The sequence below is a fragment of the Rhyacophila brunnea genome, unplaced genomic scaffold, assembly GCF_057557595.1.
Source record: "Rhyacophila brunnea isolate RB1 unplaced genomic scaffold, BYU_Rbru_1.0 scaffold_18, whole genome shotgun sequence".
Lineage (NCBI taxonomy): Eukaryota > Metazoa > Arthropoda > Insecta > Trichoptera > Rhyacophilidae > Rhyacophila > Rhyacophila brunnea.
In genome coordinates this window covers 8,491,633-8,547,354 of record NW_028232837.1, presented here as the reverse complement: position 1 = coordinate 8,547,354, position 55,722 = coordinate 8,491,633, and the positions used below count along the sequence as shown (strand labels likewise).

The window sequence follows — 55,722 nt, the reverse complement described above, 5'->3', positions numbered from 1 at the left end:
ACATATTTGTTACTTTCTCGCAAAAAGAACACTATTATCTTTTTTGGTAGATGAAAACCCAAGTTGAACTTATTGTCTATTAAATACGTTTCTGAAAACATTCCGAATCACGACATTAATGGATTTATTCAAAGAATCCAAATTTTCAGTATTAATTTTATATACATTTTTAACATTTCAAAAATCTACAGGAAGATACTATTCTTCGTAGATTATTCCGACAATAGTGAGATGGAATGGCGGGTAATTATTGTTTAATAAACTCTATTACCAGGCTTATTTTATCTCAGCCAGTTTTACTGGACGGCGCGAGCTTTGCTTCCAAATCGGTTTTCGCACAACTCACTACCAGACGGACCACCGAATAAACCGTACCGTAGCTAACGCTATCAAATAACGTCGGTTACGTTATTTTGCTCTACTTTATAATGCGATACAAGTTAAAACGCTAAAAGACACAGACCCTAAAAAAATTACACGCGATTGAGATCGGGCTCTAATGTTTTTGTCACTTACGCGCTAGGTGATATTGAACAGTTCTCCATTTAAAACGCAATTTACCAAAAAGTGTCGCTTACGTTGTTCTGCCGATTAAGGGTCGATATTTTTCAACATGGGTAAATAATGAGAAATGGGAACAGTCTCAGGAAATTAAAACAAAGGATTGAGATAGCAGAGGCAGTGACGTCCCTAGACAAAATGCCGCCCCTAGGCAGTGCCAAAATGCCATAACATCTTTTTATACAGTACTTTTTATCATCCTTTCGTGACTCCAATATCTAAGAAATATGTTGTATTATGTGTCTTGTTGGTAACGTATCTAACAAAATATATACCACTAAATCTAATTTAAATGCCATCTCTGCTCCAATCAATGACATTATTAATGGACAACGCACTCAATACAGTAGCTAGCAAGTAAATTCGGCCATAGCGACATTTGCACATGTATAGGTAGACGTCACGCAATTTCCATTATGCGATATCACGCATCGGGAATTCATAGCAATATCACCTTTATTGTAATGGCGTTAGAACAGTAAGTGCCCACCTTTAAGTGCTCATTCCGTCCCGAGACGGAGCCGCACGGGACTGATGCTGCAACCATGCACCGTAGTGCTTAAAGAAGAAAGTTAAGAAAGAAAATGTTTGTTTTTGGACTGGCTCTGCTGTCCGCTGACGTTAAGCGCTTTGTGTACCCGCATACTGAGTGTCACGAATTGAAATGGATGAGTCTACAGAAGAGTCGGGACTATCTCGCTCCCCATACGACGCTGCAAATTTCTCAAATGCCGCAAAGTTGGCCTCGGTTGCTACCAGATCTCCATGACCAATTGGGCCCGTGTGAGGACGGACCCTGGCAAACAGCTCCGCTCGTTCGAATTCCATAAGCGGACAATCCCAGAGGATATGTTCAACATCTTGGTGGTCATGCCCGCAGGTACAACCCGGCCCATCTACTATCAAGCCAAACTCGTGGAGTCTGGCGGCGAAGTTGCCATGGCCGGTGAGGAACTGGCTAATGCAGTGCGAAGGTTGGAGTCTTCTAGTTTGGTGCCTGCAGAATACGTCTGGAAAAAAACGGTAAGTGTGCCGCCCCTTGGGGGAGGCGGTCCACCTCGCCTGCCATGCCGCAAATGCGGTCTTGTACACAATGTCACTTACAGTTTTCCTGTAAGGAACGTCCTCGGATCTCTGCGGTGGTGTCAGATGTGTTTCTAGTTTCAATGTTCATTTGAGCGAACCCGTCCAAACCGAACCATTCGGCACTGACAAAAAGCATCGGGAGTTTATAGCAATATCACCTTTATTGTAATGGCGTTAAAACAGATTATGCCATTCGGCAGACCCGACAAAAAAGTGAGTGTCATTTTTTTCCCACTTGATTCGTCCATATTAATGTCATTGGCTCCAATAGACAATATTGCGAGTCTACGGTTTCAGATAGGTATCTACATTTAAAAATACACTTGACAACTTCAAAAACTCGCGAGTGACTGGCAAACATATTTGAATAAATTTTAAATTAGGTGTGCACGTGTCATTGCTGTTCACCAAGAACGTGACATCTAAGGACAACGGAAGTAAACTAGACATCGCGAAACCGACAAAAAATCCTGTTAAAACTTTTATAGTAGGTAGGTACCTAATTAATACATTTTGCTTCCAATCAGTGAGCTGATTTTTGTAATAGAAAGATATTTCCTATTTCTATACTTATATACCTAGTGATTCTCCTCGATTTGCCGCCCTTTGGGTAACTACCGCCTCCAAGCTACGCTCAATCTGTCTACCCCCACGGGACCTCACTGAGCAGGGGTGCCTTTTCCCAAAATGAGACGCTTCCTTAGCAATCGAAACCTTAACCTAGATTTGAGACTGCGTATGGTTTGTTGTTATCTTCTTTCAATCCTTTTTTATGGTATGGTATAGATTACTCCGCAGATTGGTCGAATGCGACTTTTTAATTTGAAAAAACATCTATTGTTGTAATCGACAAGTTGAATGCTTCTTGGGCTCCGAGTCGAAGACGTCAGGACGTATACAAACACCTACGAATTGGTTATTACTGTACCGGCTCGCCGATCACCGCATCCAAATATATATGTTTCGAAGGTTACGTGCGACTGTCGCTAGGTAGATCTACGCGGTCTTCATATGCAACACCGGATCGCCGTTCTTGGAAGGTTTGATTTATGGCTGTGCGGCAGACGAGGCGAGTTTATATGTGACGGCTAAAGTTAGCCACTCGGACACGGAGACACATTTTGTCATTAGTCGTCGGTCCCTATTAAAAAAGTCGGATCCGAAATTTTGTCATTTTCGGATTATTACGTAAAAGTTATTTAAACACTTTAAACATTTATACCACAATCACAGTTTTTTTTGTTTGTTTGAAAAATTTAGAGATATCCAAGTTAAAAATGACGGATCTACCGAGAGTGTCCGAATGACAATGTCGGTTCTTACCAATCGACATTGTTGGCTGGGCGTGGGTGAGCAAGATGCGTCGGATCTGACAGTTGCTGCTATGTTCACCGGACAGACGGATGTTTTTATAAACGTTTAGAAAAGTTTCTATAACCTATATTTTTATTCATTATTGCAAGCAATAGGTCACAAAGGATATTTGATGAAACATCTTTGATTGCTCGTACTGAAAAATAGCATTTTGCAGATCCGACTTTTTTAATAGGGACCGACGAGATGACATTACTTGTACAAAAGCAGCAGTGTCGTCATCGCTATGGAAAAGTACCTACGTTCTTATGGTAATAATTATTATGGTTGTTGTATGTCACGTTTGTACGTACCCGGAAATCTAGGCTATCTTTATATTGGAACATTTTTTATTACTTAGAATACGAGTGTGGGAAGTATTATAATCAATAATAAGAAAAGGGAAATAGGTACTTGAGATAAATACAACCATGAACTATATGCATTAAATTCCTCATCAAGCTCATCGGAATACCGGTATTTGAGATCGCATGTTATAGTAAACTCAGTGTTCTGTGGTAGGTTATTTTAATCAATTCGAGTGTTCTAACAATTCTATAAAGTAAAGACAGTGCCGTCAATTAATTATTCAACATACAATATACTTATAAGAACTTCATCTTAGGACTGTATTGTTCATCATTATTCATTAGGATTACCAACTAGCGCATCTATTCTATAAATCAGGGTTTCCCAAAGTATGTTCCGCCGAACCTGAATAGGTGTTCCGCGACCATTTGGAAAGGTTTTATACACTGCAACACATTTAAAGATCTTCTACTAAGTAGAAGTAAAATAAGTAAAACTAAAATAATTAAAGAATCTACTTCATATTGAAAGGCGAGTGATGATCAATCTCCACTGATGTTTATGACGTCAATTATCTAGGTATGTGGCTCCCACAAGGGGGGGGGGGGGGGGTGACAGGCCTCTACCCTGGGGGTCTGGGCTTACGGGAGGCCCGGTGTGAGAAATCGACCAGCCAAGTGAGATAAACACACATCACAAACATGCACTAATAGTTTCACTTCAAACATACTAGCATTTAATAATGTGTTTTGCCATACTTACAATTTTTGATTTTTGTCGATATTTGACATGTCCATAATAATTGTGCATATCAACATAAAAGTAGGTGTATTAAAAATATAAAAAATCGCTAAAAATACCCTTAATTTTACCTCGAACACTATTTGGAATATGCAACTGTAGATCGTCACATTGCCTTTAACCTTAGCGATAAGTAGGGGTCCCGCCAAAGATATTAGCCTGGGGGCCCGCTTCGGGTTGTAGGGGCCATGATCTAAGCACAGACGGAGGACCATCTTTTCTCACACCGTGTGCATGAAAAAGATGGGGTATATTGTTTTTAACTGACCGGCTGACAAGTCTTGACAGTTTAACGACAAGTTCTGCCAAAATTGGCAGAATGGTTAGCTACGCTAATAAATAACCTACAAAATAAACTAAGTGTTCCGTTAAAATTTCCGGGTTCGCGAAGTGTTCCATTGCAGAAAAAGTTTGGGAAACCCTGCTATAAATGATGAATCTGTGGGGTTCGATTTGGGTTACCACTGTGGGAGTCATCGAGGTGTCGTGGGTCATGGTGTTGAGGATGATGATGAAGAAGGCGAGTTTTATTTGTGGCGTAACGGTCGGTGCAATAGTATGTTACAGTATGTAAAATAGATATTTAATTTGTAATTCTATATCTTTACAAATCTAAGGAGGGATCGGAATTATTCCGTCCTCCATATGACGCAGTAAATTTTTCAAATGCTGAATGAATGAATTTGATTGGATTTTAAAAACCAACAAACACTATCTACACATTGTAGGCTGGTAGGGGATGAAAGTGGGGGATCCAAATATTCTTAAGATTACCCTTAAAGAAAGTTAGAAAGTAACAATAGATCCCTGTCAGTGGGTCAACCTATATATTGTGCATGCAGTCAATGAAAGAATTACGTTTGTACCAACATTTATATTAAATACCCGATTTACAATTGCCAATTAAAAGAATCAAATAAAGTATTTTAATAAGATAAACTCTTTAATTACTAATTTTAGATAATTATAGCAGCCTGGTCAAACCGTGTTATAAGTTATAACACTAGTTTCTGTGTAAAAATCCTGAAACTTCGATAGTAAACAAGGTGAAACTATAAGGGGTGTAGTTGTTATTTGTTTGTCAACTACCCCCGTTATTATTTTGTATTCAGACGGTTGCTTGTGTATGTGACATACCTATTGTGATATTGTATGGGCAGTGTTGAAGGAAAACACGAGTTGGTATTTTGTAACATTTATAATATAGTGGTCATACAGGCAGAAGTCACTAACTCCAAATACACAGTTCTGAGATAATTAATGTTTTGTGTTTTTGGTGTTCTTAAAATGGTTGTAAAATTAATGAATAACTTTTATTTTTTACATGTTAATAATCTTAAAACGTGTCTTCTGCCAATCAATCAGCATTACTTTTTCTATATAATGACATTAAAATCTCAATTTCGTCAAAAATGGAGTTAGTGACTTTTGCCTGTACGCCCACGGTATGGTACTAAACACTTTAGTGGTTTTTATACGGACCTTGAAGGCAAGGGAGCGGAAGGCAATTGATGCATTTGAGATGTGGTGTTAGCGCCGAATGCTTCGTATTTCTTGGACGGAACACAGTATGAACCAGTCAATCATCCAGAGACTGCAGATAAAGGAACGGCTCTCGACAATATGTCTGAGACGAATTCTGCAGTTTTTTTGGACATATTTCAGCCTACGCCGGACAACCTGGAGAGACTGGTGGTTTTGGGTGGCCTCCAGGGAAGGCGAAGCAGAGGAAGAGCGTCTACGCGCTAGAGCGACCGAGTGAAAGAGCTGACTGGGGGCACCATTCATTCTGACCTGAGAGAAGCGGAAGATCGAGAAGGATGGAAAATCTTGGCCGCTCAAAGGATGGAAAAATTAAAAAGTAGTCACGATCCTCAGCCATGAGTGTACGACCAAGAAGAAGAGACTTCAGTGGTTATTACACGGCAGATAGCATGAAGTTATATTACTATGTTTTTAGTGTAAGGGTTTAACATTAATCTTTTAACTTGATAATTTGGAAAAGGGTTGAGGGCCCTTGCAACCTCTACATAGATTCAAGGTGTCTAGACAAGTGTCATTTCCGACTCGCCATTGTCTATGTTCTACACATGAGCATTGACTATAATAACGTGTCAGTTGTATCGTTGGGTAAAACCTCTACAAATCAATCCATAAAGGCATCTAGAAATAAACAGTAAGCATGATTATTATAAGAATAAAAAATGTGCTCTCCGAGAAATTTGGAAATTGATTTTTAATAAGTAAGACTGACGTACCTATACTTTTCACGTGAATTCTCATAGTTATTCACTAATTGGCTGAATCACAATGATCATTGTTTACTTGCTATCTTATCAGTTAGATCCCAGGTACTTGAATTAATGTTAATTTATTTAATTACAATATTACACTCAGAAAATTTAATCCTCTTTATTCATTGGCTCGCTGTTTAGGATCTTTTGTGATACTGATTATTTATCTAACTATTTACTAACATAACTGTATGACTAATAGTTATAAGTGTTGTCAATTCATTATTACGTGTTTTTATCATAATTAGACTGTCAAAAGGAAAAAGGACGTAATCCACACAAATCAAATTTTACAGGAGGTAGAACAGCGTTTTTGTTATGGTTTTCGGTCAAAGTTTAAGTATAGACATAAGCCTCAATAGCGCCTGTACACATGCATGGATTTACTGGCAGCAATAGTGTGTATTTTAAACTATCGTGACAATAACTGTAGTACTGACTGTCTCTCCAATCTCATTCTTCAAGAGTAAGCAGATTCGCGTTGTTGTTATTTTATGGTACAATTTGACAGGTCGCAGAAATCGGTTAACCTCAAAATGAGTCTCTGGGATGTAGTTAGTTTTTTTCCGGCAGGTTTGCCACTATCATTCTACTGCGCAGGCGCAAATCAAAAACATCCCATCTGTCGCATGACAATTCAGAAGCTTCCGAACTTTTTTATTCATGCATGCAATCTTGCAACTGCAGGATAGTACATGTTTACACGTACATTTTCATGTTATGGCCGCGATAAACGTGTCGATACGTGTCAGCAGTAAATCCATGCACGTGTAAACGAAAAAATAGAAGAAAAAGAAAAATAAACATGAAATAAAAACAATCTTTACACTTATGAAAACTAAGAAATTGGAAAGTTAAATGTGTTTTACCCAAGATGTATGTTGTACATTGAATCGATAGGCACGATTACTATCTCATAACGAGTTAAATCAAGATTAGGGTACAAATTTAAATATAAAACAATGGAATTCTTGATGTATCTAGGCCAGGGTTGGCGAACCTTTTTACGTACGCGTGCCAAAATTTCTCAAATATATTTTTTTGACCGTCTGACACGCCGAGCAGTTTTTAATGGAGAAAAAATGATTTTTAATAATTCTATTAAAAATATGATATTCTAGATATTACTAATATTATTACAACGTTTTTATTAGCTCGTATTATCATTTTTTCGGTGGTTGTTTGTCCGGTACAAATCTTGCAATCAATTTTTAACTAACTTCCCGACTAGCCAGACATTTGAAACTTTTAGAATATATTAGAACACGACGACAATGCATTCTTTTAATACTTTTAGCCATCTTTAAGTAGAATTGAATTCATTTTCAGTTAATTCTGTTTTGTATGAAAAGTTATTTCGGAAGAAATCCGTAATCCAATCCACTATTATTGGTTGCTAGTGACCTGGGGGTCGTAGCAACTAAATTATTAATACATATATACGTGCGTTTTGATATGTCAAAATGACATTTCAGTATTATTTCTATCAAGTACAAAGTTTTTTGATCGTTTAAGCTAGCAAGTCAAGTTTATATGATTCAACAGAAAATTTAAAAACGTTGTATGTAAAAAGCTCTTTTTATCTTGTAATTATTCTTATTATATGTCTTCAAAATAAAACATTCGCGTGCCATGCAAAATCATCTCGAGGTTCGCCACCACTGACCTAGGCGTTGTGTGATAATTACGTAAGTTTCAAATACATTGAATAATAATTATTATGAAATAATGTTCTGAAATTGTATAAATCTTGCATATAAATGACGTAATTGTTTTATATTTAAATGTGTCCTAATCTTGATTCAATCGAGATCATAATCGTATCTTAGGACATGTCTTAGATTAGGAACTTTTAACTACGTACATATTATCTGATTTCTTGAATCTCTATGACAGACGTGGGTAAAAAATGCGGTTCTCCGTTGGGTTAAGTACGGTTTCCAAATTCTCTTGATAGAAATACCTATAGGTCCTTTTATATTGTTAACTGTCAATTCATGGCGGAACTGCATTGTATTATTTGTAATTAAATGAAACACAATTTCATAATACTTATTCCACTTTTTAATTAAATTCTGTACCTGTTTCGTCCTCTTCAAGGGGACATTATCAACTCGATGTCAAATCGAATTTACGTAGTGATTGACAGGCGAATTCTGGCAACTCGGAGAGTTAAATATTAAACATGTTTGAAATCCAACGAACCTGGTCTGCGGACTTAAATTCCGAAGACTGAAAATCGTCAGACACGCGTGTCCAGTGACGTCCCGTGGGGGTAGGCAGATTGAGCGTCGCTTGGGGGCGGCAGTTGCTCGAAGGGCGGCAAATCGAGGAGAATCATTAGGTATATATAGAAATAGGTACCTAAACTTAGTAATAACGGGAATATCTTTTCATTAAAAAATTGAGCTCACTGGTTGGAAACAAAATGTATTAATTAACATGAAAGGTTCAACAGGAATGTAATTTTTTACAAAGTCTTTTCAAAGTTTTTGTCAAGTTTGCGATGTCTAGTTTACTTCCGTTGTTCTTGGAAGTCATGTCCTTGATGACCTGCAATGACACGTGCAGATTTGCGAATTATATTTTAATTATATGAAGGTACATAATAACCTAATAAATTTATCCAAATATTTTTGCCAGTCACTCGCGAGTTTTGAAAGTTATCAGATGTATTTTTAAATGTATCTGAAACCGTGGACCCGCAATATTATCTACTGAAGTAGAGATGGCATTTAAATTAAATTTAGCGGTATATATTTTGTTACTAATGTATCCAGACAACACATTTCTTAGATATTGGAGTCATGAAAGGATGGTAAAAAAATACTGTATAAAAATGGGGTGGCACATTGGCGCTGCTTAGGGGCGGTATTTTGTCTAGGAACGTCACTGCGCTTGTCAATGGAGCACGGGCTTATTCCAAGTCTGCGTAAGGGCGACACTTGTTGACACTCTAGCACACGGGTTCCCAACGTATGGGTCACGACCCCAAGCGAAGGTTTTGAAACAAATCGCACCCCTATTATGGACAAGGGCACAACCAAAAAAATTAGCATTTGTGTTAGTAACGGGAAAGTATTTCTCTTATCCATAATTACGACATATATTATTTTCTGGATTATCTGTTGATGCTTGACGATGATAATAATTTTACATGGTTCAAACTGCATCGGTTTATTTTATAAGTTGGTGATACAAATCCAATGCACACATGTTACAACGTAAATTAACACTATCACAGAACATTGTTTTAGTTTAACTAATATTTTTAGCGAATTTTGAAGGTGGTTAATTAGTTACAATTTCAACCATCGCATTAAATATGTCTAAGGTAAGTTTAAATTTAATTGTATGGAAAAATCTCTTTTATTTATCCTATTGAAATGGTTTTGGTTCTTGTCGGTTTAAGCATTTAAGGGAAGCCAGCGGCAAAAAAATTTTGAAAATAGCCGACATACTGGATTATTTGTTAGGTTAGGTTAAGTGAGGTTAGGTTAAGTTTGATGAGGTTAGGTTAGGTTTACATTCTTGAATTCATGAAGTTTGCCAAAATCGACTTTGAAAATTAGCTCGGTTCCCGCCTGGCTTCTCGTAATCCAACTTGTACCAAGGTTTTTTTTACAATTTATCAGGGTCGCAGGTCACTTTGCTAGTATAAAATGGGGTCACTACTCGAAAAGGGTTGGGAATGTGTGCTCTAGCAGCAGTAATTTGCTACCTACTTTCCATGCAGTCGGGAGGAGAGATAATATGCCACGATTTCTCTAAAATGGATTGCAAAAACGTACTGGAAAATCATCCATTATAAAATAGTTGTAGCTGCAGAATAATAAGCGATCGAATATCTATTGTTTATAAAAATATCAAATTACTTTGCAGTAATATATTCCCAGCGAATCCATTTCCAGTAAACAATTCAGCTAGACCAGCAAGTCGATTGGCGAAATTAGAGACGGTGTATTATTACATCATATCACAGCACATTATACCATTACGGTGTATTAGCTGAATAATCATTTTTCATAGTATTTTCTTACAACTGTAATAACAAATAATATTGCATTTCGCCACTCAATTTAAAACGCTGACTCTGTATTTAGTTTAATATGATTATGTAACAGAATTTAATGTTAATGTACTACCTTTTATTGTATAAATAACGAAGAACAATTTACCTCAATGTCACTTGAATCAGAGTACTTAGCTAGTAGCTATCATGTATAATATACTATTGTACCGATACGCTGATAATAAATCTCACCCTGCTACATCGTAGACTTCGTCATTATCATCATCCTCTACCTACACATCGAACACCACACTAGTGACCCAACATAGTGATCACGTGTTTTTTTTCTGTCAAAGCATTAATCATACAATTACGGTATCTGAAACAATGTACAATACAGTAAAGTTGTATACTTACTAGTATTACTGCATATAGATAACATAAATATTGTATCAATATTCTTGACTCCATTATCAATTATTAGTCGTAGTTATCATTGAAATCACAAAGAAATTGCAGTGATCAATTTACAAATGTATTCATATAATATACGAGTCCAAGAATTAAAGACCTTTATTATTTTAAAAATCAGGAAAATTTTATTTTTACAAAAAAAATCATACGAAATTTTTGGTACATATCCCAATATTTTTTGACGTAGTCCCCGTTACGATCGATGCACTTGGTGAGTCGTAGGACTAGGTTCTCGATTCCCTAGTACAGTGGTCGGCAAACCGAGTGCGGCCCCCTTGAGTGCGGCTCTGCCACAAATGCCCTCTGGCTTATTTGAAATGGCTACAAAGAAGAAGCAAAGAAAAACGCAAGACGAAAACCGTGAATTTAAAGTTGAATGGACCGAGACTTTCGCATTTATATAAATCTTAAATGGCCTGCCTACTGACCTGTTTTATTTGTCGGGAAAAATTGGCGCATAACAAGAAGTGAAATTTGGAGAGATACTTTACAACTAAACACGCACTGTCTCATCATTTAGCACTAAATATCCTGTCGGTGATGCAAGGAAGAAAGCAGTTGAGGAACTTTAGACGAGTCAAGAAAAATCAAGTTCTTTATTTAACTACTGAATACAATCTTCCAACAATGTTAATAGTATTGAAAGTTTTGTGGTTAGTAAAGATATTTCTAAGAGAGGAAATCAAGAGTAAATTGAGAAGTCGTCTTTTTGATGCGAACCTGGAATCGTGCTTAAAATTAAAAACAATAACATGCAAACATGTCTTCCCAAGCTTTCCAAGGAGATGCAAGGCCATTATTCACATTGAGGGTTTGTCAGTCATTGTCATGAATTAATTCTATGGATACCATACTTACAATTTACTTTTTCTCAATAAATAAGATCATTATTACGTATGATATTAAGTTTTATTAAGTTAATAAACAGTGTACCTACATATTATATAATTTATCTTTAAGAAATTTGGCTCTCAAAAGAAATCTCAATTGTTGTATTGTTGATATTTGGCTCTGTTGACTAATGAGTTTGCCGACCACTGCTAGTAGAAATCCGGTCTCGCCGTTCTCAAAATGTTCTCATCTCTTCCTCCACGTCCTCGTCAGTCGTTTTCCGGCCAAATGTTACTTCGGGTGAAGAAAAAGAAGGAAATAACTCGGCGTCAGGTCGGGGTTATGAGCAGGATGACGGAGATATCCCATTTGAATGAGTCCAAAAGCTTCGAAAGACCTAAGCGCTTTTCACACGATTTTGTTTGTGAGCTTCCGTCATCATTTTGGGCACCGAACGAGCACATACCCCAATTTTACCCTCAAAATCGTATGTATGATAGACTTACTGACGTCTGGGATCAAAATTGCGAGCTCATGGACTGTCAGACTGCGATCTTCACAAACTTTATCATTGATTTTCTTCAACAAAACGTCACAAATTGAGGACTTCTTTCCTCTCCCCTCCTCATCATGAATACAGGTTCTACCACTCGAAAACTCAGTACACCACTTCCTGACAATCCGTTGGTTCATCACTCACATTACCATAATTGAGGGGTATACTTGCAAAAGCGCTACTGGATTTTTGCAGTCGAATTTCTATGACGAAGAGTCATTTATGTAATATTAATAATAGCTATCTAACTCAATATCCGTCATTTTTGCAAATTGGCATGTTTGCATTTATACCCGTCAATTATCGATTTGCAAGTGTTTCGCCCTTTACAGATTGGCGTAAATCGATGTGGTTATTTGAATAAAATTATTGCTTACAGAAATGTATGTAGTTTTTTAAAGAATTCATAAATGCCACCATTTCCAATTTGAAACGATTGTATTAAATTATATTTACCTACAGTGATAACACTGATAAGTGATAAGGTTAATAACAACAACATGTGATTACTGATTACTACGTCGAAATTTAAGTAGATAGTCTTTTTGATATACTTAACTCTAAATCATTTAAAATATTGAGAATGCTAAGCCAAACGAACGTTACCGTAAAAGTGAGGTATTTTATGGATTTAGATTACCTACCTACCTAGCAGTAGCGAAAGGTGGAGGTAAGCTGTTTAGATCCGCCATAAATAGTGCACATTAAAGTTTGTTAGTCACACGTATTTGTTTTTATTGAACTAAGACTGCAATTATTTACAGATGGTGTTAGTTAGCTTTTAAAAACCAATTAAACCTTGTATAAACCAAACATTAAGAGTTTTGGTATACTTTCGGCAATACGACAAATTTGTGCTCACGTTTTCATTCATACTTATTTGTTTTCGTTGGATTAAGAATACGCCATATTTACACATATTGCTGATTTTTTTAAAATTCAATAACCTCTGCTAAACCAAACTATAATAAATAAAAAATAATATTCTAACTATAAAATATATAAAGTTATATATTATTTAATTGCATAATTTTAGATATTTTATAGATATAAGAGTATTTTTGACTATTATTTATTATGGCTTGGTTTCGCAGGGTTTAATTGAATTTTAAAAACTACCCAACACCATCTGTAAATAATTGCAGTCTTAATTCAATGAAAACAAATACGTATGACGGATAAAAATTAATGTTCACTATTTATGGCGGATCTTAACAGCCTACCTCCACACTTCGCCAATGCTACCTAGCGATTTAGAATACCATATTATTCAGTGTAGGTACCTAAGTTACAACCATTTTTATGTCGGTGTTTTTTTAACATTACAACAGGCCACGAGGCCTAATAATAGTTATGTAAGTTATAGATTTGAAGCAATCAAACACCCAGGCATGGGAACAAATCACATATTATGTAAATATATTGTGGCTTAACCGGAAATTGAACGCGGAGCCCGCAGATGAAAGGCCGGCGCCTTACACTATGGAAAAATATGCGATGGATTTTTCTCTTGTAAAGTTGCACATTTTGGCTTGGTAGGTTAGATATAATCACAATGCATCTATGTACATCATCACACATGGGTGTTCCCAATTTCCAAACGTTAATTGCAGTATAACCATGCACCGGATAATCCTACAGGAACGGGACGTGTTTGTTTTATAACGTATAGGCTTTTATGCGGATAAAGGACAATTCGATACCGCGCATCTGTCAACCAGGGCGATTGGACGATTGATGTCTTGACGTCGATAAATATTAATTCAATGAATGAAGCAAAATACATACATTAACCACACATTGGTAACCGGGTCAACTCTAATATTCACTAATTATGAGTACCTAGCATACGTAGAAAATGTTGACGAATTATAGTAGTTTTAGTGATGATTTTAGTGCGATTTTAGGCTGCATTATAATGTGACAGTCACTCCATGGACATGAAGCCTAATATACTGAGTATCCTAATATTCTTTTTTTTCGACCATGCCCGATCCTAATAGGGTCATATGGGCCTCCACAGAGTGGAGGTTTGTATTAACAAATTTTGTTTTTACGAGAAATGGATGTCAGCCACTTGCTCAACTTATTAAGTCCATACTCTGTCTCATATAGAAATTGAAAAACAATATGTGTACTTGCCAGACCCAGGATGCGAACCTGGGAACCACGGCGCTATAGTCACAACTTAAGCCGCGCGGCCATCGTGGGAGTTATCATAATAATCAAGACTGTAAAATCTGAAGTGGGACATTTTCACCGGTGATGTCTCATGTCAGTATGGTGAGGTACATGACGCCACTTATGTGCTGTTCTGCCATCATATTTGAGTCATATGCAATGAAAATGACCTAGTAGGGGTGAATGACATGGTGATCTCCACTGAAATGAATCATATTATACGTACATACAGCAGTGGCGAAGGGTGGAGGAAGGCTGTTGATATTCGACATAAATAGTGCACACTAAACCTTGTAGATGTAAACCATACGTATTTGTTTTCATTGAGATACGACTACAAATTGCAGATAGTGTTATTAAATTATTAATTAAATAAATAATTGTTAAAAAAAATCGGTGTGTGTACTTATGTACGCGCGTTAGAAGTTATACTTCTTTGGCGTAACAAAACTTGTGATAAACTAGCTCTTAATTGTCTTGTTAAATTACACACTCAAGAAAAAGGACCGCTTATTGGAACGCCGTTGGTTTATTTCTATACACTTTAACTTATATTACTAACTGACGTTTAATCGTTTGTTTACGTAAGGAATTGCAATTGGCCGACAATAATAAATTCGCTGCCTAGACAACGGAACAATTCTAAACTATAATATTATACTGTATAATCGTCACGATTGCAGTATCATACTGTGGCGTAAAGGTAGTGCGTTCGGCTGATAACCAAACAATCGTTCGTTCGAATCCAATAGAGCGCGTTTTTTTTCGTGTGAAAAAATAAATTATGTGTTACATGTCACACGCCAAAAATACACTCTGATCTGATTTCCCAAACGCGCCAAAAGAAGTATAACTTCAAAAATATTCTATAAACTATCGAAAATTCTGCCATTAAATTTTACATAATTCTAGATATTTTATAGACAGAAGAATACTTTTTATCTATTGTGGTCTGGCCTAGACAGGACAGTAACTGACTAACGCACTCTGTAATAATATATACCTACTTATTATTAATTCAACGAAAACAAATAAGTATAACCGAAAAAGTGTGCACTGTGTTTGTCGGATCGCCCATAGCATACCTAAACTATACTGGTTTGGCTTAGGCAGGATTTAATTATTTTTAAAAAACTAACCAGCACCATCTAAAATTTGTATTCTTAGTTCAATGAAAATAAATAAGTATGACTGACAGAGTTCAGTGTCTACTATTTATGTCGGATGTTAACAGCCTGCATCCACCCCTTGACACTGACATACTACTTACAGTAGTGCACATAAGTGTAAAGTAAATATTATTATTAATGACGCTCTTTATAACAATATAATAAATACGCGTTGGGATGGTGTAGTCATTATTAGTTTTTAATACGTAATTCACCTGTACACACAGATAAAAAAGTTGTCAACCTAATACAACATGAGATAATTTATAATACCTAGTATTAATCATTTTAATAGGTTTTGTTATGGCTGCAATGCAATCCAAATGCCATTGATAAGACGATTGTTATCGAAATATCAACCGAGCAATCGAAAGGATTTGCAAACATACAATCATATTCTTCCATTTAATTGAAATATTGGATCACTTCGGAAACTGGAAACACTCTCATTAAGTTAATTATTAAGAACTTTATCTTGCGTAGTTATTCTTAATACATAGTTAACTCGTCGTGGTGCAGTGGGTTCTGGGTTCGATCCCGGTCATGACAAAAACATTTATGTGTTTTTCTCAAAGCCTGGGTGTTTGTGATTGTTCAAAATTACTAACAACCACCTTGTACGAAAAAGCAAGGACATGGTTATTAATAATTCTAAAAAAAAAATACATAGTTAACACTTTAGAGCAAGTTTCCGTTATTTTCATTGGTCCAAATTAACACGGAAGCTGTTCCACACGCAAGGCAGTTATCAGCGACTATCGACGGTCATCTACAGTAATAGGGAAATTAGTAATAATGCGAAAATTTATATCGGTAAACATGTGTGTGAAGTACGTCTCTATTCGGTTAAATTCGGGTATGTACGTGCCGGCGTATTTATGTTTTTTTTCCAACCGAACCCGAAACGCCAAACATAACATAACCTACAATTTTATTAGTCATGTAATTACAGCATGTAGTAAAAAATATTATTTTACTGTAGTCACTCTATATTTATTTTGACAGCTCGCGGGATCTATAAATTAAGGCGGCGGCCGTGACGTAATTATTTTTCAAAACAGTCGCGCCTTACTTCTCTATTCTCAATATGTAATAGATGTACTCTATCTCGCTCTAAAAGTTAACACAGCTAAGAGAGGGACTGTTAAAAGGAGTGGTGGAAGGTGGATGTAGGCTATTAAGATCCGCCATAAATAGTGCACACTAAACTTTGTCAGATATACGTATTTGTTTTCATTGAAATAAGACTACACTTATTTACAGATGATGTTAGTTAGTTTTTAAAATTCAATTAAACCCTGCGAAAACTAAGCCATAATAGAAAATAGTCAAAAAATACTCGTCTATCTATAAAATATCTAAAATTATCCAATTAAATCATACATAACTAAATATTTTATAGAATACATATAGGTACAATAATATCTTTTTATCTATTAAGTATATTTTGGTTTTAGGCTGGACTATGAATTTAAATAAATGAACCGACAATATGTGTAATATGTATTACGGATTAAAAATACGTATGAATGAAAAAGTGTGCACAATAATTTTGTCGCATCGCCCAACACATACCAAAACCATTATGGTTTGGTTTAGTCAGGGTTTAATTGATTTTTAAAAACCAAATTAAAATAACCTTACGTGCATACCTATAACTTCTAAATTATTTTTATTTATATCGATTCGAGCTTTGGCATTGTGAGCGAATAAAAGCTTGATTCGATATAAATTAAAAATCAAGTTATAAACATTTTTAGTTTTAATAAAAATCGAAATGCTATCAATATTTCAAAAATCGCCATGACATCTTCCAAAAGAACTTATCAAACCAGATTTACTAAAATGCAAGTACGTAGGTATTAATAAATGTGAATATCTTAAAACGCATATTTTATATCGATTTTTTCATTGTAAGCCTATTTTTAACAAGCAATTTCAAATGTTTTTTGGTTTGTATTGAACATTTAAAATTAAAATTATATCAGTAAAATATCTTAAATTGCAGTTTTCTAGTTTTTGCTAGTTGAGACATTACGTTTACTCTTACTGCAGTGCCTCGGTTGGAAGACCAACATATTGTATTGTCGATCACTGTTATGGAAGATATCATCGCGTTAACAAAGTAAGATTTATGAAAATATTTTATCATTCAATGAAAATCATTCAAAAATTATAATCGACGTTGTTGAATGGTATTCTACAATCCAGATTGTTCTACGGAAAATTAAGCTGTCACAATTAATATCCTAATTTAAATTGATGACTTGTTTACCTAAAATTTACGTTAATCTAATGACGTAACACGAAAGATACGGTCCGATGAATGTGATAACATATTATTGTATATATTATATTATACTCTGTTAAAATAAGCGTGCATATATAACTATATATCTGGCAGTTTATCGTTTAATCTCATTAGTATTAGGTAATATGTATTTTTATTATCTACTTAAAAATTAATATAAGGTAGAGTAAAAATGAACAGTATTTATTACATTCTAAAAGATTTACAGTAGAGACAAGCAGCCATTGATATACTACTGGATGAATCATATTATGCTTCTTAAAATGACGCCCGATTTTCAGCGACTTACTTACTGTTTTAATATAACTCGATATAAGCTCACTTAATATTTGTCTCGAAAACGACCTGGCAATAATTATGAGTAAGCCCGATCTAGCTTGCATCTTACAACTAATAGTCAGCGCATGACGACTTGCTCTGTCCGCTCAGACATGAATTTTTGGTAGCTTGCAAGCTTTGGGTTGCAGATACCCTTAGGGTCACTATTCCAAGAACGCAAATTTAGTTTTACAGCCAGGGCAATACGGGTGAAATTCGGGAATCCATGTTAACGGTCTTAACGCATTATACATACAAGGAAATATTATAAGACGATATTCGTAATATCTTCTTTTTTCTTTTGTGGTACATTTTTAAAATGACACCTCATCTAGTAGTATATCAATGCAAGTAGCAGAAGAAATTAATATTAATGTATTCATTTCCTATACCGCTTTCGTTAGGAGACATCGCAATTTGCTAAAACGGTGCAAATTTCATACAACAACCAAACTGGCTCTGTTTTGGTCAATCGGTCACGATTATAATAATATTTATTAGATTTTAGATTTGTTTAATCTCAAATATGTTCCTATGCTCCTCCCCCAGTACTGCTGGCTGACACTAGTCAAGTAATTCCATCACTTTTTAAGTCTAAACTTTAAGGACAGGGTTGGCCATAGTAAAGCAGTGGAGAAAATAAAGAATACAAAGTTGAAAAAGAATATTATAATATTTAAATTATTATATAAAACGACACGTAATACTGTTGAATTCCCAAATTATTGGCATACTTTATGACAACATCTTCTTGGCTACGTATTAAAATTGTGAACTAACATGCTCCTCCCGTTTTTAACCACACTTCCATTATAAACTAACAAGCTCCTCCGATTTAGTCGACAACAGCGCCCTCCTTCACGTAGCCAAGAAGATGTTGTCATACAATACGTTATAAATGCACAAGAAAATATTTATTGCAAAGAAAAAAAACCAACCAATATAACGGAGCGGCTCGTGGAGTTTCATTTGTTGATCACTATTGCCGTATATTTTATATTAGGAGTCAAAAAACAATTATTGATAAAAAAAAACGAAATACATAGTTCAATCACAATATCTTCGCTTCAGCAGCATTCATTCCTATGAATTTTCTTCACTGTTGGATGTAGAATGTCCAACGCTCTGGAGAAAGCTCGATAGTCGATCTGACAAAAGAAGAAAACCAAATTACAGACAGAACCAAAAATTCTAGTATTACAAAAAGATTTCTTTTTATTAAACGAAGAATTCACAAGATTTGATAATGTAACATTCTTTATTACAAATAATTTGAAAACATCTATGCGCATCTATTCTGTACACAAGACTGCTATCGGCGACTATCGAGGGTAGTTTATATTTAGGTATTATAATTGTTACAATAAGTTAGTCGCCTAAATAGTCAAAACTGTCTACCTCGCTCTGAAAGTTGGCACAACCAAGAGAGGTGCTGTTAAAACATAGCACTTCTTGTAACAATTCAACAAAAATTCTTTGATAAAAATACGACTGAGACTTCTGGTTTTGGGTTATGAATATTGACGGCTATTATGATGGATTCCATCAGGACATTAACTGATAAATTTCTTTTTTATGAATTTCTTATTTATTTCTAGTTATGGGTTTACACTTTGAGGATGTTACAAGGGGAAGATAATGGAAAGGGAAATCTCGCACGGATCTTTTTTTTTCGACTATGTCCGATCCTAATAAGATCATAATATGGGACTTCACAGATTGGAGGTTTACAGATATTGTTTTTACGAGAAATGGATGTCAGCCACTTGCTCAACCTGTTGGGTCCATACTCTGATGCATATACAAATTGAAAAACAATATGACGTACTTACCAGATCCAGGATTCGAACCTGGGACCCACGACGGTGCCGACATGCCGATGCTTGCCGCGCGGCCATCGTGGATTATTCTACGGATCTATGAGATGGTAAAAACTATTAATGCTTACTTCATTTTCAGAACCGCGAAAGACCGAAAATCGTTTGCAGACCACGTCGATTTCCTCTTTAGTCAGGATCGCCAGCATTTTACGATTGTCCAAGCCTCGCATGAACCGAGACTTTGAGATAGATCCGCTGTTTCTGCAATCGCTGTCCTGAAATAAAATACATGTCAAACAACTAAGTATAATAATTAATCTTTAGTTTACTTTTTCAAAGAGAACAAATTCGTTTGCATACACCGTATTCACCATTAATGGAAAGCAAGAATCTTTTACACAAATAATGTATTCTAAAGTCTTGCATCCTTAACCGTCGTGCAAAAATTCAGATGTACAAGACGCTCATCCGACCAATACTGACCTACTATTCAAAGTGTCGGACTCTCATCAAGGTAGATGAGCGTGCGCTCAATATTTTCAACATGCAGGTGCTGCGTAGGATATATGGATCCATACGAGAAGGAGAAGAGTGGCGATTCGGCATAACCCAAAACTCTACAACCTCTTGCATCAAGAAGAATGTATATTTGCATTCGTTAAACTTGGTAGACTCCGATGGGCAGGCCATGTAGCAAGACTCCAGCATATCAGACCGTACGGTCGAATGTCAAATGGCACGCCCAGACTTCGGTGATTGATCGGTGTCGACAAATATGCAAGGGCGGCCGGTGCGTACACTAGGAAGACACGTCTGGCCCATGGAAAGACGGAGGAAGTTTTTGAAATACTAAAACCTGCCCTGGGCGTTTGGGCTACTTATAATGATGATCTTGATGATGATGGAAAGTCAATCCAAGAATCTCCTTCTTTCGACCATGTCCGATCCTAATAGGATCATAATATGGGCCTCCACAGAGTAGAGGTTTGTATTACTAGATTTTGTTTTTTTACGAGAAATGGATGTCAGCCACTTGCTCAACCTATCAGGTCCATATTATTCCAAACACTCTCTGAATTTGCCAGAGAATCCAAGAATACACGAAAATTATTTAAATTGTTGTTGATTTTTAGGAACGTTCTGCTTGTATCTATAATAAATTTAGGAACTAGTCTCATGTAAATTGACAGAAAAAGACTGCCTGAAGTTTCCCTATAAAGTTGGTGCCTAATTTAATCATATTTATTCCACTGCCAAGGAAAGTATCTTGCGTTTGTCAAGGTATTATGTACTTCTACAATTAATAATTAATGAACTCATCCAAATAGCCGGAATTTCATCTAAAATCTTTTAAAAAAATTACGTATTTTCACATACATAATATTTTTCTGTGCGTAATACGAATGACGGTAAAGTTGTTTTTTTCATCTGTTATCAAAATAATGTTATTTTTTTTTAAATCGAAGCTGCGCAAAAGACGCGTGCGCACTTGAGGCTTAATCTTTGTATAAGATAACAGAAAAACGTTAGGTATCATAAACCAATAGAATGTTTGAAATATTTCTTACGCTTAAAACTTCATAAATGTTAGAGATTATATCAGGGGTCACAGCCAATTTCTCCATGGCCATCGTGAGGTGAGCCCTCTCAGGATGCGATAGGAAGTTCCTGCCGATGTCTTCTGATGCCACATGCTGCACTGGAACTATGAGTGGTGCGCGCTCCAGGTCCGGCTGGGAGAAACACTCCTCAATGGTGCGGCACAGGCGAATGTAGTCCACGAAGCTTCTCCTCATGGGTGATGCGAATCTAATAAAACATTTTTTTTTTTAATTTTCAAGTGACTCAGAATTATTTGCAGAGATTTACGCACTAGTGCTATGACATTTATTTGCCAATTTGTAAGACGTATGAAAAGATAAACTGTCACGATGAGAGATAACCAGCCAATAATACTACACCTAGACATTGTTATTTATTTAAAATTTGTATAAAACCGTTTGTAACCAGAGGTTGGAGCGGACCCCTTTTTGAGTTGCTCCACTCCAGCTCTGCTCCGGGTCCTAGTACTTGCTCTAGCTCCGCTCCGGGTAATATACGTATATAAATTGTTAGAAAAAATAAAAATAAGTAGTTTTAAAATACGGCTTATTATCGTCATTTTACAACGTTTTTCTTAGCTCGTATTCTTATTTGTCCGGTACAAATCTTCCAATCAATTTTTAACTGATTTCCCGACTAGCTAGACGTTTGAAACTTTTAGAATATATCAGATCACGATGCTAATGCATTTTTTAAATACTTTTAGCCATCTTTAAGTAGAATTAAATTCATTTTCAGTTAATTCTGTTTTGTATGAAAAGTTATTTCGACACCATATTGGTTGCTAGGGGTCTGAGGTCTTACTTTGGAAATCAAAATGACATGTCAAAATGACATTTCAGTATTATTTCTATCAAGTATATTTTTTTGATCGTTTAAGCTAGTCAAGTCAAGTTTATGTGATTCAACAGAAAATTTTAAAACGTTGTATATAAAAAGTTCTTTTTATCTTGATTCATTATTAATTCTATTACTTAATTTCTTATTATTACTTATTAAAATTCCGACAACAGATCGTCTTTCATTATCTACCCCTTCTGTCAAAAAAGTGAGGTTATTTATCTCTACACAGTGTTGCCGTATTTCAAATAATTCCAGTGTTGCATAGTGTCAAATATAATATTTTCATTTGATTTTAGGACGAAAATTTAACAATAGTAAAAAAAGCAACCGAAGCAGTGGAGCACTACACATTTTCGGTGCTCCGGCTCCGCTCATGCTTCCGATAAAACCTCATTGCTCCACTGCTCCGCTCCTGCTCCAGCAATCTCCTTTAACAGCACTAGAGTAAATACCTAATCATAATGAACTTAGAAAAATGGTCACCATGGCGTAAATCAGAATGAAAATTGAGCGATGTTAATATTTGTGGAGTTTACCAGCTTAAGCATACTTCATGCGCATGCTAAATAATTACAAATGTATTAAGATAACTTACATAATATAAGGCTCATTCTGTTTATAATCCAAAGTATTTGGTCATTCATTACATAGCAGAAACTTACTAAAGACAGTATGGGATAAAACAATATTGATTCATTACAATGTCTTCGGACGTTAAAATATTTTTTGCAAATTATAATAATTTTTGTCATTAAATTTCACCCCGCATCTGCTTTTGATTAAGGGGATGATACGCTATACACTTTTAATTATTGAAAGATTTCTTACATTTCCATAACAGTGTCCAATTGGGTGGGGGTTAGCCGAATTCCAGCTAGAGATATAGCACGACAGAAGTTCATGCGGGAGATCACAGAACTCTTCAGGGGATCGTGCTGTTCGAAGAAGTATTGTAGACCTATCCTCTCCCGACTCACCTGAAAGAAAATTAATTTGTTCAGTGTTTGTTTTCCCCTTCTGATTCTTGAATTTGTTAAATTTTCCATTAACCATCATTTAGAAGAAATGGCGCACACAATCGATTTATAGTATGTGACACCCGAGTTCGTGAGCAGATACAGCAGCCTTCGGTGATTGAGGTTATCATGAAGAGACGCTTTACGTTTCTGGGACACGTATTCCGGATGCCGCCAAAGAGTGCGACACTTCGTACCCTTGTGGAACAGCCTCAAGGGTTCCGTCGCCGTGGCCGGCCCTCCCTCACCCTGCAGCGGTGCTACAAGAGCGACCTACGTGCTGCAGGTCTGATATGGCGAGAGGCGCAAGAGTTGGCGATGGACCGAGGGAAGTGGCGTGAATTTGTGCTTGCCCTATGCCCCAATGTTGGGACGTGACAGGGTGGAAGAAAAAGATGTTCAAAGTTAGGCATATCCAATTTCAAGTATGCTGTGATCTACTTACTATATGGTATTGCTGGCAACGGATGGTACTCGTATCTAAGAATAAAAGATGTTTAAAATTCCCTACAACGCCATTTTTATGGGGATCGCTGCCTATGTTGCAAGTGTATGGTATAAGGTTATCCAAAAAAAAAGTGTTGTAATCCGTGGATCTCTTTTAAGTGGGCCACGCAATACTCTGCTGTCAATCACAAAGTCTCACTTATACAATTTATGGTAAATTCGGGTAGTGAGGAATAATATACAGTGGTGGTATTTTATTGGTTTTATAGCATAGACGACAATGCGTCAGTTGTAAGGTTGAGTAAACCTCTACACTTCTTTGTCTTGACTGGCGTTCTTCCTCTCGATCTGCATATACAGGTACGCGGCAAACGTCACCTCCCCTCCCCGCCTTGGTGGTCAACAACTATACACGACGAAACAGACTATTCTTCTAATGACGCAGCGCTAAAGACCCTAAAAAAAGGGGTGCCTCCACCAAAGGCAGGCACACCATATATTTTTTTTTCACTTGTCAAATTGCGAATGGAGTCAACAGTAGTCTAGTGAAATCTATGCAGTCTATAAGGAAATATTGATTTTAAACCTGATAATAATATATCTCTGTTTTATAAAGTGTCCAATTCAAATAGGTAGTATTAAAAATCAACAAAGTGGCGTTTAAACAATAAATTAGTGTGTTAGTTATCCAAGAGCTCTTAGCGTAATTATTATAAGTGAGGAATAGAAAATACTTTAAATTTAGTAATTTAATAAAGTAATTTAATTATACCAAATGCACGTTTCGATTTAATTCAAACAAACTTAATCTCGGTGTACCCATGAAAACCGAGAAGTAGGAAATACCAAAACTTTCTAAGTAACATATTGTACATATAAGTAGTACAACTTTAATTTAAAAACTTTAAAAGGTGCGTGTTGGAACTTTTCCACTGAAAACATTGCAGCGGCTTGCAGCGGCTTGCAGCGGCCCCAAGAGTAATAATGTACTAGTGAAGCATTATATAATAAATATTATTATTAAACCTTATTACGTTAAAATATTTCAGTTTTACTGATGGCATATGATATGATATTGTGTATTAGTGTATTTTGTGTCATAAGTATTTTTGTTTTATTTTAATAATTTATTGACACTCAATATGACTACACTAGTGGCGAAAGGTGGAGGTAGGCTGTTAGGATCCACCATAAATAGTGCACACTAAACTTTGTCAGACATGCGTATTTGTTTTCATTGAAATAAGACTACAATTTACAGATGGTGTTGGTTACTTTTTAAAATTCAATTAAACCTATTTAAATTAAAAAAAATATGTTATATAAATGATTATACCACAAATCTCTCCGGAGTATAGTAGGTACCTCAATGATATCTCGATATTAAACTTATATTATTATTGATAATAATAAAATATACCATGAATGACACACCTTTCAAAATAAAATATATAAAAAAAAACATTAAACTGGTTTTTATGAAATAAATATGAAGATAATTTATAATTAATTATCTTGAATGCAACTTTTCCAAGAATTATTACTAATCCACTATTATCTAAAGCCGTGTTGTATCCAATAACAAAGATTATCAATGTAATACACAAAATATTCGTTCTAGATTTTGTACGGCAAGGAATTTCCAAGTTTTTTTTTTACACAATGCGAATGGATAAGAAATAATCTAGCCATAAAAAAATGATAGTACATTTTGAGTTAAAACCGGTAGCCTCTACGAAGAAAACATGTATCAAGAACAAAGTTTTTAAATAATAACCGTAGATTAAGATCACATTTAGTCATTGAATTTACCCAATACTGTAAACCAGTGGTGCATATAGCTCGGCGTGTAATTAAATTTATTGAGACCCTCCGACTAAATGAAATACTTGAGCAAAATAATTACAAGATAAAAATAACTTTTTATATACCTCGTTTTTAAATTTCTGTTGAATCATATAAACTTGACAATTCTATGTATTAATAAATATTTTTTTTTTGTACTTGATAGAAATACTGAATAAATATAGAATACTGAAATGTCATTTTGACATTTCATATTGATTTCTATGGTAACGCACGTATATATTAATAATTTAGATGCTAGGACCCCCTTAGCAACCAATCATAGTGTTTTACTTTTTACGAACTTTTTCCGAAATAATTTTCCATACACAGAATTAACTGAAAATGAATCCAATTCTGCTTAAAGATGGTTAAAAGTATTAAAATAATGCATTGTCATCGTGTTCTGATATATTCTAAAAAATTCAAATGCTATCTAGTCGGGAAGTTGAAAATCGATTGTAAGATTTACAACTTCCCGATAATATAAAAACGTGGTAAAAAATGGTACAAGTCGGCTTAACCGCCGCCGCTCGCCTAACCACTGAGCTGTGACTGCCGCCGCACCGGCTGCACCCAGTGCCGCCACCGCCTGCTCCAGAACGTCTCGAGCCAAACGTGCCGCATTGCGCAGGCTGTCCCTGATTGCTCGTGATAGCCTGGAGAGGTCGCCGACGACGGGCCGCCCGCCGTGCCGATATGTACCTATTCGCCAGCTACGCTGTTCTGCACTGACGCTGCAACTTTGACAGTTAGAATCATTTGTCTCTTTAAGGGCCCACATGCCCCACGTAGGTCAAAATGGAGATTTTATGCTATTTTCAGAGCATAACCCTGGACATTCTTTAAACGTTGTAGATAATCTATTTATATAATTTTGAAGTTTTCGGTTCAGTACATGTTCAAACACGCGCATTAACATGATTTTACTCGCTACTTCACTTATCGTTTGTAAATTTATGGCTACGGCCGTATGTAGTAGCTTAACCACTGGGAAATGCTAATAGAAATGGCGTATTTTAAAAAACACTACCTTATTCTTAAGTCAATAATTATTATAAAGCAATCATTATTCGTATGATGTTTATCACATTTGAATGGTCAAAGACATAGCTTATGATCAGTATCTTTAGAATTATCTTCAAATGTGTTAATCGTGCCCATTTTTTGAATAATAAAATGCCCAATTCTTGCCAAATTCAAGATCAATAATAAATATAATTTTTTATGATAAATATTTCACTATATAACGTTAACATTAATTTAACAAATGGTTTTATAAATGCGTTTAAAAATTTATAAACCTAAAAAATCTTAACACCGCTGCACTTGGATGTACTGAAATATGACTATATTCTAAAACATTAGATCGAGAGGTTTACAAGAATACTATTTTATGTACTTACATAATAAAAATACTTTATGCAGTCATCAAATGTTTAAAATAAATATAAAGGATAATAAGAAGGCTTCAAAATTATATAAATAGATTATCCTACAACGTTTAAGGAATGTCCAGGCTTATGCTCTGTAAATACCATAAAATCTCCATTTTCACCTACGTGGCGCACGTGGGCCGTTAACTAACATCAGTGCTTTACGTTATACCACAGTGCCAGTATAACTTCGGTGTCGCCGCGGAGAAGTGCCCTTGCCATTGATTTACCTTATTTTCCCGTTTACACGTGCATGGATGTAAAATGTGCACGGTAAGAAAATGTATGGGGAAACATGTATTATCCTGCAGTTGGCAAGATTGCGTGTATAAATCAAACAAGATTGAAAGATTCCGAATTTCCAATGCGACAGTAAGATTATTTTCGATCTGCGCCTGCGCAGTAGAGTGATCGTAGCGAACCTGCCGGCAGAAAAACGAACTAATCATTTTGAGCTCCGATTTTCAATACAACCTGTCAGATATAAGCAGTATAACATATAAATAAAAATTATTAAAAAATAAAATATAAAGATATAAGTAGTATAAAATGGCAACATCGCGTCTCGTTTACTCTTGAAGAATGAGATTGTAGAGACAGTCAGCTTTTTTACGTGTAAACAGTTATTGTCATGACAGTTTAAAATAAGCACGATTGCCGAAAGTAATTCTATGCATGTGTACAGGCGCTATTCCTCTAACCTCGCTGTAAAATAAATCCATATACATTCTATCGTGCGTTTCTGTTTTCCACCCCCGCCTCTATGGCCTTGTCATTGTCACGGTCCGCAATCTCCGCCTAAGAGCGAAGAAGGGCGGTGACAATGTTTTTAGAATCACTTGGTATATTTAACTAAAAAATGACAAAATTTCCAAACGTGAGATATTACTCTAGCTAGGCGACTCGGTTACAATGTAAATTTTACGAAATTATAATTTTAATTTCACACAATTATTGGTACAGATTTGACAGACAAAAAAGTCAACGACAGACGATGTGAAGATAACAAAATTATTAGAATTTATAGATTCATAATAATTTTAATAATATCTAGGTATTAATTATTAAGAACAAGATTAGACGTGGAAAAGCCAATATTTTAAAAAAAATGATTGCGACACTTAAAAGTCTGCATAGTGACACACGCCACATTAAGATGGTACTTTGAAATAATTAATTAGAATCAACAATACAGAGTACTATATAGATAAGAAATTTGTTTTGTTATGGTTGCAATAACTGATGTGATTGATAATACGATTATAATCGGAAAAAGTACCAAGAAAACGAATAAATGCAAAAAAAATATATTCTGTTCCTTCCACTGAAATATTGCGTCACTTCATAAATTGGATCAGATAATCAGATTAGTTTTTTTTTTAAATTGAATATTTGAAAACTAGTTATCTTAGCCAGCTCTCACATCAGAACTCGTCCGTCTGCAACGTGTCGAATACGTCAACATGACGTCATCGTTATTCACAAAACAGATGTTGCCAAATGGAGCACCGCAGATTGGTCGAATGTGACTTTTGCGAAAAAAAACAGCTTTTGTTGCAATCGACAAGTTGCATGATTCTCGGGCTGCGAGTCGAAAACGCCAGAACGCATACGAAAACCTACGAATTGATCGTTCTTATACCGGCTCGCCGATCGTCGCTAGGTAGATGTGCACGGTCTTCATATGCAACACAGGATCGACGTTCTTGGAAAGTTTAATTTATGTCTGTGCGGCAGACGAGGCGATATTACACGTGAGAGCCGGCTTATTGTCGTCAAGGTCGATGACTGAAGAAAACACGCAGATGATTAAGCCGCGACCAGGAGACGAAGGAGGCTCGAGTTGACTTGTAGCTCCATCGTAAGAAGAGGAAGGATAAGTCAAAAGTGATGGCCTGATTCGCGTAGACAACAACATAACACCGGTAACACGGTTCGACTCGCTCACTGAATCTCGAAAATAGCTTAAAGTTAGTGTTATTCATTTCTGCAGCGGAAAGTTAGTTAGTTTACGTCAGAAAAGTTGCCAACAGGTAAAAATACATTAAAATAATTTACGTTTTAACAAGTTATGACACATTTTATTATGTTGACAACTTTAATCAGCGCGCGCACATGCGATTAATTAATATACTACAAAAGTCAAAAGGTCAACAAGTTACTGAATTAGGTAGGTTTTACACTTTTTGTCAACATACTAATATGCCATTTACGTAACATGAAACGTCCATTAAATATAATTTTTGTTATCATAGTTAATTACAAAAAATAACAATGATAGCAATCCGTTGAACGGACTCGTACCGTTGTAAATAATTCTATTTATCTCACATTAATTGCGATTATTTAAAATACATTTTTATCTTCCGAATCACAAATAATAATCTTGAGTACCGAATGCGAATTCATCTGTTTGCAATATCTTTATTAATTTTGTCAGTACTACATTTCATTAGCGAAGGGTGGAATTATGGATAAGTATATGGTTAGTGGATCCGCCATAAATAGGACACATTAAACTTTGTTAGCCGTACGTATTTGTTTTTATTGAACTAAGACGACAATTTACAGATATTGGTTAGTTCTTAAAAATCATTTTTTTCGTCCATGTCCGATCCTAATAAGATCATATGAGCCTCCATAGAGTGGAGGTTTGTATTAACATATTTTGTTTTTAGAAATGGATGTCAGCCACTTCATCAACCTATTAGGTTCCATACTCTGACTCATACACAAATTGAAAAACAAGATGTGTACTTCTCAGACCCAGGATTCGAACCTGGTATCCATGACGCTATAGGCCGACGCTTAAGGTGACGCATCAGTGAAACGGCAAATAGTTTTCAACTGTAGGCGCGACGAAATTTTGGACTCGCTCGCATTCAGTGAGAGAACGTCGAGCTGGAAATACGTCACTTTGCTTCGTGATGGCGACGGCCCAATTAATTCTTAAATCGTGTATAGATGACTAAAAACGTTACCCATTTACTTTAAAAAGAAAACATGTCAATGAATATATTATTATTGTTACTAATAGAACAAAAAACAGAACATAAAATGGACGTATGTTGGATTTATATGACAAATATTATTTCGTTTGACAGGCGTCATTTGCACCCGCGACCCGCAATCCGCGCATCGCCTAGCAACGATCTTTTTAGACTGTGCCTCAACTGATGTACGGCCTTAAACCATAATAGTTTTAGTATACTTTTGGCGATACGACAAAATTGTGCACACTTTTTCATTCACTTTTATTTGTTTTCGTTGAAATTAGAATACATTATTATACCATATTGTAGACTCATTACCTTCAAATTCGTTAAGCCCTACCTAAACCAAACTATAATAGATAAAAAATATTATTCTATCTATAAAATATCCACAGTTATGTATGATTTAATTGTATAATTTTAGATATTTTATAGATAGACACGTATTTTTTGACTATTATTTATTATGGCTTGGCTTCGCAGGGTTTAATTAACTTTTAACAACTAACCAACACCATCTGTAAATTGTAGACTTATTTCAATGAAAACAAATACTTATGACTGAAAAAGTTTAATGTGCACTATTTATGGCTGATCTTAACAGCCTACATCCACCCTTTGCCACTGCTACATTTAAATGTGTGTTTTTGAACATTGACTATAGTTTATTGAGCATACATAATTTGAAAATACATTAAAGAAATAAATAACCATTGGATAAAATATTTTTGAAATTTAATAATAAGTTAACTAAAAACTTAAACTAATTAACATCATTAATGATGCTTATTATTTCAGCTTTAACGGTCCGCGAAATATCTCTCAAATTTTAACTTTTATTCAATTAATTGAATTGTATCAAACCTTATTCTTTATTTCGGCTATAATGCACCCGATGTCTTTTTCATGGTCTTTATAGGTCGGCGCTGGCCATCTTGCCGCTTCCAGTGTTTTGCGAAAATCTTTCATAACCCGTGGTGGTCCAACTTCAATCTCGAGCTATAAAAGTAAGCAGAAAGATAAGATTATCAACAAAAATCGAAGAGTTTGGACCATGGCCCCACATATTGAAGCGGGCTCCCAAGCTACAATCTTCGGCGGCCCCCCTACCTATCGCTAAGGTTAGAAGCAGTGTGACGATCTAAAGTTGTGTATTCCAATTAGTGTTAGAAGTAAAATTTAGGGTATTTTATAACGATTTTTTGTATTGAATTTCTCTTGAATTATGAAGTTGAAGAATATCGACAAACAATCAAATATTGCATCGCACAAGCACATATATTTAATATTAGTCTGTTTGAAACGAAAAAGTGCCGCAGGCGACATTTTTTTGCTATTAGTGCAATTTTGTAATGTATATGTGCAATGTGTGTCAATTGGCTGGTCGGTCCGCCACGCCGGGCGATTCCTATGTCATTTTAATATTACATCTACGGTGACCATATTTTCTTAACGGAAATGAATAGGGGTAATATTATTATAATTGAGATTTTGGAGGTTATTTAGGTCTTTCCAGAAAATTTAACTCCAGAATTACAAAAATAAATATTATTTCTATCTATTAACTGTTCCTGTTTATTTTGTTTTTTGTTTAGTTTATTTCATTTTCCCCCAAAGAGAGACACCCATATATCTTGGCTTCGCAAAAATTAAGTTCGATTTTATAAATAATGGACAAATCTGGATTCTTAAGAAAAAAACGCAAAATACACTGTTCTCAAATAAAAATATATGTTCTGAAATAAAGAAAGAACGGTTGCAGTAATTACAATACGAGATGCAGATTCCGCAACGTTGTTAGCGTGGTAGAAATGGTAGCCATGGAGAAAATAGTATTCTGTAAGTTGGCGTAAATTGAGGGACGATGATTTTTGTCCATGTGACGGCCACATATCTCAAACTGTGTGGCATATCATCAACGACTGCCCTATACTAGAAAAGTAGCGTTGGACTCTCAGGACTCTATGTAGATAGCATAATCATGTAATTGACCTCCAAAAACCTTACGAAATACTAAACAACAAAACAATACAAGAACACTACACAAAATATTTAATTATGGCTATAAAGAAAATTAAAGATATAAATGGAGGAACATAATTAACTATACATCAATGCAACTAACCCTCCCAACCACCTTGTACGAAAAAGCAAGGGCATGATTATTTATATAATATATAAACATGGTACAAATACAAATTTTCTATTCATTGTTTAGTTCCAATCCACTCATTTTTTTTTCAAACATCGTTCAAATATTGACATCAGAAATGGCGGGTCAAATTATCCCCCTCCCCTCCCTTTTTTTGCAGCTCGGAATCTAAGAATGGAGTTAAAATTAAAAAAAAATATTAGTCACCTGTTGCAGAAATTTTATGTAGTCGAATGCCCCATCTCTGTCGAAGTTTTCCTCTAGCTGCTCCAAGCCTTCGATGGGGTGTCGCAGACCGCAACGTAGCAACACTCCCAGAAGTTGCTCGCTGTTCACGCGACCCAAGTTCAGACTGAAAGCAACATTTACGATCTACATACAACAATAATATGTTCAACGTGGATTTATTTATTTTAGCATTATGGCAGTCTGCAGATCAATACCTTTTTTAACACATGGACAACACTAATCTCGCGTTGTGGTAAAATTTGTTGTTACGTTGGATTCAGCTAGTCGTATTATTTTGCTCTACGTCCGCATATATTTTAATTCCCTTACCGCGTGACATATTGAAATGGTGTACTATTAAAGGAGAAACTAAACATGTGTTTCAACCCGATATCTGTACCTAGAGTTGGGTATTTCCCGAGAAAATCTCAATCTCGAGATTCGGGATTTCCCGAAATGATGTAACTTTGAATTCTCGAGATTCAGGATTTCCAGAAAAGAGTTCTCGACAATTCTCGAGATATCGGGAAATTTAAAAAAAACCCGAAAATCAATGTAAAAAGAGACAAATTCCAAAAAATATGTTTCTTTTCATTTATGTAAGAAGACAAACAAATAGAAGTAGGAAAACAAAAATAATTCAAAACATTACTTATTAAAATAGAATTTCAAAAAACACACACTGTCAATCGCTGCGTCTGAGAATCGCGCACGCTTTTAAGGTACAAAATTACCTGATGTTGAAAAATTACGCTCACTTTGAGTCGACGTTGACTTAATTGTGTTAAATACCCCGATCAGTCTTTGAAAATTTTGTATTGTATGTCCACTTTTTTCATATAAAAAAACGTTTTTTCAATTATTAATATTTGATAATAAAGAAATCCCGAATCCCGAGAAAAGATACTCGAGATCCAGGATTTCCCGAAATGTTAAAAATTTCAATTCTCGAGATTCGGGATCAAAAATCTCGAAAATTTCTCGAGAATTCCGGAAACCCAACTCTATATCTACCTACCTTACTTAATCTAAAATATCATAATATACATTCAGCGCATGAAATGGAAACTTTTACGAACCGGAGCGCTCAATAATTTTCCGAAAATAAGAACATGTTTATCTAATTTTATGTATATTTTATAAAAAATGAGAGTGTTAGATTATTTGTACATCTCCTAGGCCCCTAGGTAGATCAGATGGTCAAATTATATTTTCCACGAGACAGAGCGATACTTTCGGGGATTATATCTGAGCTCCGGTACGTTCCGGTCAATTTCGAGTAATGCTATAAAAAGGTCCCCGACCTCTGGCCTAATCAAAAGTCGGCCGGTGCAGAGGCACGTGGCCACCGCACACATAAGGGAAGGAAGCGGCGCCTTTGTCAGAGATTATCGCTTAGATCACGCGTCGTACACTTGAGCTGGCGTGCCATTGATCACGTCGTCCAATGGATGATACATTTCTGTGAGTAACAATTTAATATGACTCAAGTCACACATTGTATCGGTTAGATTAGGGGTACCCAACCCAAATCGTTTAGTGGGTTTGCGAAAAAAAATATTACTGAGCTTAGGTGGGCCACACATATAAAAAAAAATCAGTGTGTGTACTTATGTACGCGCGTTAGAAGTTATACTTCTTTGGCGTAACAAAACAAAAACAAAACTTGTGATAACCTAGATTCTTCGACTAGCTCTTAATTATCTTGTTAAATTACACACTCAAGAAAAAGGAACGCTTATTGGAACGACGTTGGTTTATTTCTATACACTTCAACTTATATTACTAAATTATATAATTATTTATCGTTGTTTTTATTTTAAAAGTAACAACTGCCACTATTACGTTTAATAGTTTGTTTATGTTAGGAATTACAAATGGCTGAGAATAATAAATTCGCTGCCTAGGCAACGGCACAATTTTAAACTATAATATTATACAGTATAATCGTCACGATTGCGTTATCATACTGTGGCGTAAAGGTATTGCGTTTGGCTGATAACCGAGTAATCGTGGATTGAATCCAACCGAGTGCGATTTTTTTCGTGTGAAAAACTAAATTATGTGTTACATGTCATATGCCAAAAATACACTCTGATCTGATTTTTCAAACGCGCCTAAAGAAGTATAACTTCAAAAACAAAGAACTTATTCAAAATATTTTATTACCTTATAATTAATGTGACACTTGTTTTTGTTTATTATTTGATATAATTTTCATATCGACTCGTAATTTAGCCAACGCACATCGCAGTTGATTGGTAGTGTTTTCATCGAGCATCCTGCTGCGACACATTTTAACTACATTTAATTTCGAAAAGAACGATTTGCAACGATATGTAGTCCCAAATGCTGCTGTAATGCACATTGCCAGTCGTTTTAATTTTGGTAAATTATCTTCGAGGATATATTTCTGATAAAAGAAAGCTTATTCCCTTAGAATAGAACATGCACTTTAACTTTGTGCTTGATTGCAGTTGTATCAGTAAATTTAGAGGCGCTGATTCCACCTCTACGTTAAAAGGAGTTAAGAATATTTTGAACATTTCTTCATACTTTTGCATAAATGCGAATCTGGTATCGAATTCTTTAATTAATTTTGTGACTTCATTAATATAATTTAAAAAAATCTTTACTGTCACTATTAAGTACGGAGTGTGTGGAGCCAGCATAATCATTAAACAGGTACTAGCACGCAGCACAACAAGAAAGAATTTCACAAAATATAATATCAATATGGTAAGTTTATGAGATTTTTTTATTGTATGAATGCTAAAATGCAACACAATATAGAAAGCAGAAAACTTAAATTATTGGACCGCAAAAAGTCTTCATTTGGTCCGCGGGTTGGGCATGCCTGGGTTAGATACATACATGCAGTGTTGCCAGCCGAGAAAACCATACCACTTTGAGTAAAAAAGGAAGTTATTTGTCAAGAAAATCATAGAGTCCCAAAACCTTAACATTCCGTGTCGTATTTAGCGACGTATAGGCCCGACGCAATCACAGATTTTGAGACCCACTACGATAAAAAACGAACAAGCAAATTTAATCAAAATCTTTAATATAATTATATCTTATATACTTCCACTAATAAAAATTCGTGTACAAGGAATTTACTATCAAATATGTATAATTTAATATTGGAAGTACATATCTGATTAATTTTCTGTGCAGCGCATGGCCTGCTTAGTCTCACGGGATGTCACTGATTTCAACATGATTTAAAATTGTAATCCAAATTCATATTGTTTAAGAAAAGCTAGCTATTTGCAGGTTGCGTACTTGTTTACTATCTCTAACTATTAGGTACACCTATTTTTAATTTCATCAGATCTATAGAAACACTTTCTACAACATATTTTTTGACAAGAGACGTGAAAATAACTCGCTCTACTACGAGTGAACGATTATAAAAAAAAAGTTTTATTATCATATATTTTAATAATTTATTAAAAGGTCCGCTTTTAAATCTCGTGACGACTCAATTGAGTCATGTTGCATTACAGAAACGCGCCACACGAGATAATGAAGTTTAGCGTAAGAACCGAGAAGAGTGGAGATGTCAACGATCCAGCAGTGGATCGAGAGCGGCTAATGAGATGAGGGTAATGATCAAATTTATATTACAGTCAAAATCACATAATGTAATAGTGATTTAATTATTAATTTCTTACTAAAATTGAACTAAGCGCCACATTATGTACTTGTTTATTGGAATAAAACAGTTAGTACCAGAGTTTATGTACTGTGTGCTGATTAATCGAACTTTATAACGGTTTCAAGTGCAAATAGTTCGATAACACAATATAGTTACAAATTCCTTGAAACGTACGTTTATCTGATCTATAAATAGCCAAAACTACTTAATTAATGATATAAAGAGACAATCCTATAAATAATCATATCTGTATTTTTACACCGCATATCATACTATGTAGACAAAGAATGTACAACAATATGTACTTAGTTTGATAAAAGTATTATCTAGGACAGCGATAACCAAACTGAGAGACGCGGAGAGTTGCTAAGGGAGGCGAGAAAAGTTTCACACAATCCACTTAAAACTAGTATCCATATTTTCATACAGTGAAAGTGACGTGACAAATATTTATTTAAATATGTAGATGTTGAATTTTTTTAAAATTGAAGAAAAAATTAATATAGCCACAGGTTTGCAGTTTGCAAATGCATAGTTTATATAAAACGTCCGCTAGTTATAAACTATACAACAGTCCTATAAAAGGTTGTTTGAAAACCTGTCTGAAAATATGGAGACAAATGAAGTCTGAATAAAAGGGTCAAATCATAATGTTGAAATTTGACGCAAGTTTGTTTAGGAACGATAATTTTGTTGTATTTGGTTGATATTTAAAAAAAAATGAGTGAATAAATCAATGCAAGGACCACTAATGCATTCACTGATTTAAAAAGACAAAGTGAAGGCATTCATAAAAATTTGGAGCTTAGGTAATCAAAATTACAAAAAAAAAATAAGTTCGCCATGTATCCACATTTAAATTATTTCTACGCCAGATAAATATTGAAGCAAACAAAAATCTATTTACTGAGTTCTTGGTCAGTTTGATAATGCACTATTAACATTATTTTATTAATAGTAAAAAAGAAATTATACTAATGGTTTCATAAATGCGTTTAAAAATTAATAAACGTAAAAAATCTTAACACCACTGCACAGTTATGTACCGAAATATGACTATATTCTAAAACATTAGAGCGAGAGGTTTAAAAGAATACTATTTTATATAACAAAAATACTTTATACAGTCATCAAATGTTTAAAATAACTACAAAGGATAATAAGGCTTCAAAATTAAATAAATAGATTATCTACAACGTTTAAGGAGTGTCCAGGATCATGGTTTGAAAATACAATAAAAACTCAATTTTGACCTTCGACGAGCATGTCCCCCCTGTAACGAATTATCATATTGAAAAATAAAATAAAACCCTCAGAAACATATCCACATATTAGTAAAAAAGTTGAACTGAGTCGAACTACAACTCACATCTTTCGCCATTTGGGAGAGTGGTCTTATCCTATGAGCTATCCATCCGTCGATGATTCATGCAAATTATCACTAATAACTACGCTATTTGAAGTAGGTACCTACACAGAGGTTCGCCAAATGAAAGATTTAAAATTATGAACAGGTATAAATTGTTGTCGCCAACAGTTGCTCACCGATCATAGTCAACAAAGAATGGCCGCAAGTTGATCGAGTGACAATCCACGAGTTGCCTTATCGCCTCCGGGATGACGTTATGATTAGTCTTAGGTTCGATCTTCCTTCTTTCCAATGTGGACTGGACGTCAATATCTGGATGTTTTTCCAAGTTCTTTATGGTAAATACTGAAAAACATACATGTTTTATTTGTATGACATATGGTTACGTGGTGAAATTTTCTCTCCTCTAGTTATATTACTAATATTCTACTTCTACTACAACAGCGAGAGATTGACCAGGACATGATTTATTTATATTTGAAGAGTTGGTATATTAATTCAAAGAAAAACCTTCTCATTAGCCAGTTTATGTTGCTATCAGTAGCGAAGGGTGGAGGTAGACTGTAAAGATACGCCATAAATCGTACACATTAAACTTTGTTAGTCATACGTATTCGTTTTTATTGAACTAAGACTTGAATTTACAGATGGTATTGGTTAGTTATTAAAAATCAATTAAACTCTGCCTAAACCAAACCATAACAGTTTTGGTATATTTTGGGCGATACAACAAAATTGTGCACAGTTTTTCATGCATACTTATTTGTTTTCGTAGGATTGAGAATACATATTATAAATATTGTTGGTTCATTTTTTTAAATTCATTAAGCCCTGCCTAAGCCAAACAATAATAGATAAAAAATATTATTTTATCTATAAAAATTATGTATGATTTAATTGCATAATTTTAGATATTTATGGATAAACGAGTATTTTTTGACTGTTATCTACTATGGCTTGGTTTTCGTAGGGCTTAATTGAATTTTAAATACTAATAACAACATTTGTAAATTGTGGTCTTATTTCAATGAAAAAAAAATACGTATGACTGACAAAGTTTAGTGTGCATTATTTATGGCGGATCTTAACAGCCTACCTCCACCCTTCGCCACGGGTAGTTATTAATACCAAACTTATAAATACCCTAAACTGGACACCAACAACCCAGGACACTAAACCAAGAGATATCACGGAGACTTAAAGCTTTCGAAATGTGGCTGTACAGACGCACTTTAAAATTCCTTGGACTGACCGGGTGACAAATGTTGAAGTTCTCAATCGAATGGGGAAGGACCGAGAAGTTCTACGTAGTATCAAAACCAGAAAACTACAGTACCTCGGCCACATTATGAGAGGACAAAAATACAGCATTCCCCAACTTGGCATTCAAGGAAAGATCAATGGGAAGCGTAGCAGAAGACGGCGCCGCATTTCGTGGCTTAAGAACATCCGTGATTGGTACGAGGGCTGCTCCACTGAACTGTTCCGGGTAGCAGACGACAAAGATAAGATCGCCTTGATAGTGGCCGACCTCCGCTAGGGGATGGCACAATAAGAAGAAGAATACATACCCTGAAATGTATGCCCAAATTCCCCATCGGAAGCCCAAACATAATCAGAACTAAATTTAGTACCTAGAAAATGTATGCTGTTTCTCTCCGCGTCCCTTGTATAAAAAAAAATAGTGCCTAACTTAAATTTTTTATCAAAGCCATCAACGAACTTTCTAGAAATTTGCACCACCCGAAAGACACACACACCAATACAACAGATAGTTATAAAAACTAATACGGAAACGACACTCTTCAAGAGGGGCTGGCGGAATGGATAGTCTGCAGGACGCGGCTAGACCGCCGAAATTTAGTTTGCTATAGCATAATATAATACGTATAACAGCCCAAAATCTCAACACTTCGTTAACCCTAGTTACAACCCCTTACGACGTATACCACGTGTGTAGTATACTTAATTGTCCGATATTTATAAATACACCCAATATTTTCTGTTCAAAATATCAAATAATAATATATCAAGCCTCTTTTAATAAAAAATAACCGTGTGATCCTAATCTCTACAAAAGCTACCCACACGCTTATACAAAAAAATAATAATCACAAGATAAAAAGAACTTTTAATATACCAGGTATTTAAATTTTCTGTTGAATCATATAAACTTGACAATTATATGTATTAATAAATACTTTTTTTTGTAGTTGATACAAATACTGAATAAATATAGAATACTGAAATGTCATTTTGACATTTCATATTGATTTCCATAGTAACGCACGTATATATTAATAATTTAGTTGCTAGGACCCCCTTAGTAACCAATAATAGTGTTTTATTTTTTACGAATTTTTTCCGAAATAACTTTCCATACAAAAGAGAATTAACTGAAAATGAATTCAATTCTGCTTAAATATGGCTAAAAGTAATAAAAGAATGCATTGTCATCGTGTTCTGATATATTCTAAAAGTTTCGAATGTCTAGCTAGTCGGGAAGTTAGTTAAAAATCGATTGCAAGATTTGTATTGGACAAAGAAGAAAAAAATTGTAATGAACACACAAGAATACGAGTTAATAAAAACGTGGTAATGAAGAACTCCATGAGTATCACCCACCAGAATCCAGCATGGAGCAATGTCACTACATATTACATACAATGCATTGGGAACATTTTCACCGCAAGAATAAGAAGTTTACGTGAAGAATAATAATGATAATCATTATTAATTGAAAACATTTATATAATTTTTCATTAACAATCATAATCAATATCTAAAAGGAATAAAACAATTATTGACATCAAAGAAACAATCAACCGAACTTGAACTCCAGACCACGCAATTAATTTTATCTGTGAGTAAAAGATAACCCGATTTCTTTATCGACTGATTATTGATCGAATCAGTTGAACGCAATTATTTATTAAATATAAATAAAACAAATTACAAAGAGATTTAATAACTTGTATAATTGGGAAACTGAGGTTTATAATTTTCCAGGTGCATACTAAGGTACCTGACCAAATTGAGAAAATCGATTTCAAAGTAAAACCTGTTACTGTAAATTTTACATATCTAATTCAACATTATTGTAAAAATGTCTTATTATTTTCAAATAATCCATTATTATTATTAACATGATTTGATATTTTTTTATGCTTAATAGAATTTTTAGTTCATCAAATAATGTAAATAGCAGAACAAAACATTCTAATTAAAGTATAACGCTGCTTCAGTACAAGGGTACACTATTTTACAAAATGTCTATTGTGAGTTATGAATTACAAAATATGGAGAATCAATTGAAGTTTCTGGGCAAAGCTGCACTATTTTTGTATAAATTTATTTTACCATAATATTTCAGATACTTTTGTATGCCATCAACATGAATATCAAAGAAGTATAATAATTGTTTTAGTGCAATACTACACTTTATTACATAAATTGATTTAATTTTAGTATGGGAAGGAATTTAAGGTGGTTCTTTAAAATTTTAAATAAAATGTTCATTTTTTCAGGATATTTACGTTAATATACCGAAAAATGTCTAATTACCCTCTTATTGGTATTCAAAAACTTTGACAGCCATTATCTTCACAGGTTTGTTATAATTTCCTTAGCAACGTATTAACAACGTACTTACGTTGCTATTGAGATAATAACAATATTTTACAATATCTACCTAGATAAGTTTATGGAATACAATAACATTTTAGGAATAAAATGCTTTTAACTTATCATAAAAAGCGGTTACTCGTTTGAATCATTTTTCACTCATAAATAGCTAAGTGGTGATTTAAAAACAACAACTAAATACACAAGTTTTTAAAATTATCTATGTTTATCGGATATCCTGTACCTACTTACCAGTACCTCAATTATTTGATAATCTTTTTGTATTAAGGACCTGCTATACTTAGCGATTCCAGGACGTTTGTATTAATATGGTAACATTGGCAAATAATATAGAAAAATTAATACTCCGTGTCAGCAGCAATGATTGCATTCTTTTTAAATGAAAAAGAAAATGGCATCCTTGCTATTGACATCGCCAGTTACTTAGTTACGCATTGTTGTTTGTAGATCTAAAAAAATACGGTTTATTTATTGTATACAAAGTAAATGGAAGGCGATTTTATCTCAAAACGGGCCACAAGAATGAAGCTTGCTTCAAAATAATATGCAATTATTTTCAATTGATTTAATCGTTAGCCCCAGTAGCATTTTCAGCTTCATTCTATTGATTTAAAAGGTCCGTCTGCATAAAATATGGTGTTTGTTCAACATCTTTGGTAAATCATCAGCCTATTCGCTCCTAAATGGGGCATATTATATGGGTTCCTCTGGATGGATGTTATTTACAGTTTTTTTCTACGAGGAATATTTACTTTAACTATAAATATTTGTATCAAAGACACGTTGAAAGAACAATACGCACCGCGCATTGTGCAATATCAGAATTCCCCGCTCTATTTATTGATCCCAAAAACCCGATAGGTATTGGAAATGATGATATTATTATAATATATCTCAGGATATTAAAAAAAATAACGTATTTCTGAGAATCAAAACGATATACCACATGTCATGAAAATAAGCGTTTGTTAATCCCATACCTGGTTAGATAGGTTTTAAAGGTTTTAAGTTATTGATATTGAAAGCCGTCAGATTCTAAATAAATCCTCATAACTTGGATTCTATATATTGAACATACATAACTTGAAAATACCTCAGATATAATATACCTACCCACTAGAAAAAATCATATTTGAAAAAAAATACGAAACTCGACGGGGTTTGAACTCGTATATAATAACCAACCATTGGTGTCACGCCAATCTGTGCATTAACCAATTATGCTACGAGCTCCTATCTAATTACGACAATTTAAACTAGTAGGTCATGCATGAAATGCTTATCAAATTGCGTTATTACTGACTATCGGTTTTTTCTAGTTGCTATATATGTGAGGTGTTTTAAAGTTATGTATGTTCAATATACAAGGAATGTTACATTCTTAAATTCTTGTGAATTATTCATTGAATTAAAGAGATGGTATATCATATTTGGATTGTTCTAACTGTTCTGAGGATATATTGTTAATAAGCCTCAAACACGAACACCGAAGTTTAGTGTCAACGCTTTGGTTATTTTAATTCGCGAACAATTATTGCAACTGAAGATTTAAACGTGTTCTTCTAAATTCGTTTACATTACAAATCGCTTCGGATGTTGATATATTCTACCTACGTGAGGATGAGTATAGGTGGACGTTGTTTTATAAATTCTTAAAATAGGGTCTGCTTAGGTATCATTCGGTGTACTTCCTTCTACATAATATCTAATTTACTTATATTTTTTTTGTATATTACACTTTTATACTGTTTAATAACTTAATACTCATATATTTCTTTTTTATATAATACCTACTGTTTTAATAATATTTATTTGTTTCTAAATGTCATGTTGTGAACGTCTTAAATTAATAATTTGTAATGTTAAAATAAATAAAGTTTGAATGAAATTGTCTTCAAAATAACACGCTGTAAAATAGCAGTAGTTGACCTTGATCAACGTCATCAGTGAAAGTCTTCCAGCAGACCAGCGTCCCGTCCTGAGGGTCTTCGTACAGGCGGCAGATGGCGTCCACCTCGTCTGGCGAGAGCGAAACGTTCTTGCGATGTCCCACGCCGATCATGTCTAGACCTCGGCAGAATCGCATCCGACTTACTTTTCCCGTGTTGAGCTCATCGAAATGCTGAAATGCACATTAAAGCGCGAATCAAATTGAGGTACATGTCGCCGGCTGTCACGCTGTCGCGGCGAAAAATTTAGTCTATGGTTTCGTCATTTTGCAGAATATTTTGAACGTTCACCATCTCTGTAAATTCACTGAAGAATGACACCGAAGAAGAGTGCCAACTATGATGTATTAGTATTTTGAATTAATATTAATTATTAATGCTAATTTCAACTATTTTAACAGTTTCTACGTGTGCGTGCGTTACAATTACTTGCGACATGACATCCATAGTTAATATTTTGAATAGAACCCAACGTGCAGATCATAGATAATAGACAACATTCTTATAGAAAATACATAGTGCCAACCGCTAAAAACAAAAAAAAAAACGTGATTTTGACATGACATTTTCTTTTCCCTCCACCACCCGCCACGTCTTCACATCCGTTATGCAGGCGTATACCATGGCGTAACGAACGATATACGCTCTTCAAATTTGTGTCCCAGGAGCAACTTCCCAAGACCTTGGTTGGCGTGCACTAGAGTGTGCGTGATTTCTACTTCGATAATATAATGTATTACGGTCAATTCTCGAAGAGAAAAGACATCGCTCGCCGTAAAATGCCGCAAACTTTTTAAAAGCTGAGAAATTTTCCCTCGTAGATACCAAGTCGCAATGCCTGACCGGTCCAACTAAGGGTCGGACCGACTTGAGAAGCTCTTCCCTTTCAACCGACATAATAATATGGGGACACTTCCAGAGGATGTGATAAGCAAGTCGGAGATTCTGTATTACTGTCATCGTTGACAACCTACCGTCATACGAAAGAATACTTACCTCGAAGAATTCTTTAATTCTTATCCTGTGAATCAGGACATGTTGCTGAATTCTTCTCATGATCTCTTCGGTGTTGATTTTATTGATCGTGTTGGACTCGTTTGGACGCATGTCTTCGCCAGAGGGTTCTGATAATGTACTAGTCAGAGTTCTAGATGTAACTTCTGGAATCGTTGTGTCGATTATTCTTTGTGGGTTTTCATTGACCTGAAAACAGGTCGGAAACATCGTATAATTAGTTAAATAATATTTAAATTATCATGTTAATATTGAAGAAGAATATTATTCCGTTTCGTTAGATGGAGGTTTTCTTTATATTTAGCAAACAGCAGTTTTTCCCAAACTTTCGACATCTGTGTACACCTTCTATAATTTTCGTAACACTGAGTACCCCTCGTCAAAAAAAATGAATACTTTAATGACAATCAAAATATATTTATTTTTTCTTTTTTTAGTACATAAACAAAATAATAATAAACAAAAAATAAAATTTATTCATAATAATATATTTATATATCAACGAGAAGGATGAAATTGTTTATGTTGAGACGACAGGTCCTCGTAATTTGGTTGCCTGGTTATTAATTTTAATCTGAGATGCGGCTCCACATCCAAAAACCTGTTCGTTTTATTGACTTAATGTCTACAAATGCTGAAAAAGACACTTCACATAGATATGAAGTCAGAAAAGGCAAAATGAATTTCAAGACTTTCTCTGTTAAAACTGATGTTAAAGTTCACTGCTAATTATTTTTAAAGAATCCGTCTGAAGTTATTTCCAACAATTGCTCTTCTTCATAAACCTTTTAGCATGGATGTTGTATGATGTCATATTAATGCTTGTTGCACCAGGCACAACCAACGCCCGGTGCAGCGCATACCACCACCAAACTCTTCCCGTACCCCAGGGGGTACGCGTACCACACTTTGGGAAACACTGATACACAAAAGAAGCTTTCAATAAAGCATTAAAGTTACTAGGTTTTATTCTTCAGGTCTCCAAGCTGTTCAAATCTCCCGAAGTTCTGAAAGTACTTAATTTTCATACATTCGATCAATAGTTGAGCTCGCTACTGTCCTATGCAATCCACATAATGTTACATATTATATAAACCGTCTCGAAAGAGAACAAAATAGATTTCTAAAGTAGGCGCGTAAAGTTTTTTAGCCTACTAGCGCCTGTACACGTGCATTGATTTACTAGCAGCAATAGTGTGTATTTTAAACTATCGCGACAATAACTGTTTACATGTCAAAGTGCGGACAGTCTCTCCAATCTCATTCTAGTAAGCAAGACGCGATGTTGTCATTTTATGGTACTATTTGACAGGTAGTGAAAATCGGTTAACCTCAAAATGAGTCTGCGGTGTAGATTGTTTTTTTGCCGACAGGTTCGCCACTATCGTTCTACTGCGCAGGCGTAGATCGAAATGAAAATTCAGAAGCTTCCGAACTTTTTTGATTTATGCATGCTACCTAGTAACTGCAGGATAATACATGTGTACATTTACCTACATTTTTTTGATATGACTGTCAGTAGTAAATCCATGCACGTTTAAACGGGATACACTGCTATAATTATTCATATTATAATAACATAAATACAACCGAAAATTCCATTTCGACCACTACAATGGTTTCATTTTTAGAAAATCGACGTGTCAGATGAATAGGTAATGTCTTTTCAAAATTATAGTTTATTTTGTTGACTCTCCAAGCCTAAGTACTCTAAAAGGTGGGCTTCCATTGTCTATCGGAATTTAAGTGACGTAGTGTTGTACAATGTCAGCCGAAGTCATTTTAATTTCGCTCGAGATCCGTCATTCGACACAATTATAATAGTCACTTCTCCACCGTTGACCTACTCACCTGCTTTCGTTAAACGCGCCATTTCCAACATAACATTGTATAATCGACCCTGATCGTAAATAAAAAGTGTGTTTTCTCTCTTTGTTATTCTTTGTCCTTTTATAGACATAAATTCCACTAATATCATTGATCTATGTTATTTATAAATATTTTTTTCTAATTTCTTTGTATTTTATGTTATTGTTATTCTTAATATAGGTTTACCGAATATCATGTGAGCTTATAAAATTATCTTTTATCTATTTGGTCGTATCTATTTTTATAATATATATATTTATAATTAGTGTAGGTAGAGAAAGGACAGATTTTTCTGGCGACGAAATCACTTTGGAACGATGTTGGTTTCATTTAAAAGTAATCATACCAACAACTAAATGAGTCACCTGCACTCAGTGACGTCCCGTGGGGGTAGGCAGATTGAGCGTCGCTTGGGGGCGGCAGTTATCCGTAGGGCGGCAAATCGAAAAGAATCATTATTTATAAATATAAATAGCTACCTAAACTTAGTAATAACGGAAATATCTTTCCATTAAAAAATGCAGCTCACTGGTTGGAAACTAAATGTATTAATTACTATAAAAGTTTTCCAGGACTTAATTTTTTTGTCGGGTTCGCGATGTCTAGCTTACTTCCGTTGTTCTTGGATGTTACGTCCTCGGTGAACAGCAGTGACACGTGCAGATTTTCAAATAATATTTGAATTATATATACCTAGGTACCTACATACTTAAGTACCCAATTTAAAATTTAACCAAATATATTTGCCAGTCACTCGCGAGTTTTGGAAGTTGTCAGGTGTATTTTAAAATGTACCTATCTGAAATCATAGACTCGCAATATTGTCTATTGAATCAGATATGGCATTTAAATTAGATTTAGTGGAATATATCTTGTTAGTAATGTATCCATACAACACATTTCTTAGATATTGGAGTCATGAAAGGATGATAAAAAGTACTATAAGTATAAAAAAATGTGGCGGCATTTTGGCACTGCCTAGGGGCGGCATTTTGTCTAAGGACGTCACTGCCTGTAATGGCACTAGGATCTGATACCATTCAACCGGTTTATTTTCTTTTGTAAATAAAAAAAGAATAGAACATATTGGTGAGGCTGAAAAAATATTATACTAAGACCAATGATTGCAAATTTTGCATTGGAGATTCAACAATAATTGTAGAAAGATTCACTTTTTTTATTTTGAGGTTTATTTTCTATGACTGCACTGAGATAAAACGTTTGCATGATTGTCACTAGGATGTTCAAATTGTTTAAATGAGTTATTTGTGTACCTACTCTAAAACCTACACAGATTTTATTATGAAGTGCAGAATCTTGTAATTTTTAATTAGGAAATAACACACTCAAGTGCATAGTTATTAAGAAAATTCTGGATATCATTTGAGCCAGTGGGTATAATGACACAGCCGACTGCGATGGAGATGAGTTCAAATACCATATGGCCCAAATATTTTTAGGGTTTTGTCTGAGATTGGTCTAAATTATGTATGAATCGTTCATTTTTGGAATCCGATCGATACATCGAGGAAATGACGTTTTTGTCTTTGAAACTTTTGATTTTCTGATTATATTGTTCCCATATATTATAAGGGGCTAATTTTCAAAAGTGGTCAAATCAATTTTTTTATAGGGGCTTTGAGGGTGCTTCACATAATATGATTTTCACAATTCACCAAATCCAATATCAAATCGTTAAAAAAACCTTGCAAACATGGGACTAATTTTCGATAATGGACAAATCCAGGCAGGTTTATTTTCAATCAGCGTCAAATCCATTTCAACCAATCACGTCATCGCAAAGATAGACACCATAATAGAGACGTCCTGTTTGTTTTGTTGCTGGTTAATATTTTTTTAGTAATGAGGAATAAAAATATCGTGGCTAATTATAATGTTAAAAAAAAGAAGAAATTAGGTTGGGTTTTTTTGTTTAATTAAAATTCGTCAGAAAGTTATGTATAATATTGAATATATATCACTACATTGGCTTCGTTGACATATTCACCTTCTGGTGCCGCACGGAATAGCCCGCGGCTGCCGCATTAGCAACCTCACATATGAACTCCTCGTAGTCCACGCTGCACGAGTCGCTGACGAACCTCCTCATCAGCAGGTGCAAGTCTTCGGGAGACACCACCACGCCGACGAAGCTGAGGATGCGGGCGAAGTGCGCAAAGGTCACACGGCCGTCATTTTTTGCCACCTTAATATGTTCAAGTAAAATTATTGAATTAATTTTTTTATCGCTAATTTTGTAAAATTTCCCCATTATAGGTAGTCCTACAATATAAACGTTAACTTTACAATGTTTGGTTGAGTTCGGCTGTTTTTGACCAGTACGGGAGCGTTTAAGAAGGGAAAAGCCCGTATTACACGTAGCAAATCGATAAAATAGGAATAATTATTAAACTACTGTCTACAACAAGATCTTGGCGATAACAGGAAATTGCTGTAGTCGCGTGTAGAAGATTTCTGTGTTGTCATTTTTTGAGAGAACAAATCTGGCGAAATTAGGTTTTTAATTTATATCAATTCTATTCTCAGTAATTCACTTAGAAGTCCAATTATTATTCGATAATTAACAATAGAAAATAATTTGACATCTTAATTATTATTATTATGATAAATTAATACTGGATAATTATTGAGTTTGAAAGGAAATAAATCATTAAACCCATAGCAACTGATTATATTGATACAGGTATTTTTTAATTAAATTATTTTATGACAATTTATTAATTAAATAATTAGGAGAACACAAATTATGACTTAGGTAATAAGTAAAAGTGAACAGTATACATGAGGAGCAAACATTCAAAACGTGATTTGTCACACAGATGTTGAGCTGAGATAATCAAGAAAAACATATTGTACTCAAAATGGTTTTTTTTATTATAAAACTGTTTAAGGAAAGAATTTTAAGCCTGGTATTTTGTATAATACAAAATTCGCGGAAGTGGTAAATTTTTTGATTTGAAATTTGGACAAAACACGATTTGCATGAAACTTGTGGGCAAAACACTATTTGAATGAAAATCAAGGCATTATATTTTTTTATAGGATAAAATGTTCTTTGAACACTGATTCTGGTTTCCTTTCATAGATTTAAATATGGACTATCAGAATTGACAATAAACGGCATTTTTCAAAATGTGTGACAAATCACTTTTTGAATGTTTGCTCCTCACATATTAAATATATCGAAGACCCAAAACCGTTTTTTTATAATTTACAAAAAATGTCTTTAAATTGGTATTTTTAATAAAATTGTCATTGTAAAACTATAAATATACGATTGAATGTATAAAACAAAATTTTTATGAATACCTACCGACGTCAGCATGCCCGAGGTCAAGGATGTACTAATTATCCATCCCTACTCTATGCGCACGAAAGGATGAGTGCTTCTGCGCAGGTCCGTTCTTAAGTTGTTTAGCTATAGTTTAACTGTGCATAAGATAAATAATTTGATCACCATTTCATAATCCTGGAAGTAGGGTCGTAAAACAAGTTTCCTCGATGCGATGGCAGACATGATGACTTTGAGACGACGCTCGTCGTCCTGCGAAAGTTTGCATCGCTGGTGTTTGAGTGTGTCCTTTCCTTCGGTCGAACCGTTAAAGTATGGAGTCGATTGGGGCCGTGAGATCTCTATTGATTACAATTTAAATATTTAACAAGTTTTTAGCTCATTGAATGATACTTATTTTTATATAACAATTAGAATTTAAAAAAAATAGAAACATACTTTAGAAAAAAAGTTGGATCGAATGGGATTCGAACTCACTCGATTTCACCTTAATTTATTTATTTCTAATCTATCTTTCTTTCTAATAATTACGTTCTATCTGAGGTAAATACGTCAAATTTCGCAAATCGAAATGCGAAGAAAAGTGTGTTTCAGTATGGAATAATAAAATAATTATTGTTCTTTTTGTTCTTGAGAATTCAACCTAAAACTGCGTTTACATAATTTGCAAACATCTCATGCATATACACTCTAGAAAAAATCATTTCGTAGAAAAAACTACAACACCCGACGGGAATGTATCTGCTGGATTCGCGCCAGTATGATTTTCCAATTAAGCTACGGGTATCTTATTGAACTAGTGTGTATATGCATGAGATGTTTTCAAATGGTGTACATTCAGTATATAGAATGTTTCATTCTCAAATCTGGTGTCTTATTCGTTGAATAAAAGAAATACACATTAAAATAAAACTACGTTATTTTAAGTGTTCAAGACATCGTTAGTAATGGCTAGCAATTTTGTAAAAAACCTGGCCGTTTTTAAGACACAAATCGGCCTCTGTTCAAGTTGATAAGGCGATATAAATTCTAGGCATGAAAATTATTTATACCGTTCAGTACGTGGGTACCTACCTAAAATCTTATTCTTGGCCTTGGAAAAGGAAAAAACTCAGAATATCTTAATTTAAAACATACTTTCTCCGTGTAAAACATCGCAGAGTTGGCCATACAGAACACGTCCATCCTGTACGCGAAAATAATCGGCAATGTCCGCCACCTCTCGATAAGTTAGACCGATCAGGTTTCTCAGAGGCCCCCCGAGCACCGAAATGAAGTCCCCCTCTGGAAAAATAATTAAGTAATTAATCACGTATTCGAATGATCTAAACAATTACTTGTCTGGCAGTTTGCGCGAAACCTTTTGTACAAAAGAAATTTGGCCGACGTCGTCAAGCCGATTCACAAATGGCAAAAAAGGCCTTAAAGTCAAATGGTATTTTGTACGAATTAAAAAAAATAGTAGCATTTATTTGAGATACGATATTTATCTGAAAATGATAGAAAAAAAGAGGAATGAGTGGATAAGGGAACCTCAAATGGAAATGGGCTGGACACATAGCTCGAAGAAAGGACAGTCGTTGGACAAATTTAGTCATCCAGTGATATCTAAGAGGTACAAAACGTCCGCAAGGTAGACCTAGAGGCCGCTGGATCGATGAAATGATAAAGTTCTGCGGAAGTACGTGGCAATGCAACGCACAGGACCGAGAGAAATGGAATCAGTTTGGAAAGGCCTTCATCCAGCAGTAGATAGATTCAGGCTGATGGAATGATATTCCACATACTATATGATTTTTTTTCCTTTAGTCATTTTGAACGGTTCCGTTAGAGACATACTTGCGTTTTAATATAATTTTTTTATAAAGTTTTAATTCTCAAATAAACATACTATACTAATATGGGCGGCTCTCGTGGTGCAGTGGGTAAGGCGTTGGCCTTCCACCCGAGAGTTCTGGGTTCGATTCCCGGTCATGACAAAAACAGTTATGTGTTTTTCTCAAAGCCTGGGTGTTTGCGATTGTTCAAAATTACTAACAACATCCTTGTACGAAAAAGCAAGGACATGGTTATGAATAGTTCTAAAAAAAAAATAATATTGAATATATTATATTAATTTTATCAATTCCTACAATTTACTATTTCAACAAATAGATGATTACCGAAAATTGTATTCGAGTTGAATACTTTGCTGCCTTTTGTAGATCGGCTTGGAAAATTTTCCTTTGTTTGGTTTTCGTACAAATTAGCCAAACAATCTAAATAATTTAGTATATTTATTTTACACAAGAAAGAGGTTTGCGTATACCTGTGTATAGATAGATGACTATGGCTAATGATTAAATTAGATGAAAGTCATTTCATATTGCATATAAATTTGCAGCATACATTAATATGAGATTTTTTTAAAACAATTAATTAGTTAACATCGATTAGATAAAGATAATTCACAAATAAGTAACTGCAGGAAGCTGGCATATTCTATTTTGTTTACAAAAATGCAGACAATTTTGTTTGGTGTTAAGGCTGATACTGTGTGTTTTTTCTTCCACCTTCCTTCCTTTCATTAAATGTATTGTTATGTGTATGAATGCGAACGCCGCTCCAAGAGTGACAGTTTTCAGTTTAGCTGACTCTTGAAATTGAGCAACGCATGAATTCAACTTTACTACATCATCGTCTGAGGTCCTCTGAAATGAGCCAGATATATCAAGGCAAGAAAAATGAAGAATATACGGTGACGGTCCAGAAATATTTTTAAGATTTAAAGAAGATTTATTTTATATAATTATAAATTTAACTATACTAAATATGTTTCGAAATCGCTATCAATTTTCAAATAAACTTGTATTGTAAGTTATTGAATGCGATATGGGTTCATGTGAAGAAAAAATGTGGACGAAATTATGGGATAGGACGCGGTCTCCCCCGGAAAAGCTCACCGGAAATGATGTTGTTACGCCTCGGGTCCAAGGGTTCAAAGAACTTCCGGAGGTCAAAGCCTAAGCGGAAGATGGCTGCTCGTATCTTGTTGCAGCTTTTCCAGACGTCGGTCAGTTTCATAGGCTGTAAATGTCATGATATTATTACTTTGATAAAAACCAATGTCGCGACATTTAAAACTAACCAGCACCCTCTGTAAATTATTGTAGTCTTATTTCAATGAAAACAAATACGTATGCCTGACAAAGTTTAGTGTGCACTATTTATGGCTGATAATAGTCTAACTCCACTCTTCGCTACTGTCGGATAGAGAGGTCTCTTTGGAAAATGCCATTTTCATTATCAACATTCCCAGGTATTAACACTCTTGATATTTTGGCTTGCTTCATCATCCTGTTTGACTTTATACTACGAAAGTGAATACCATCTAACCGAGGTAGAGCTGTCAGTCCCACGGTAAAGCTGTGTGACCTGGAATACACTGATAACGCTCTCCTATTCGACAAATCAATCGAGAACATTCAAGAGGTCACATAACGATCTGTCTCGTGTCTGTTTAAAACCAACGCAAGAAAAATGGTTTGTGCAAAAATACATGTCCTGATTTAAATTTATTTATATTTAGTGAGCTACATTTTTTTTACAATTGTAAGTTAATCTTTAAATTTAAAAAAAATAAAATTCTTTTTAATGTTTTCAGATACATATTTATTAATTAATACAGTTGAAATTGTAAATTATCAAAAAAAAAATCTCAAATTCGCTGTTGGCACGCCTCTAGCCCCCTTAAGGTAACCTTTTAACTCAACTTTGCAAATCGTCTCAAAAACCGGGTGAAATATTGCAACTGTCTTATATGCTAGGACAGTGACGTCATGCGGTTACTCGAAACGAATTAAAAAGCAGTTTCTGAACATGCGAATGCGACATTTTGCTATTACACCTGCTCCCAATGTCTAGTGAAATTTAAGCGCGAGTCAAATTGAGGTGCATGTCGCCTACTGTCACGCTGTCGCGGCGAAAAATTTAGTCTACGGTTTCGTCATTTTTCAAAATATTTTGAACGTTCACCATCTCTGTAAATCCACTGAAGAATGACACTGATGAAGAGTGGAAACTATAATGTATTAGTAATTTGAATTATTATTAATTATTCACGCTAATTTAAATTAATTTTAACAGTTTCTACGTGTGTGTACGTTAAAATTATTCGCTACATGACATCCATAGATATTATATTTAACAGAACCAAACCTGCAGACCATAGATAATAGACAACATTCTTATAGAAAATACATAGTGCCAATCGCTAAAAACAAAAAAAACGTGATTTTGACATGACAGTCGAAAGGTATAGGCATGTAGAAGATGATAAAAACGTTCATCGAGTCATACATGTGTCGATGCAGTGCAGTTCAACATGAGGTGACCTCATTGTTATTCTGGTGATTTCGGCAGATTTTGATAATTGACAATGCTTGTTTAAAGGTTCAAAATGGTTTGGTAACATTTTAAACACCAAGAAAACGACATTACACACTTTTTTCCTGTAGCGGCAGCTTACTGTGGCGTCATGTGATAGTAAGCGACATGCACCTCAATTTGATCAGATCTTTATTTTACGCGATAAGCAGATGTTTATTAGTTTTCAGATGTTGGTTATTGCTACAGTTCAGTCATTTACATATTGTGTTTTCGAAAAATTCGACCTGTTACAGTCGAGACGAGTGTTTATATGCGACGGGCTAACTGATATTATAATCAAACCACTCTCATATATTATGCTTCAAACAAAGAATTATAAAGAAGTTTAAAATATATGACATTTCATAAAACATCGGAAGTACGCAGAGCAAAGCCAAACATCTGTAACACCTTCATATAAATTGTCATTACCTATATGTATCTAGTAAACGTCAGTTTACTAGATATATATAATGACAAAATCTTTTACAAAATTATTTATTATGGAAAATAACAGCTTCATACATTGCCATTGTGTGGGATTCTTTCTTCAGACAGAAGATACTAAACTTATGATAATAAGCTGTTAGAGAATCCATAAAAAGGATAAAAACGTATCTAAAAATATATAATGGCATACTTACGTGTGAATTATACATTATACGGCTAATCCAAAACACAAACAATTTATTTTACGAACGAAAATTTTCAACAGGAACGTGAAACGAGAAATGTCAACAGAATTATTACGGAAACAACGGAATGCCGGTTTGAAATTCGAATGAAATTTTAAATTTTCAACTTAACTTTTTGATTGTTTTATTATAAAAACGTCTAGGTTGTTAGGAATAAATTGTATTATGAAATAATAATTTGCTTGGATATTTCATTTTGTTATTTTTTAAAAATAATGTTTCAACAGAAGTTGCTTGTATTTTATGTTACAATAGAATAAAAATATTGCTATATATTATATTTACATATTATATAGTATGTAGTCAGGTGTTGGAATCATATTACATTGTCTAGTGTCAGTGTTTTACAATTTTTTACATCAGTGTACCCCTTCTATAAATACTGAGTATCCCTCGTAAAAAATACGCATAAGTATATATATTTATATATTTTTTCCTTTTTTAGTACACAAGCAAAATAATAATAAACAAAAAATAAAATGCATTCAAAATAAAATATAAATAAAATATAAATAAAAGTTATATCATAAATAACATTCATTATAATCAATGAGAAGGATGAAATTTTTTATGTTGAGACGACAGATTATCATAATTTGGTTTCCAATTTTAATATTAGATGCGGTTCCACATCCAAAAGTCTGTTACTTTTTTTGACTTAAAATGTCTACAAATGCTGAAAAAGCAACTTCACATAGATATGAAGTTGGAAAAGGCAAGATTTATTTCAGGACTTTCTCTGTTAAAACTGAATACACATGTTGCATTTGCAACCAGAATGATGTCAAAGTACACTCCTTATATTTATTTTTCATGAATCCGTCTGAAGCTAATTCCAACAATTCTTTCGCATGCGATAAACCTTCTAGCATGAATGTTGTATTAATGCTTGTTGCAGCAAAAGCCCGATGCAACGCGTACCCTCACCAAACTCTTCCCGTACCCCAGGGGGTATGCGTACCATACTTTGGGAGACACTGGTATATAGTAATGCATTGTGTTAGAAACATACTGGTTGGTTTAGTTTTTAGCTAGATACATCAATGTTGAGTTGATTTATGCTATCCGTTTCAACCCTCTCTTCTTTCACATCCTCTTTAAGGATGAAGTGAATACCTAACATGCGAACCGTATTTTTATGGTATCCATACCTCGCACGTTG

At 34.6% G+C, this 55,722-nt stretch overlaps 1 protein-coding gene across 1 annotated transcript; it reads right to left on the bottom strand.

Annotated features, from left to right (window-relative positions):
* Positions 1-18,957: 18,957 nt before the first annotated feature.
* Positions 18,958-52,521, bottom strand: LOC147073172 (uncharacterized). The gene is made up of 12 exons (XM_085945616.1): positions 52,401-52,521; positions 50,596-50,742; positions 49,624-49,799; positions 48,154-48,351; positions 44,259-44,465; positions 43,243-43,435; positions 37,845-38,013; positions 32,618-32,762; positions 23,350-23,498; positions 21,645-21,885; positions 20,205-20,351; positions 18,958-19,404 (listed from the first exon to the last, which is right to left on the bottom strand). The coding sequence occupies exons 1-12, from the start codon at positions 52,519-52,521 to the stop codon at positions 19,324-19,326; spliced, it is 1,974 nt and encodes a 657-aa protein (XP_085801742.1). The 3' UTR covers positions 18,958-19,323.
* Positions 52,522-55,722: the final 3,201 nt, after the last annotated feature.

Coding starts and splice junctions, on each gene's coding strand:
- LOC147073172 (XM_085945616.1), bottom strand. CDS start 52,521: ATGAAACTGACCGACGTCTGGAAAAGCTGCAACAAGATACGAGCAGCC. Junction 43,436..44,258: donor GAATTAAAGAATTCTTCGAG/GTAAGTATTCTT, acceptor TGTGCATTTCAG/CATTTCGATGAGCTCAACAC. Junction 23,499..32,617: donor ACATAAAATTTCTGCAACAG/GTGACTAATATT, acceptor ATTTTCTTTCAG/GTGAGTCGGGAGAGGATAGG.